General features: G+C 40.2%; 1 protein-coding gene across 2 annotated transcripts; it reads left to right on the top strand.

Annotated features, from left to right (window-relative positions):
• Positions 12785 to 71500, top strand: LOC109717044. Of its 2 annotated transcripts, none has more exons than XM_020242697.1 (2): positions 12785 to 13322; positions 70764 to 71500. In XM_020242697.1, the coding sequence occupies exons 1-2, from the start codon at positions 12816 to 12818 to the stop codon at positions 71406 to 71408; spliced, it is 1152 nt and encodes a 383-aa protein (XP_020098286.1). In that variant the 5' UTR covers positions 12785 to 12815; the 3' UTR covers positions 71409 to 71500. The 2 variants fall into 2 exon arrangements, with proteins under 2 accessions (XP_020098286.1, XP_020098285.1); XM_020242696.1 differs by lacking the exon at positions 70764 to 71500 and adding an exon at positions 17117 to 17903.

The raw sequence follows: 72089 nt of genomic DNA, 5'->3' as shown, positions 1-72089 counted from the left end.
ACACTATCAAAATCTCAGTCCCTACACTCAAAGAAGTTGCAATTAAGATTAGTCTCTCGCTGAGTGCATTTTTTTTATAATATCTCCTTCATTTGTCGCCAAATTTGCGCTCTTTATAATATCTCCTTCATTTGTCGCCAAATTTGCCCAAAGAGTTAGTTGTACAGTGGAAGACCATCTAAATTTAAAATTATGAGATATAATTAATAATTTATATAGAAGTATAAGATATACAAATAAAACTCGGCAAGAGTAAAGAGTCGACAAAGAAACTCTAGTAAAAATCTCCATCAAAATATCAGTTGGCAAGTGTACATCTTCCTCCTTATCAACCCAATGTTGAAAATAACTACATATATGCTAAGGACATCCTCTAAATGAAATAGAGAAATTTATAGAATTAGAAGTCATAGAAGAAAACCAATTCAATTTCAGAAATGCATGGGTATATTTTTAAATTATTCTTTCAAATATAAAAGAAATTATTGCATAATAATTATAATATAATATAAGGACGAGATAAGTTATGTATATTCCTTCATAGGAAATGTTCTATAAAACAAGAAATTTTTCATCTTTTTTTTCTCTAATTGCTGCCAACTGAGTGGTCAATTCAATAGTTTTTTGAACATTCACAGGATTGGGTACATTATAAAATAAAAAATGTGCAACATTTTATTTCCTTTTTTTAAAACCTTAGGACAAAAATTATATAGAATTTTAAAAATTGGTAGATTCTAATAAGGGTTTATCCAACTATCAGAAATTAAGTAAAAATTTGTAACATATAAGTTTTGAAGTCTGCTTAATTTTGTCATGCCCCGGGGTCCCCGTTTTGTTTGAAACACAGCGGAAAAGCGTTTGAAATTTTTTTTTTTTTTTTTTTTAAACCTGACCCCAGAGTATGCCAGATCCGCCACAAATACAGGAATCCACTGTTCACACGGACAGAGTCTCCCCTGTACTTGCACGGCGTCACACAAGTACAAAAGTACAGACAGTATACAACCACAATCAAATGAATATACAGATAGCTATACATTCATACATTCACCATTCACACCGTAGTTTTACATTCGATGTTTAAACAGAAGTCCACGAAAAATCTTTTGAAAACTGTTTCGTACGCGAAAACTTTTATCTTTTATAGAAGCTACCACGAGGGGTAGAAAACCTTTTATTTTACCAAATCCAGAAATCCTTTTAATACGTTCATGAAAGTCCATATATTCCAATGTAATGAAAATACTGAACCATATAAACTGACTAAGCTATAACAACAGAATAGTAGGGATAAAACTAAACCGATAACCTGGGTCGGAAGCTCTATCGACCGCTACGAACGTACCTCACGTCTCGTCCCAAAACTCAACGTCTGCAGTACCTGAAAAATAGTGGGAGTGAGAACATGTAAACATGTCTCCCCTCCGTGGTACCGCAATGCCGAAGAAGGAGGAGTACTCACCTGGATCAGGAAGAGATAAAACAACAGTGGGTCAGTAAAATACAGTAACAACGATAATGAACTGATATAGATATATATATGATAAGCACAACTATTACCGCTACTATAACGTTACAACGCAAGCAGACAAGGAATCAAAACTATATAAAAGTACAACTGAAAGAAAGATAATAGAAATAATATTCAATCATAGCACTACTATATTGCTAAGCGTATACTCGACGAGAATCCAAACGTACCTCTAAACTATAACCCGTGTCGGTCTAAGACCTTCAGCATAATATGCCACTATCTGGCTCACAATTTTGCCCCTGCCATGTAATCCCTAGAGCGAGTAGATAAGATATCACACGCTGGAACTCAACGTCGAAGTACGACCACTTCCGGAAAGACACACCTCAGATTTGCGTCCGCGGGGATCACGCCCGCTGTGTAACTGATATAAAGCACTCGAGTTAGCGATCACGCGATATGAATCAATAGCAACTCGTTCGCAATCAGCCGACAAATCACATTGCCAAACCTCGGGCATTAGCTGAATGATCCGTTAGGTCATCCAGTTACAACGTGAACCCTCGACACATTAAAGAATTTGAGTAAGTGCTTTTGATTTTGAATTATGATTTTAAGTAGCGAAAAGATAAGTCATATACGGGAATAACTTAGAACTGACCAAACAACGTCATCCGATGCAAACAGGAAGGACCGAGCCAAAAGGTGGACCAGTAAAATAAATATGATACGAAATTTCCAACTATCCTCTACCTATAAAGAGAGGCACACATAGAGAGAGATTTGAGATGCCTAGAGTAAATAAAGATAGTATGTAATACACACGCGAACTGCAACTAAAAGTAACGAACGCCAGAACCCGAAAACAACGACCATAGGTTCAACACGGATTATCGATATAGCTAGTATATCGTACCTCCGTTAAACAAATATTTTTTCCTACACAGATCAATATAAACCCCTCAGGGTATACCGTGACCTCAATGTATACGATAGCGAACAATTAGATACAGAAGTCAAGAAACAGACCTAAACGCCAACAATAATATGACAACAACCGACTCTGAACCCAGGTCAATCAGCATATATAATAAAAAAGCACAACCAGAGATGAACTAAGTCACTGAATATAAGAAGTACAGAACGCTCGAATCAACCATTGATCAGCGCGAATCATTACATATAGAAATATAAACCTATCTCACTCCTACACATATACTATACATAGAAACATCTGAGTAGAGCATAAAAGAAACATATCGTAGGATACAACTAGCGCAATAAAATGCGTATATAATCAACAAAGAAAAGGGAAAAACCATCTACCAAGCGTAGCACCAGCAATCTGATACTACCAACACATGACTCGATCGAATTATACTGTATCACACGTACAATCTGATCAGATCTCACGAGCGGCGGGCCCCCAAACAAAGTCTAAATCCCCGACCTTAAACGAATGGTCCATAATGCACAAACCAGAAGGAGACCCTAATTCAGCAACATCAAAAACCCACACTATATCAAGTGAAACACACTGAAGCCGGTCCCCAAAGCGAGCCGAATCACCACAAACCGAAAAAATCGGACGGCCCGAATATCGCGCCCGGGCTTTCCGTCGGGTCCACTAAACTATACCTGTGAAACCCACAAACCCAACGGGAGTCAAACCGCTGCCACTAGAGTGAGCTCTAAATTAACACAACACATTGCCGCAGACACCTTACACTAACATCAAGTCTCGCAATAACTTCCAATGCAGACATTCTAGTGTTTTGACTGGTATATATAGCGATCTCTATATTCAGACGTTTTCAACCGAAAGTGTCAGTTTTAACATTGGCCAAGATGAGATCAACCAGTCTCTCACAAAAATATTGATGATGCGAAATAATTAAAAGTTTTTATATAGCCTTCATTCGAATTCCCCCGAAACGACACGCGGTGACCTGCCAAGAAGGTCTTATCCCGACATCTACAACTAAATTCTACTCGAGGCAACCATGTCGATAAATATATTATCTTGAGACTAAGATCGCGCTCTATCGACGAATTTCCGCCAGCGATAACAACCCCTAAAAACAGGAAATCGTATCTCTGAGCATGTGCTTTGGCAGGATCGAAATTTAATCCAAATGAGGTTACCCTCTAGCCATGTTATCAAAAATATTCTCTGTCACAGCGACCAATAATTCCGATATACAGAGCCTTATATTCAAGGAACACAACAAAACCGAAAAAATCCTAAGCATTTAAATGCGATTTTCCGCAGTATTTATGCCCTAACAAATTAGATATCTAGTTCCTTGTGTCATACCGTCCCAAAAAACCCGCTGACTGTTCAGCGTGAACAAAAGAGACCGTTCCACACATTCGGTTAATCAACATTCGAAATCACAATGCGGTGTCTCCCAAGACTATAGAAGCCAAGTGTCATCAAAGCAGCCGAAAATCTCCGAGCACAGAAACGTCTTATTGGTTTACATTGCTATTTAAACAACGATCGGCAAAACCAAGGAGCATCTAGAGGGCTCAAACCGAACGATTTTATATATCCACTTAAATGAGTTACACCACGACCATAGGATCATCGTCTTCACTTCCCTGAGTCAAAAAGACCAATCGCTTTTCTCGTATAAGTACCATTCAATATATCAGTTCATTACCCAAACTATGTCACAAAAATAGCAAATACAATCTACTCCGGACAAGGCAGGCTCAAAAGGTGGCCACGGCGGAGCCGGACACAGCGGCAGCCAAAAAGCCAGGATAAGTGCTCCAGGCAGAGGAGGCCGGGACTCACAGCTGTTACCATTTCTCACGGAGCGTCGACGCGCGGCATTGATTCGCCCTATATGTATCATATCAAAAGAGAGAAGCATAGGCTAAACCACGGTTGAAACCAGGGACTCCTGCTGTGAGGCTTGCCGCGCTGAGCGTCTGGTGAAGTCGCGTCAGGCGGATGTGGAAAGATACTGTCTATACCAGCCGATCCCTTTTTCGGCTTCGAAACCGGAATATAACGCGGCGCGCGTGTGGTTTTGTTGATCCAATGACTTCCTTGCTCGACCAAACCGAGCCTCCAACTAAGCGCGAGTTCAATGTGCACCAGACGTGGCGGCTGCCTATCTTGGCTGTGCCGCGGTGTTCAGGAAGGATAGCGTAATGACGACGCACAAGTTAACCGGATGGTTACGAGAGAGACACGTGGCCTTGATCTGAGTTCGACGGATCGCAACCAGTCGGTGCCTTCAGCGAGCCCTATCTTTGCATAATGCAATCGGTCTGGGCTTACCACTATCGAAGTATTTCGGTGGATTTGCACGGATCAAAGCGCTCCGCGGTCCTGGCACGGCGCATGAAAATTTGGGCCGACCCTGATGGAGCGACGAAAACCGAAGAGGTGCTAAGGCTAGGAAAATGTATATCCATCGCCGGCAGGTTCTGGCCCAGAGCGTTGACGAGGACCTTCAGGCTCCCAATCTTACCAGTTAGCTCGGTCACCATTGCTTCCACGCTTAGGCGACCGAGGCAGCGTGGGGATCGCGCGGCAGCTCGATGTAATCTTTAAACAGTGATGTGGAGTCGGGTATCCCTGCAGCCTAGAAATTAGGTGGATGCTCAACTCTCGGAGAGTGAAGAACTAAACTTGGTTGGAAAAACCAGTCTTGTTGGCCAGAAGAAAAAGTCTACTCTCAACCTACTAAAGCATAATCTTAATTATTATTCAACCAAAAAGTTTTTAGATGGAGAGGAAGGTGATGGAAGAGCAAACCTACCAGACATTTCTCCGGCGGTCTAGATCGCACTCCAAGAAACGATCTTCCGCGTGTCTGCGTCCGTATGACGCACGGCCGTACACGCTAGGGAAACCTCGCTGAAGTCTACATAGGCAATGCTGAAACTAGGTCGGCCGATATCAGGGTTCGTGCATAAAAACTATCTAAAGAACATATAAATAGCCCAAATCAAACCAAACACCAGTCCTCAGCTTGTCCGAACCTGGTTAAATCCAACTCAGTCCTCCACAGCACGAGTAAATCGCGTGTAACGGCACCTTCCACGTCCCTTGTATTCGTCATCTCATCGGTTAAGACAAGACTTTAAAATGTCCACAGAGTCTTTTGCGCCGAAAATTACCTTTGCATCACTTAATAAGCCCCAGTCCCTTTTCTTCCATAACAAAGATTTTTTAGCGCTTTTTTTGTGACCCTCCTCTCTGCCATCCAATGCTTTCTCGATTCCATCCATAACTCTTCGTTTCAGATATTGTTTGTAAGAGTATTGTCCCATTGCGACAGTCACCATTCACACGACAGACCCAATAGCTAACAACTTTCGATCAAAAAACGACCTCACGTCCTTTTCTCACTAACCAAATTTTTGCCCTGTATATTCCTTTGACTTCCACAACAAAATCCAACCTTCTTCCAATAGAAGGAAACACACACACAAATACATATAAAGCATGTATTTTTGGATTTTCTCGAAATCCGTGCGTCAAACTCAAAATCCATCAGCGCCACTAGTTCCAGAACAGCTGAACCGGTCGAAACGAGCTATTGGACTGATATGAACGGAGTCCGATACGCACCAGAAGCCAACTCTACTCCGTGGCTTCTCCGGAAAATCGGAGTTACTATTCACTTAAGTGAAAACTAATAATCGTGTAACTTCTCCGTTTAAGCTCATTTTCTCCTGAAACTTGACGAGTGCTTATGTAATTATATTACACACATAAACATCGTCAACAGAGAGTTTAGTTGCACTGTCAAAAATCTCAGTCCTTACAAATTTTTTTAATTTTTATTAAAAAGACTTTAGATAAAAAATAGGCAGATATTAATTTATTATTTTATTCTTTATAATATAATGAACTCAAATAGAAATTATAATTTACTGCACTTCACTTTTACGACTATATTGATAATTCTCAACAAAATCAACAAAGGTCAACAAATTAATTTTTAGCTTTAAAAAAATATGAAAAAATAATTAATAGAAAAAAATTAAAAATAAAAGAATAAAGAAGATGACAAAAATAATTACAAATGCAAATAAATTTACTGTTCAGTATTTGTATGCAGAGATCAATTCAAGACGAAAATACCCGCAGCAAATTTTTTCTGCATCCAATCGTCAAAGTACTCTTCGTATCTCCTCCTCCTTTATTTTTTATGTTCAAATTTAAGGGGTAACTGATGTCATTGGCTATGGCAACAAAGGCTTCTTATATAGGAAAAAAAATAAAATTAAATCAGTGAATTAAATAACCTATATCATAAAAATATTTAATGACAATTATTTATCTGCAATAATTATCCAGAATTGAAGAATAAATGTGTATAAACTCTAATAATTTTGTAGTTATTCTCTAAAAACCGAACCCTTTAATTGGTGAATTAAATAACCTACATCATAAAAATATTTAATGACAATTATTTACCTGGAATAATTATCCAGAATGGAAGAATAAATGTGTATAAACTCTAATAATTTTACAATTATTCTCTAAAAACCGAACCCTTTATTGTGTAAGTGTGGATTCCGCTCCATTGATTCCGCTCCGAACCACCGTTTCTCGAAGTGCAGCGCTTCTTGCTATTGCTTTGGCTCCTGATCATAATTTTCCGAAGGTGTAGCCATCAGCTGTCACGCATTGCTTTCCATTGGGTTAAAGAAGAAGGGCCAAAGTAATGGTAAATTTGTAAAAGTTTTCATTGGACCTGCTGTACATGGTGTATAGGTCATAGTACAATAATTCTATATATTTTAAAATATAGAATTGGAAAAAATGTAACAAGTACAATTAAAATAAAGTATTTGTAATTCTTTTTAGAAATTTTTCATAAAGTTAAATGTTAATTTAAACTATTAACTATCAAATGTAATTACTTATTACTTTGTCAAGAAGTGTATTGTATGGACACATCAACCGTGCACAGTACAAACTTCATATTCTTTAAAAATTATTTTTTTAGTCTCATAATAAAAATTTAACATTAAATTTAATATTTTTAGTAGTATAAAGTTTTAATTTACTTATTACTTTCTCCGGAAGTGTATTGTATGGACACATCAACCGTGCATAGTACAAACTTCACGTTCTTTAAATACTATTATTTTAGTCTCATAATAAAAATTTAACATTAAATTTAATATTTTAGTAGTATAAAGTTTAAAAAAATTATACTTTCAATCAAAGGATAGAAAATGCAATGTTTTTTTAAAAAAAGTCACTCTATGTAAGATACCCTAGAAAATTAATTTTTAAAGGGCTCTAATTTACCTAATTTTTATTAAACTATATTAGTTGACTATAATTTTATATCTCAAAATGTGAGTTTACAATAGAAGATTATAATCAAAGATTAAATTCGAATGCGAGTTTAAAATGGTATTTAAAATTAAAACAATAGTGGAACTAAATTGGTGTTCATATAATTTATTAGCAAGTCTATAATTGAAAATTAACTATGCGAGACTAAAATTAGGTCACTGTAATCATAGAAAGCTTATTAATTTTATTCACTAAAATAAATATAATGAGCAAAGTAAAATTTATAGCAATGTTATAATGTATAGAAATGCTTCACATAAATTAACACTATCTTTGATTATAATTGCTAACAAAAATTCAATTGATAACTGCAAATTTGTGAATTTAAGTCGTGATTATAATATCAAATCTTATTTATGAATGTAATGCTGGCTGAGAGTTTTTTGCACTCTAGTTGACTTTCTAGTAAAAAACAAATTAAATTTTTTTACTGTAATTCGTGAGATAAGCTTGAAAAAATAAGAAAATACAGTGACATATATATAATTTAAAGCCATCTATGTGAGGTGCTATTCTTAAGAGTATTTTAGATTGCTTTAATTTATGGGAGATGTAATTAAAACAAATGGTTTCAAGATTTTGAACTGGTAAGTTTATCTTTGAATTAAAAATTTAAATTTATATTTCTAAATTTCCAATTGTACATCAAAATTTTGAAAATCTAATTTAAATTTAAATTTTACTTCAAAGCTTTTATTTACATTGAGTTTAACCGTCAACCAAAGTTTTTTGAATTACAAGTAAGCCTCATGATCTAAATTATTGAATCAAATTTATCATGTGATAACTGTTGAAACTTATTTCGTTAATTGGTGAATTTAAAAGAGCTTAATTTGTTTTATGAATTCAAAGTATTTTTTAGGGTAGTAAAATTTGACGTATATAATTTGAATATAAAACCTTTCTTTAACTATGTAATTGAATTTTAACATTTTATTCACTTTTTTACATCGTTCGTTTAACAGTGAAATTCTTTGATTTAATTAAGGTCATGATTAAAATTAATTAATCAAACTTATAAATTTATAACTGTGAACTTAATTTGTTAACTGTGAATTTAAAGAGCTTAATTCTTTTTAATTCAAAGTATTTTTAGTAGTAAATTTGAGTATATAATTTGAATATAAAGCTTCCTTGTACAATGTAAATTTGAATTGAACATTCAAATATGGTTAAAATTTATCATTTATTTAATTGAGAATAATTGATGCGAAGGAAATTTTGGTAATTTTTAGAGTACCGACAAACAAAGGGGTGAAACGAAACCAACAAACATATTTGTACTAAACCATAGGGGCCCATTTGTAGTTTACCCAAAAATTTATAATTGATGGCAGAATTTTAAATTTAAATTTAATTTTTAAGTTTAAATTTTATTAAACTGCTATATATCTAGAAGTTAAATTTATTAGAGGATTCTATAATCAGTATTCAAATTGAATGTCTTTTAGAATTTTTTTATACCACAAAAATTTACACTTGATTGTATAATTAATACTTTAGTTCAGGTTTTAAGTTCAAATTCGAATCAAATTAGAAATTAATAACTAATTGTATATTCAAAATTTAATCTCAAATTCAATAACTTCTACAATAAATAAAACGAACAGTATAATTGTAATTACACATACTTACCGACAAAGAGGTGGGGTGAGAGACGAAACCACCAAATATATTTGCTTATAATAATAAGAATAGATTAATCCATTTGTATCATAAGTTTTTCGCCTTTGAATGAAGGGATGTGCGGTAAGGATAATAGTGGCCTCTGATTAGAATAATAGTGATCCCTAGGGTTGAGTGGGTGGTTGGTTAAATATTATAATCTAACAGGTAGAAATGGTCAAAAGGATAGATCTAACAGTCGAAAAATTATAAGTACAAAAAGATCTATACTTAGTACAGTAGTCGGACTCTCTCCCTCTCTCTCTCTCTTTCTCTCTCTCTCTCTATATATATATATAGAGAGAGAGAGTAGGTCTTATGTGCTATTAGGAGCACGGAGGCCTCCGTGCTTCTACACCGTTATCGATGACGGGACGTCCGAATTGAGAATTGGCTCTGTTAAACTTGATCTACCGTATTTGAACTATATAGAAAATAAATTTTGCGATTTTTCGATATCATTTATCCAATAATCGAAAGGACTCAAAATCAAAGATTGAAAATAAAAATTTCACAAAAAGTTATGATGTAGTATTAAAATTTTGTTATTGCTAGGGAAAAAAAAAAAAAGAAAAAAAAGAGTTAGCGGGTCATCGGACCGCTACGAGCTCTTTTGTCTAATACAACGCCAAATTTTGTTGGACCGCACTTGGGATCAATTTGGACCCTAATATGGAGTCTACTATGCAACAGGGGACAACTAAAAGGCCCACTATGCATGTGGGCTCAACTAATGGTCTTTCTTGCATCATTCTCAATCGACCCACTGAGAAAGAATTAGATGCGCCAATAAGTCAAATTCAACTTATAAGGCAAACTAAATCTTAACTATTAAACTATATAATTATTATAACTAATTAAAGTCTAAATTAACGGAGCAATATTACACATATACTTCAAAAGAAGTGTATGATGTATATCCCACTCATCTAATGGATGGAGTACTTTCATTAGCCACGCGACTAACTCATTTGATAGGTGGGTTATAAAAATATAGACCCTTTTTAGGGTGCACAAGTAGCTTTTTTCTGTCTGCTTTGCCCATAGGAAAAGCAATAAGAGAGAGGATGAGTGAGAGAGTTCTCAATTTTCATATTGCATGCATTTTGTGCTAAACAAAATAAAAAAAAAAAAGAAGATATATATTTGTTCTAAAATTACCACTTAGCCTGAGAAAATATCTCAAATATTTATCGAAGTCATTGAGGAGAAAATTTTAATTTCACTTGGTCTTAAATGATAAAATTTCAGTTATTTCTTAAATATAAGCTTTATCTTAGCCTTTGATTCTAAGAAGTATTTTTTTTAAAGGCTAAATTATAGAAAATCCTCATGTAAATACTTTTTTTCACTTTTCCTATTTAATTTTCAAAAATCTATATTTTATCTCCTCAATATTCCAAGTTTTTATATTTAGCCTCCCTCCATCGGGGTTCTTTCATTATTCCGTTCATTTTTTATAATTTATACCGAAAATGCTCTTTAAAATAACAAAAGTATATTAAAAAATTAGTTTTTCTTATAAAAAAAAGTGAGGGTAATTTGGTCATTTTGCCATTTTTATTAACATCGTATTCCCATTAAAATTAATATTTTTAAAATTTTAAGATGAAAAAATATAGATATTTGAGAGTTAAGGAAGAGATGGTGAAAATCGGATATTTACAGAGAAGTTTTCTATAATTTAGCCTTCTTTAAATCCATTGTGTAGACGGACTCTCAATCGATCAATTCTTTTGAAGGAATGATTAAATTTAATTTGTTGCATCAGTAGTTCTGTTTATCGAACTAAAGGGATTAATTTTTTCACAATTAGCATTCAAATCATACACAACAATATATAGGAGGATGAATTGCATGCATTTCATGATCATCAAGAAAGATTTGGCCATGCACTCAAAGAGTCCAAAACTCATTTAAGCACCTTAGAATTTAATTCAGTTACGTTACATTATATCCATGCTATTTTCATGAAAACACATATTGTGAACTTTTGACACAAGAAACACCTACCCTCTCTCTCTCTCTCTCTCTCTCTCTCTCTCTCTCTCTCTCTCTCTCTCTCTCTCTCTCTCCCATGTCCATGCAGCCTCCTCCCTCCTACCGTTAGTTAAAGCCTCAATATTCAGAAAAATGCCTTTTTGAGAAATCTAAAGAGCATGCTATGGATATTATAGAAACCGCGTAGAGTATTCTGAATCACACGATATATATTCAATTAAAGATTTTAGACTTTTTTTTCATTTTTGTTAAAATTACTTTTAAATTAAATCAAATGATCGTACTAAAGCTACTGGTTTTACGTCCCTCAGTTTTAATGCCATAGATTCTTATTAATTTTCTATTTCTCTATCATTACGCACTTTTTCTATTACATATTACATATATATATATATAGAGAGAGAGAGAGAGAGAAAGAGAGAGAGCTACTATGTTATCGAAAATATAGAGGTTCTGGTGCTTTCGACTTTTTGGCACTTAGATCAATTTCTTTAATCATTTCTAACATTTGGATTAATACTATTATCCTGTAGAGACCACTCAACCCTATAGGTACTACTCAGCTCTAAGGAGGATNATATATATATATATATATAGAGTTGGACTGGGCTACTATTAGTAGCAAAATTTCATTATTGCTACCAGTTTTTTAGCCTTTGGATCAACTCTTTTCATTATTTCTAACCATTGGATTAAATACTATAACCCAGTGGGGACCACTCAACCCTAGGGGGACCACTCAACTCTAACCTACTAATATCATCCTGACCCTACAATTTTTCATCCAAGGATTAAAAACTTGATAGCAAAAAGAGCGTTTTACTATTAATAGTATTCCAGCCTAATTATATATATATATAATTAAGCTCCTATGCTTTTAAAAGTACAAAGTTATTTGTGCTTGTAAATTTTTTACCATTGGATTAAGAAATGTGCGATTAAAATAATATGGATCCCCTAGGGTTGAGTGGATAGTTGATTGAATAGTATAATCTAACGAATGAAAATGATCAAAAGTGTAGATCTAACGGCACAAAATTTAAAAACACCAAGTACTGAGTGCTTTTACCAGCATTGTAGCCCGACTCTATTTCTGAAATTGTTACTATAAAATTGCATTTGGATAATCACTTTCCAGATTCCCCTCCAAAAGGATTGCTCAAACCTTCCACGTGCTATTTCTTCCTTTCCTTCCCTTCAGGCAATTACTGATCTTCCTCCCTTCCACTAGTGGCAAGAAGAGAGAGCCTTACACCAGAATATATACAAGCAACAACAACTTAGATCAAATTAGGAGGCTGAGGAAGAGTACTGGAATCAAGCAAGAACATAATGAACCCAAGAACACGGCGAATCGCCGACCTGCTGCGCGAGTGCCTCACCTCCGGCGTTGCCGCCCCGTTCCTCTGCTGCCTCTCGCTCTCCGCCCTCGCCTTCGCCGCCTCTTGCCTCACCCTCCACCTGACCTTCTTCAAATTCCCCCCCTTTCAGAGCCTCTTTTCCGCCTCTCACCACCTCCTCTACCTTCCGAAGCCCAGCAACACCACTACTCCCCACCACGCACCTCCTCCCTCCAACTTATGGCATGAGATGAGCGACGAGGAGCTGCTGCGGAAGGCAACGACGACGACGGCTTCTTGCGGCGGCACAGCCGAGGAGAGGAAGAAGGTGGCGTTCATGTTCCTGACGCGGGGGAGGATGCCGCTGGCGCCGCTGTGGCAACGGTTCTTCCACGGCCACGACAGCAGGCTCTTCTCCGTCTACGTCCACGCGCCGCCGGAATTCACGGAGGAGCCGCCGCGGGGGTCCGTCTTCTTCCAGCGTCGGATCCCCAGCAAGGTCAGCCGCGAGTTGCTTAGCAAATCTCTTATTATGATCACTTTTTGGCTATTCTTATTACTCTCTAGATTGCTTTTATTACTAAAAATTAATCCAATAGGACTTTTTTAAACCGAGGGGATAGGATTAAAGCATTTTCCTCCCCCGGGAGAGATCGCAAGTTTGATTCTATTTGCACGCATGCACGCATGTCGGCCTGATGACATTTACAAACAACAAAAAGCAACCAAAAAAAAAAAAAAAAAGATCCATCTGTTTCACTTATTTCAGGTCCCATAATCTAGTAATTTAGGCCACAAAATTGAAAATTCACAGCGCACTGTTCAAACAGGATGAATAATTAATTAAAAGTGAAAATAATAGCATTTAATTTACATGATTCATACTGATCATTCACAGCAAATTAGCCTTTAATAAAATTAAGGGGCGCTAGCTACTTCTAACAATCTCTTGTGTTGGATATATGCTTTACATTCTCATTCAAAATGGTGGGATCGCATGTCACCATTTGAGGAATGGTTTCTTTTTTAAAAAAATGGAAAACAAAAAGAGAAGAAAATTTGAGGAATGCTGTACGTTTTGTATAAAAATGATGAGATTGTCAACTAGTTATGATTTTTAGCCAATTACATTTATATTCTTTTAATTACACCATAGTTATAAAAATGGCTAATATATAGCAAATTCTTAAATTCTATAGATAAAACTTCAATGGGGAGCTCTCCAACGACGCTTTACTGGGGAACCTCCAATATGCCGCCATGTATCAGTTTTGCCTCTATTCAAGAGCTTGTTTGGTGCTATTAATTACTAAAATCTAAAAGAAAAAACTTAAGAGGAAGAAAAGATTATAATTTTTGAATAGCGGCAGAACTGACACGTAACAGTAAATTAAACACTCTTCAAGGAGGTTTCGTTGCATAGCTTGAAGGTCTTTTTTTCTGTAGTTTTATCAATATTTCATAGTAAGATGAATTGGAAAATGGTAAAATGAATGATCCCCACAAACTCCCATTCCATTTTTCACTTCCAATTAATCTACTTACTTCTAGATTTTTTAAATTTTGTAAAGATATATTATTCCCACAAGAGTTGAAAGGCGTTTGGAATGTATAGATTTAGCATGTAATTCTATGGGAACCCACGTGCAATGCTTGCTTTATTTTCTACTTCTAAAAGTTGATAAAATACTTTTACTCTCGTATAATTAGTCGGTATATATGTCGTGTCTACTATAAATATACATGAAGCAGTTAAATATATATTGAATGCACTCTTGATTATTTATTCTTCTGGCCTTCTATGTTAGACTTACAGCTAAGAACTTAATTTTAAGGCAGCAAAATTAGTTTAGCCACTTAATATATATTGAATTTTGCACATAATTAAACTTAATATATAAGGAGAAAAAAAATGCAATATAAATATATGTTTAAAGGATAAATTTAAGTGAAATTACGTTTAGAATCATTGGATAAAGATCTGAGACCAATGGTGTAATTAATTTTGCCCAACTAAATGTATGGTATGTTTGATCTGTTAAAGATATGCCTTCTTTTTTATTGGTTTGGTTCATACATCGGGTTTATGGAAAAATAAAAAGGGTCTCATAAAGATTTATTTTGGTGAAACCTAATTTAAATTGGAATCCTAGATGGACTAGGATTGGTTTCCATATAATACTCTATATTCAATAATCATATTGAATTAGAGTAGGATTGAGCCAAATCCCTCCCTATATATACATGCATATGCATGTACGGCAAGGTGGAGTCGAGTAGAGGCCAATATTAATTAGAGAGCTAATTATGAAGGTGGCCGGTTCTATTCATAAGGCGTGTACAGCTTGGGGTTCAAGAGGCAAATTAATTAGCATCCGGCATAGCTAATTAATTAAGGTGCCCCGTCCGTATCGTTAGAGAAGAAGCACCACGTCTTTGCATGCGACGTCGGATCGGAGTTGGCAGCAGGAGCGGCGGTTCTCGACCAATTGCCTGAGCGGTTCGGATTCTTCGAAGCAACGGCATAAAGGAATTTGGTTAGAGTTTCTATACTTCTCTAATTTGGTCTTCTCGGTTTTACGAAAAGCTTTTTCGGTATTTTCTTAGAGTTTTCGTTGGAACAAGAAAAGGTGGGATTCACCATAAAGTTCTTGGTTTTTTATCCGGAGAAGACATGCATAAGGTGTAAGCTTGTACTTTTATTTCTTCATATAGTGGAATACATCTCTCTCGCTCTCCCCGTGGACGTAGGCGATTGCCGAACCACGTAAATCTTGGTTTCTTCTTTCTGCATTTATTTCTTTTACCGTTCGTTCGGTGTTTTCTCTATTTTTCGTGCATCTTTGTTGGTAGCACATGACGAACGATCCATCCGGTTCCCAACATGATCATCCTAGACTCGTTCTCTTGTACAATATTTCTAGTGTACCTATATAGATGTATATTGAGCTGTATATTGAATTGAAAGTGCCATCCAACACATATATTACTTATAGCTCGTGCACAAAAAATTTTGCTCACGAGAGCCATCCTACAGGCCAATCATCATTAGGGTTGGCAATCTAACTTGCTTTTCGCAAGCTAACTCATATTCGATGTATTTAATAAATGAGCCAAATACGAACTAAATTTTTTAACTCGAAATCTTAACGATCCGAACACTTGGTTAGCTCACTCATTTTTCGGCTCGAGATATATATATATATATATATATATATAGAGTGGAGCTAGAATGCTTTTACAAGTATCATCCCCATGGTGCTTTAGTGTTTTTAGCCTTTGGATGGAGAGATGTGAGGTTGAGATGATGGTGGTAGGTGGTGGTAGTCGGAATAGCATTTGATCCAAAGACTATTAGTAATTAAAAAGTAGATCCAATGGCTAAAAACCTAATAGCACCATAAAGGTGATACTTGTAAAAGTATCCTAGTAACCCAACTAATAGACATACTATAAAACCACTAAATAAAACAATATCATATACTAAACAAAAGCCACCCTATCCAACACTCCACCTACCCACAACCAATATATGTATATATATTATATATAGAATTGGAGTCTATACTTTCAAAAGTACTAAATTGTGGTGCTTGTAGATTTTTGGCCATTACGATTGAGGGATGTGTGGTTAGAGGATGTAGGCCCGCTAGAGTTGAGTGGGTGGTTGATTGAATAGTATAATCTAACGGTTGAAAATAATCAAATATATAGATCTAATAGCAAAAAATTTACAAGCACCAAGTGCTTCGTGCTTTTACAAGCACCATAGCCGGACTCTCTCTCTCTCTCTCTCTCTCTCTCTCTCTCTCTCTCTCTCTCTCTCTCTCTCTCTCTCTCTCTCTCTCTCTCTCTATATATATAGAGAGAGAGAGAGAGAGAGAGAGAGAGAGAGAGAGAGATCAGGGCTACTATGATATTAGAATCACAGCAGTTCTCATGCTTCTAAATTAATTCGTAACCATCCATCAGTTTTGATGGATGATTAGGGTGAGAGAGAGAGAAGAGAAATTGAAAAAAAAAAATTCAAAAGAAAAACGAAATTGAAAGAGAAATGAGAGAAATGAGATCTTAGTGAGAAACGAAAAATGAAAATTAATAAGACAAGTTGGTTCACATATAAGGTGTATGGATAGCATTGCTTTGTATAATAAACTGCTATTACGTACGATTTACTGTCTATTTTATTTTGTTTCTTAGCTAATTTTATTCTAAGTATATACGTACGTTAACTATTGGACGAGTTATATATGTAGTAATATATATTGCTGGTGCATGCATTATATATATCAGCCGGTGCAATGGGGCGAATCTAGCATGGTCGACGCCGAGCGGCGGCTGCTGGCGAACGCGCTCCTCGACCCATCGAACTGCCGCTTCGTCCTCCTGTCCGACTCGTGCATCCCGCTCTTCAACTTCTCCGCGGCCTACGGCTATCTCGCCGGCTCCCACCTCAGCTTCGTCAGCTCCTTCGACGACCCGGGCAGCGCGGGGCGCGGCCGCTACAACAGGCGCATGCGGCCGACCGTCTCCCTCGCCGAGTGGCGCAAGGGCTCACAGTGGTTCGCGGTGCACCGCGAGCTGGCGGTCGGGATCGTGTCGGACCGCCGCTACTACCCCGTGTTCCGGGAGCACTGCAGGCCGCCGTGCTACGCCGACGAGCACTACATACCGACGCTGGTCTCCAAGCTCTTTCCAGCGCGCAACGCCAACCGGAGCGTCACGTGGGTCGACTGGTCCGGCGGTGGGCCCCACCCGGCGGTGTATCAGCGTCGGGACGTGTCGGAAGGGTTGCTGCGGAGGATGCGGGACGGGTCGACGATGTCGCGTTGTTCGTACAACGAGAGGCCGACCTCCATTTGCTTCTTGTTCGCGAGGAAGTTCGATGCGAGCGCCCTCGAGCCTCTGATGCTCATGGCGCCCGCCTTGTTAGGGTTTTGAGTTTAATCCTGTTTATTTATTAAGGCTCCGTTTAGTTCGAAAATAATGAACATGGAGATAAATTTTTTTGCGTTGTTCGTGAGGAAGTTCGATGTGAGCGCCCTCCAGCCACTGATGCTCATGGCGCTCATCTTGTTAGGGTTTTGAGTTTATCCTGTTTATGTATTAAAGGGACTATTTGATTTCTGAAAAATATATTGTTGGAAAAAATCTTTTTAATAAAAAAATTTCATGGAAAGATTTCTTTTTTAATTTACGGCCGTTTTGTTTCAAAGGAAATTAGTTTCTTTGTATTGTCGTTTTTCTTAAAAAAATTGGAAAACAAAAATATTAATTTTTCGTAAAATTTGCAGAAAAAAGTTTTAAATATTTATTTTGTTTTTGGGAATCAAAATAGCAAAAAAAATTAAAAAAGAGATTTTCTATACAAAACTTTCTTTTTGGCAAACTTTTTTCCGCATTTTTTTTCAATAATATTCTAAACTGCCCCTAAATGGAGGGACCAACATTTTGCTTTTATGGACAACAAGCAATTAAATTTGTGATTCCATTAGAATTAATCGCAAAAGTAAACAACTAATTAATCAAACTAATAATTAATTAAGGACTTTCCAAAGGCTTTCATTAGTGTTTTGAGACCTCATATATAGTTAGGCTTAATTACAAAGGTCGCCTTAGTACACTTTGGGCTATTAACTCATTTTCCATTTTTATTAAAAATTACGTCAATTACCTTCTTGTATTTTACCACTATTTAAAATAGGTCATAGAAATTGTGATAGTGAATAGGTTGTAAATAGACCAAGTTGATAAGTCATATTATACCATATTTCAAATTCTATATATCTACTTTGCACTTAAAAAATAGATTAAAAAAATCAGATAAAAGAGATCTATTTTACTAACACTATCAAAATTAATAAATCATTTAACAATTTTGCTCAATTTGTATGATTTTACTTTATTAACTATAATATAATTAACTTTATCTACTCGATAGTCTATTTTTATAAAATTTTACAGCTAAATTTAACAACTATTCTAAATTTTAGGATTGGCCTATTGAAAATAATGGCCAAGCAAAAGAAAGTCATTTGACGCATCAAGAGACCCACGGGTAGGGACGAAGCGAGGGATTAACATTTGCGGGGGGAGCCAAGATATTAATTTGGCAGAAAAAATTCAACCTCTGATAGTAAGAAAAAGAGTTTGTCGGATTCACTCGTCACTTATTGCTAGTGACAGTAGCGATAATGTGCTCAAGAAAGAGTAAGACTACAAGAGCAAAAAGAAAATGACCAAAGGGTTTGAAAACAAATTAAGACACAAGTTTTATTAAGAAAAAATCAATTTGGCCTCCCGGAAACTAAAAAATTAGTAATATTTTAATATTTATTATAAAGGACTTATATGTAATTTTTAAAAGTTGAAAGGAGCCATGGCCACTATGAGTGTAACGTATCGAAACCCGAAAACGATAATCGAACTTTAATCAAATTGGTTAAAGTGTCGAGAGAAACGGATTGGTGAGTTCCATTTTGCATTCCAACAAGGTTGGAAGGGAAAAAATGAGTTTAAGAAGTGTTGGAATGGTTTTGGCGTCGAATGGCGCGAAGTTGAGTCGAATCGAATCCTAAAACAACATTCTGGAGCTGTTGTACCGGTACAAGGTGATGGTTGTACCGGTACAACCAGCGCAATTCGAGCTGAGTAGCTCTCGGGTTAGTGCAGTCCAGGCCTTGTACCGGTACAAGACCCCTTGTACCGGTACAGACCCTGCGCACCTGAGAGGCAGCTCTCGGGTTTGGCTCATTGTTTGGCCTTGTACCCGTACAAGAATCCTTGTACCGGTACAAGAGGCCCCAGACAGCATTTTGAAGTCTGATGCAAATAAGACTTTGTGGGGGGTTTGTTTGCAATTGTTGCAACATGTTATGAGCCTAAGCCCTCTCCCTTTCACAGCACACTCTCAAACACACCTCTCTCTCATTTTCTCTCACTTTCTCTCTCTAGAAAGCTCTCCAAGAGGTGGAGTTAGAGGAGATTTGAAGGAGAAAGCTTGGGATTTGGAGGACTAAGAGGCTAGGGTTCTCACCTACAAGGAGGATATTGTTGGAGCTTGGGCTAAGGTGAGATTTTACACAAGTTGAGCCTAGGGTTTGGGTTTAAACCTTAGATTCTTGGGTTTTGATCTCTCTACAAGTGAGGAAAACCCTCTAGAGACCTTGAAACCATGAAATTCATGGTTATCTTGGACCCCTCTCATGGTGGATTACTAGGGCTCAAAGTAGATGCTCTAGGGATGGTTCTAAAAGTTTAGAAACCTTATTAGAGAGCTTCCCAAGTGATTCTAAGCTTTCTTTTGCTTAGCAATGAGATCAATCTAGGAGAAATACAAAAATGGCTTGCTAGGGCATCCCAAAAAGGGGTTTTGTCCAAGTTGGGTTTTGATCTATTTTGATCATGTGGAAACCTAATTGAGGGTATTTTAAACGCGTTGGAACGCTTGGTTCGACAATCCGACGGGTGTATGCAAAGTTATTGACAAAAACGTCGTTTTCCGTACAGATAGCCGCAGCACGCGGATTAGGGCTTCAAAAATTTCAAGAAATTCACCGAAGTATCCTTGTAACCATCTAAGGTGGGTGGTGCATTCCAAGGACATCGAAAATCTCTCTATGTCTAAGTGTCATATTTTGAGCATAAGTGCATCTTTGAGCATCTTGCATAATAGGGTTAATTGTGAGTTTTGTTATAGCCTAATGTAAATTCAAATGCATGTTAAATATTTGTAAGAGTGTGAGAATGATGATCCCTATGTATGCATGATTGTGACAAGAACCTAGAAGGGTTAGTAAACGAAAAGTGACACTTTGACATAGATCTAGCAAGTGACATCGACGAGTCTAGAATCCTTAGTAAACAAGTGTGGTATTTTGCATGAGGACAAGAATCTAGCATTTAGAGAAGAAGTGTGGCATGAGTTCCAAAACTTGATGGTGTATATGACATTAGTGATAGTAAAGAATGCAAGAACAAGAACGATTAAGATATTACGACATTCAACCTTAGTGTTAACGGTCAATTGAGCATAGTCTTCCTTAAAGTTAAGGAATGGATTGAACTTGGAATCCTCAAATGTAGGATTGATCGTACTCACTTTAGTCCTTGTTCGAGGTTGTGGTAGCTCCCCTTCGGGCGATGTGCTCCGGAGTCGACATCACTGGGTTGTAGCGGGTATCTCCCCAGAGGACGGTCCCATCGGGTTGTAGCGGGTATCTCCCCAATTATTGGGATTTTGAGTTAGTGAGTTTGTTGAGGGCGAAACCTACGGATTAGCCAAGAGATTGGGTATTGACACTATGACTTTGCATTCATCATGAGCATTATATTGTGCACATCATTTTATATTGTTCAGGCATATTAGTTGCATTTGCTAGTTTGTTACTTACTTTCTTTTATTCTATTATGCCTGATTAGACCTAGTGGGATAGTGGGCGTGGTTGGTTGTCGAACCCACTGGAAACTTTGTTGTAGTTCTCACACCCCTATTTCGACAAAGCCGGGACCCAGCGAGCCGGCAGACGATCGCGGTAAGGGTATCGTGTCCTAGGTAGAGACCGCCCGAGACATTTATCTATTGTAGTTGCATACCCCTTTTGTTATATGTCATCTTTTGTACTTGATGATTTAGTTGTTAAAGAAAAGAACATGTATGTTGTGAAAGATCTTTACATTTAAATGCAAGAATGATATTTTGAGATCCTGTGATGTAAAAGAAAAAAAATGATGAAAAATGTAATCGATTCCTTAAGTGTAGTTGTTTACTTTCACTCTTGGCTATTGCTTGCCCTCGTGCAAGCCATTGCGTATGCTTTCGCTTATGCAATTTCTATACTCTATCTGTACCTGTTGTTGAGCCTTGGGCGGATAGGGGAGGCTCTGTCCGTTCGGCGTCTGTTTCACGCTCTCGAACCGGCCAAAAAGGATCGGGCTCGGGGCGTGACAGATAATATGGTATCAGAGAGTAAAGGGCCAAAAGGTGAAAGTATAGGATGGACTTAGAGACCCTTAGAAATGGAAAGACCTTAAGGATCTAGGAAACGTGAGTGACGTTGGACAAGTATAGCGAAAGCTTATGATTGGGTTAATGCTAATAAGTCTCTAATGTGGTTAGAGGCTAACTTAAAGTTGTTATTTGTTTTCTTTCCTTTGCGTTGTGTTCGGCGGCCGACGACATTATGCTTTGGAAGGAGAATAAATGCACTTGTATGCTTTCGCCGGATTGGGTATAATCGAGTATATTATCCGAGTAACTAACGTGAATCGCTTCATTTCAGGAAGCGATGCCGCCTCGTGGATGACCGAAGTTGCCTCGTGGTCGACCGCGTACGAGGTCTATGGCCGAGGAGCCAAGTGCGGCTCCTGTGCAACCCGGAGCAGGTGGCGACGGGGAGCTTCGGGAGCAGATGGCCGCGCTTATTGGCGTAGTGCGGCAGCAGGCGGAATCCGTTCAGCGCCAAGGGGAGCAGATCCAGAGGCTCCAGGAGGCTTTGGAGCGGCAACAGGCGGTGGCGGCGGCGGCGCCCGTGGAGGCCGTGCACCCTGCGCCTCCTGCAGTGGTGCCGAGTGCGGCCGAGGGTGTGGCCGCGGCGGCCGTGCCAGTCACGATGGTGCCGGCAGGATCGGGGACCTCTAATCCCGATAGTGCGGCAGTAGAGCCAAGCGGGAGCGTGCGTTGGAGGCACTCGTTTTGTTCAAGAAGTTCAACCCACCTATCTTCGACGGGAAGAAGATGGATCCGGCGGTAGTCGAGGCGTGGGTCGACTCGATGGAGACGCTCTTCGAGGACATCTATTCCTTGGAGAAAGACAAAGTATCTCTCGCCACACACTGCCTCGAGAAGGCGGCCAAGGTGTGGTGGAAGCGGGTGAAGCGGGATCGAACTCCTGACCTCCCACCTATGCTTTGGGAGGAGTTTAAGAGGGCGCTGTTCGCCAACTACTTTCCAGACACGGAGAAGCGGAAGTTGCAAGAAAAATTTCGCAAGTTGAAGCAGGGCGACCGATCGGTGGGGGAGTACGAGCGGGAGTTCTCCCACATTATCGACTGCGTCCCGGATGTAGTTCGTGATGATCGGGACCGCGCCGATTGGTTCGTGCGTGGGCTTCAGTCGGGGATTCATCGGGCCGTGCAAATCCTCAAGCTTCTGACCTTCGCCGAGGCTTTTGATCGAGCACTGTGGGCGGAGCAGGGCTATGCCCACGAGCGTGAGGAGTGCGAAGCCGCAGCTGAGGCAAGGGATAAGAGTAAGAAGCGGGCGGCGGGTGGCACCGGGGGCCGGCCGAGTGCAAAGAAACCCCCCCGATATTCCCGACAGCAGTCGAGGAGTTGGAGACCCTCCCATTGCGTTATTTGCGGCGGTAACCATCAACCGCCGGTATGCCCGCAGTGCGAGGGAAAGTGCTTCAAGTGTGGCCAACCGGGCCACATGTCTCGGGAGTGCCCGAGCTGGGGTTCATCTGCACCGACCTCGGCATCAGTTCCTTATACCCCGAGACAGCAGGCGGGGTTACCACCGGCGATGTTGGCTGGGCGCTCGTTCTCATCGCGTCAGCCGGAGGCATCGAGGGCACCGAGTGGGCGGGTTTTGGCCACTCAGGTGCAGGAGGAGCCGATTCCTGACGACATCGTGGCAGGTATTATTTCGATCAGAGGCACCAGAGCTAAAGCTTTATTCGACACAGGTGCATCGCATTCATTCATAGATGCATCATTCGCTAGGACTCATGGCATCAAGATCGTGCGCCATTATGACTATTGCACGGTAAATTCGGTCAAGCATACTTTTCATGTTCACGAAGAATGTGTAGCGTGCCCAGTGCAGATAGGTGACTGGGTCATGCCGATTGATCTGTTGGTGCTAAACTGAATGTGGGGTTTCGACGTGATCTTGGGGACCAACTAGCTCTCCAAGTATTATGCCGTGATAGATTGCGAAAGTAAGGTGATCACATTTCGCGAGCCTGATCGAGAGGAGCTAGTGTATCAGGCAGCTAAAAGCTCGCTTTTTGCGACGACCGTGTCGGCGGCACGGGCGAGGAAGATGATAAAAGGTGGTTGTGTGGCCTACTTGGCGACAATGGTGGAAGCCCAAAAAGAGCACCCGAATTTAGGAGGCATTCGGGTGGTGTGCGAATTCCCGGATGTATTTTCGGCGGAGTTACCGGTATTGCCACTGGACCGGGAGATCGAGTTCGTTATTGACTTGGTCCCGGGGGCGGCGCCGATCTCGAAGGTCCCGTATAGAATGGCACCGGCGGAGCTAAAAGAGCTTAAGGCACAATTGCAAGACTTGCTCGACAAAGGCTTCGTGAGGCCGAGTGTGTCACCCTGGGGAGCTCCGGTGCTATTCGTTAAGAAGAAGGACGGCACGCTTCGACTCTGCGTGGACTACCGCGAGTTGAACAAGGTCACAGTGAAGAATAAGTACCCATTGCCGAGGATCGATGACTTATTTGACCAATTGCAGGGGTCAAGGGTATATTCGAAGATTGATCTTCAATCGGGGTATCATCAGTTGAAGATACGGCCCGAAGATGTGCACAAGACGGCATACCGTACGCGGTATGGCCATTACGAGTTCACGGTGATGCCGTTTGGGCTTACTAACGCCCCGGCGGCATTCATGGACTTAATGAATAGAGTCTTCCGTCCGCAATTGGACCGGTGCGTCGTGGTATTCATTGACGACCTATTGGTATATTCTCGGACCGAGGAAGAACACGAGGAGCACTTGAGGACCGTGTTGGAGATACTCCGAAAAGAGAAGTTATATGCCAAGTTGAAGAAGTGCGACTTTTGGCTATCGGAGGTCACTTTCCTTGGTCATGTAATTTCGGGCGATGGTATCTCGGTGGATCCAAGGAAAGTGGAGGCAATTAAGGATTGGCCTCGCCCGACAAGTGTATCGGAGATTCGTAGCTTTCTTGGACTTGCGGGCTACTACCGGCGGTTCGTGGAGGGGTTTGCTAAAATAACTACTCCACTAACGCGCCTTACACACAAAGGGGTGAAGTATGTTTGGAGCCCCGAATGCGAGCGGAGCTTCGAGGAGTTAAAGGAAAGGTTGACCACGACCCCGGTGCTTGCTCTACCGACGCCGGGGGAGACCTTTGTGGTATATAGTGATGCTTCCTACGTGGGACTCGGGTGTGTCTTGATGCAAAACGGGCGGGTTATAGCTTATGCTTCACGCCAACTGAAGACTTATGAGAAGAACTACCCGATTCATGATCTTGAGCTAGCGGCGGTTATTTTCGCGCTAAAGCTATGGAGGCATTACCTATATGGGGAACATTGTGAGATCTATACGGATCACAAAAGCCTTAAGTACCTGTTCACCCAAAAGGAGTTGAATATGCGACAGCGGCGGTGGTTAGAATTGTTGAAAGACTATGATGTTACTATTCTATACCACCCCGGGAAGGCGAATGTCGTAGCCGATGCACTTAGTAGAAAATCGGGGGAAAATTTGGCTTCGGCAATTACACCCCAACCATTACTACAAAAGGAGATGCAACGGCTTGGATTGGAGGTGGTAGCACCGGGAGTACCGGCGACACTTGCGGCGTTGGTTGTTCAACCGACGCTATTGGAGAAGATTAAAGAGTTGCAAGCTTCAGATGAATATCTCCAAAAGGTGCGTGGGGAAGTTGAGAGCGGTAGTGCCGATGATTTTGGCATTGGGACCGACGGCGCACTCCGGTTTAGAAACCGTTGGTGTGTGCCTAAGAATAAGGACATCCGTAGGGCGATCATGCAAGAGGCGCACCAATCCCCTTATAGTATACACCCGGGCGGCACCAAAATGTATCAAGATTTGAAATTGCACTATTGGTGGCCGGGCATGAAGAAAGACATCGGGGAGTTTGTGGTGCAATGCCTTACTTGCCAACAAGTAAAAGTGGAGCGACGGTTTCCGGCGGAAAAATTGCAAAGTTTATCTATACCCGTTCGGAAATGGAAAAATATTGCAATGGACTTCGTGACCGGATTGCCTCGATCTCAAGGTGGGCACGATGCAATTTGGGTGATTGTAGACCGGTTGACGAAGTCGGCGCATTTCCTACCGATTCATATTACTTGGTCGGGGGACAAATTGGCTCAAGTATATATTGACGAGATTGTGAGACTTCATGGGGTGCTCGTGTCTATTGTGTCGGATCGGGACCCGAGGTTCACCTCTCACTTTTGGAGGAGCCTACAGGAGGCTTTGGGCACGCGGCTCGACTTTAGCACGGCATTTCATCCTCAAAGTGATGATCAATTGGAGAGGACAATACAAATACTTGAGGATATACTTCGAGCGTGTGTACTGGATTATAAGGGCAATTGGCATGATCATCTAACGATGGCGGAGTTCGCGTACAATAACAGTTATCAGGAGAGTATCGCGGTGGCGCCATTCGAGGCTCTTTATGGAAAGAAGTGTCGCTCCCCGATCCATTGGAGCGATGTGGGCGAGAGAGCGGCTCTCGGCCCCGATGTAGTGCGGGAAGCGGAGGAGAAAGTTCGCCTTGCTCGCCAACGACTTGCTACGGCGCTATCTCGGTAAAAGAGCTATGCCGACAAACGGAGAAAAGATATAGAATTTGCCATTAGAGACCACGTGTTTTTGAAGATTTCGCCGATGCGAGGGATTAAGCGATTTGGAATTCGTGGGAAGCTAAGTCCCCGGTACCTTGGACCGTTCGAGGTACTAGAGCGGGTCGGCGCGGTGGCGTACAAAGTAGCATTACCACCGAGGCTTGCGGGAGTGCACGATGTGTTTCACGTGTCGAATCTCCGCAAGTATGTTCGCGACCCCGATCATGTTCTCTCGTTTGAACCGTCTAAGATTCAAGAGGATATGACTTATGAGGAGTTCCCGGCATTCATTATCGATCGAGAAATAAGAAAACTACGAAATCGCGAGATTCCGTATGTTAAGATTCGTTGGAGTAACCACGACGACCGGAAAGCTACTTGGGAGCTCGAGAGCGCAATGCGGGAGCATTACCCTCATCTCTTCGACGAGCTGAACTGAGGTATGAATTTAAGTTAAATTAAGCTAGTTTCGCGGACGAAACTAAATATAAGGGGTGGAGAATGTAACGTATCGAAACCCGAAAACGATAATCAAACTTTAATCAAATTGGTTAAAGTGTCGAGAGAAACGGATTGGTGAGTTCCATTTTGCATTCCAACAAGGTTGGAAGGGCAAAAATGAGTTTAAGAAGTGTTGGAATGGTTTTGGCATCGAATGGCGCGAAGTTGAGTCGAATCGAAGCCTAAAACTGCATTCTGGAGCTGTTGTACCGGTACAAGGTGATGGTTGTACCGGTACAACCAGCGCAATTCGAGCTGAGTAGCTCTCGGGTTGGTGCAGTCCAGGCCTTGTACCGGTACAAGACCCCTTGTACCGGTACAGACCCTGCGCACCCGAGAGGCAGCTCTCGGGTTTGGCTCACTGTTTGGCCTTGTACCCGTACAAGAATCCTTGTATCGGTACAAGAGGCCCCAGACAGCATTTTGAAGTCTGATGCAAATAAGACTTTGTGGGGGGTTTGTTTGCAATTATTGCAACATGTTATGAGCCTAAGCCCTCTCCCTTTCACAGCACACTCTCAAAACACTCTCTCTCTCTTATTTCTCTCTTTCTCTCTCTAGAAAAACCCTAGGGTTTGGTGGAGAAGGTGGAGAAGAAGAAGAAGAAGTTGGATTTTGGAGGCTTGGAGGCTTTGGTGGCTCTCCAACAAGGTGGATTTTGGTGAGCTCGTGGCTAAGGTGAGTTTATTGCACAAGAGAGTCTAGGGTTTGGTTTTAAACCTTGGGATTTAGAGTTTTGATCCTCTAATTAACCTAGAAATCCTCTAAAGACCATGACTCCATGAAAAACATGGATTTCTTGGACCCCTCTCATGGTGGATCACTAGGGCTCAAAGTAGATGCCCTAGGGATGGTTCTAAAAGCTTAGGAACCTTAGTAGAGAGCTTCCCAAGTGATTCTAAGCTTTCTTTTGCTTAGCAATGAGATCAATCTAGGGGAAATGCAAAAGTTGCATGTTAGGGCATCCCAAAGAGGGGTTTTGCCCAAGTTGGATTTTGATCTATTTTGATCATGTGGAAACCTAATTGAGGGTATTTTAAACGCGTTGGAACGCTCGGTTCGACAATCCGACGAGTGTATGCAAAGTTATTGACAAAAACGTCGTTTTCCGTACAGATAGCCGCAGCACGCGGATTAGGGCTTCAAAAATTCCAAGAAATTCACCGAAGCATCCTTGTAACCATCTAAGGTGGGTGGTGCATTCCAAGGACATCGAAAATCTCTCTATGTCTAAGTGTCATTTTTTGAGCATAAGTGCATCTTTGAGCATCTTGCATAATAGGGTTAATTGTGAGTTTTGTTATAGCCTAATGTAAATTCAAATGCATGTTAAATATTTGTAAGAGTGTGAGAATGATGATCCCTATGTATGCATGATTGTGACAAGAACCTAGAAGGGTTAGTAAACGAAAAGTGACACTTTGACATAGATCTAGCAAGTGACATCGACGAGTCTAGAATCCTTAGTAAACAAGTGTGGCATTTGGCATGAGGACAAGAATCTAGCATTTAGAGAACAAGTGTGGCATGAGTTCAAGAACTTGATAGTGTATATGACATTAGTGGTAGTAAAGAATGCAAGAACAAGAACGATTGAGATATTATGACATTCAACCTTAGTGTTAAGGGTCAATTGAGCATAGTCTTCCTTAAAGTTAAGGAATGGATTGAACTTGGAATCCTCAAATGTAGGATTGATCGTACTCACTTTAGTCCTTGCTCGAGGTTGTGGTAGCTCCCCCTCGGGCGATGTGCTCCGGAGTCGACATCACTGGGTTGTAGCGGGTATCTCCCCAGAGGACGGTCCCATCGGGTTGTAGCGGGTATCTCCCCGATTATTGGGATTTTGAGTTGGTGAGTTTGTTGAGGGCGAAACCTACGGGTTAGCCAAGAGATTGGGTATTGACACTATGACCTTGCATTCATCATGAGCATTATATTGTGCATATCATTTTATATTGTTCAGGCATATTAGTTGCATTTGCTAGTTGGTTACTTACTTTCCTTTATTCTATTATGCCTGATTAGACCTAGTGGGATAGTCGGCGTGGTTGGTTGCCGAACCCACTGGGAACTTTGTTGTAGTTCTCACACCCCTATTTCCACAGAGCCGGGACCCAGCGAGCCGGCAGACGATCGCGGTAAGGGCATCGCGTCCTAGGTAGAGACCGCCCGAGACATTTATCTATTGTAGTTGCATACCCCTTTTGTTATATGTCATCTTTTGTACTTGATGATTTAGTTGTTAAAGAAAAGAACATGTATGTTGTGAAGCATCTTTACATTTAAATGCAAGAATGATATTTTGAGATCCTGTGATGTAAAAGAAAAGAAATGATGAAAAAATATAATTGATCCCTTAAGTGTAGTTGTTTACTTTCACTCTTGGCTATTGCTTGCCCTCGTGCAAGCCATTGTGTATGCTTTCGCTTATACAATTTCTATACTCTATCTGTACCTGTTGTTGAGCCTTGGGCGGACAGGGGAGGCTCTGTCTGTTCGGCGTCTGTTTCACGCTCTCGAACCGGCCAAAAAGGATCGGGCTCGGGGCGTAACAATGAGCCTCACAATGGCTCCATCCCTTCCCACGGGTCTGTTGGTCTTTGAAAATTTACAATGAAGTACTTTGCGGCTTTTTGTAAAATGTTAATTATAAATTGGTTTCGATACATCAGGAGGAGTCTAATACTACAGAACACCAAAGTGTTCATAGGGATGTAATATGGGTCATGTCGGCTTTAAATTCGTGTTGTGTCTGGTAAGCCTAAATTTCTTGAACATAGGGCACAGCATTGCCCACCCGGCCTGGACAACACGGGTCGTGCAATGCGACCGGTTCTCTCTTCTCTCTCTCTCTCTCTCTCTCATCTCTCTCTCCTGTATATTATATATATATATATAATATATATATATATATATATTATATATATATTAATTTTGTTTAAATTTTAAAAAAATTTAAATAAAAAGAACCAAAATACCTCCCAACAATTAAAAACATCTAACAATTAGAGAGATATTTTGATCCAAAATAGGAGGGCTTTGGGCAGTTCAAGGCCCAAGGCCCCACTTTTTTATTTTTTTTTTTTTGAATCTTTTGAATTATTTCTAATTTACTTTAATTGTATTATCATAATTGTATGCATGTGGTCGAACGTATTAAAACAATAGCGAGGTTGATTATTTCCATGTTTTGTCATTGCATACTTTATTGTAAGGTTATGTCACGCCCCGAGTCCGATTCTATTTGGCCGGTTCGAGCACGTCGAACAGACGCCGAACGGACAGAGCCTCCCCTGCCCGCCCAAGGCTCAACAATAATTACAAATAGAGTACAAAATTTGCTCATGCGGAAGCATACATAACGGCTTGCACGAGGGCAAGCAATAGCCAAAATGAAAGTACTAAACTAAACTTCAACAAGTAATATGATTAACTTTAAATCACATACATGTATACTACTTTAATCAAGTTCCTTTACATGCTATTTCATCATTTCTTTTTACATCACAATGCTCCAAAATATAACTTTTGACATTTAAACTAAATAACTTTTATATCATACTCATAAGTATCTAGAATCATCAAATACAAAAGATGATAGTAAAGGAAATGCAACTACAAAATATGAAACCATCTCGGGTTGTCTCTATCTAGGGCACGATGCCCTACCACGGTCGTCTGCCGGCTCGCTCGGTCCCAGCTCTGTGGAAAAATGGGGTATGAGAACTACAACAAAGTACACAGTGGATTCGGCCGCCGACCATGCCGACTTTCCCACTTGGTCTAAATCAGGCATAATAGAAGAAAAAAGATATAGATAGTAACCAAACTATACAAATGCAGCTAATATGCCTGAACAATAATCAATGCAATGCTCAATAGTATGCTCATGATGAATGCAAGATCACAATTTCATTGCCCAATCTCTTGGCTAACCCGTAGGTTTCGCCCCTCAACAAACTGATCAACCCAAATCTCTACTATCGGGGAGATACCCGCTACAACCCGACGGGACCGTCTTCTGGGGAGATACTCGCTACGACCCAGTGATGACAACTCCGGAGCACATCGCCGGAGGGGGAGCTACCGCCCTCGAGCCAGGACTATAGGTGAGTACGATCAATCCTTAACTTTAAGAATTTCAAGTTCAATCTATTCCTTAGCTTTAAGAAAAACCTTGCTCATATGACCCTTAACTCAAAAGTTGTTATATCATAATGTCGCTATCTCTATTTACTTGCATTTTTTAACCTTTATTAGTGTCATATACACTACTTTGTTCTTATACTCATTCATTAATGCATCACTTGTTTTCTAAGTGTTCAACTCTAGCATTCTTGACTCGTCGATGCCACTCTCTACAATTATGTCAACATGTCACTTTTGTTCTCTATGTCACTAAGTCCTTTAGCTTTGCTAGGTTCTTATGATCATACATGCATGCATAGGGTTATACCATTCCTTGCTCTTATGCTATGATTACTCATGCATTTTTACTCATAGCATTCCAATAAAACTCACAAGTACCCTATTATGCAAAAGAGCCAACATTCACATATACTCAAAAATGACACTTTAGACATAAAAAAATTTCGAGGTCCTCGGTATGCACCACCCACCTTATATGATTGCAAAGGTATTACAGTGAATTTCTTAAAATTTTTGAAGCCCTATTCTGCGTGCTACGGCTATCTGTACCAAAACGAAGCCAAATTAGGCTTTTTCCCAATTAACTTCGCGTACTCTCGTCGTATTGTCGAACCGAGCGCACCAACGCGTTTGTTATATCACCAATTAGGTTTCTACAAGGTCAATTTACCTTGAAAACAACCTAGGGCAAAAGCTCCAAATTTGGTGCTCTAACAATGCCATATGTCAAATTTTCTGGAATTGATCTTGTAGCTAAGCAAAATCAAACTTAGAACCATCCAAAGAGCTCTCTAATACCATTCCTAAACTATTCCGACCATTTCTAGGGCATCAAAAGCTAATCCTGGAGGTTCACCATAAGAGCTCATGAGAAAAACATGAGTTTCATGTGTTTCATGGCCTCAAGGTAGTTCTAGCCTTGCAAGAAGTTCAAACCCCAAAAACTTAAGGTATAAATCCAAACTCTAGACCCAATCTTGCATAAAACTCACCTTAGCCCACTAGCTCTCCAATGTCTATCTTGTAGGAGAGCCCAAACCCTTCAAATCTCCAAAAATCCCTTCTAAAGCCTTCTTCTCCTTCTCCTAGCTCTTGGAAGTGATTTTTAGAGAGAGAAAGAGGAAAATGAGGTGGAGGTGGGTTCTCTGCAGTGAAGAGAGAATAGAGGGTGTTGGGGTGTTATATGGGTTGCTACAAATGCAAATAAACCCTCCATTTTATTTTATTTCGCAGCAGACCATCCCTGCTGCCAGAGCCAAAGTAAACCGGTACACGGGTTCTTGTACCGGTACACGTTTGCGCAGAGGCCAAACCCGAGAGTTGCTCTTCTCAGGCAGTGATGGTTGTACCGGTACAGCATTGATGTTGTACCGGTACACTTTGCCCAGACTGCCGTTTTTCGCGTTGTTCGACTTCTCTTCGTGCCGAGCAATGTTAAAATCCTTTTAACTCTTTTAGAACTCCTTTTTAACCGTTCCAACATTGTTGGAATGCTAAATGGAACTTGTCCAACTATTTCTCTCGACAACTTTAACCAATTTGGGTAAAGTTCGATAATCGCTCTCGAGGTTTTAATATGTTACATTCTCCACCCCATAAAATTTGTTTCGTCCGCGAAACTGCTTAGCTGAAACCTAGATCCGTACCTCAATTCAATTCTTCAAAGAGATGAGGATGACGCTCTTTCATCACGTCCTCAAGCTCCCAAGTATCTTCCCGATCGTCGTGGTTGCTCCAATATATTTTAACATATGGAATTTCACGATTCCGTAGTTTTCTCACTTCTCGATCGACGATTAATGCCGGGAACTCCTCGTAAGTCATATCCTCTTGAAGCTCCATCGACACATACGAAAGAATATGCTCCGGATTATGAATATACTTACGGAGATTGGATACATGAAATACATCATGCACTCCCGCAAGTCTCGGTGGTAATGCTACTTTGTAAGCCACCGCGCCGACTCGTTCCAAAACCTCAAATGGTCCGACATACCGGGGACTTAGCTTCCCTTGGACACCGAACCGTTTAACTCCCCGCATCGGCGATACCTTTAGAAATACGCGGTCTCCAATCGCGAACTCTATATCCTTTCTTCGCTTGTCGGCATAACTTTTGTGCCGAGATTGCGCCGTAACAAGTCGTTGGCGGGCGAGGCGAACTTTCTCCTCCGCCTCCGCACTACATCGGGGCCAAGAGCCACTCTCTCGCCCACCTCGCTCCAATGAATAGGAGAGCGACATTTCCTTCCATAAAGGCCTCGAATGGCGCCATCGCAACACTTTCCTGATATCTATTATTATACGCGAATTCCGCCATTGGTAAATGATCGTGCTATCCGCCCTTGTAGTCAAGTACAGACGCTTGAAGCATATCCTCAAGTATTTGAATAGTCCTCTCCAATTGACCATCACTCTGAGGATGAAATGTCGTACTAAAGTCGAGCCGTGTGCCCAAAGCATCTTGTAAGCTCCTCCAAAAATATGATGTGAACCTTGGGTCCTGATCCGATACAATTGACACCGGAACCCCGTGAAGTCTCACAACCTCGTCGAGATATACTTTAGCTAGCTTGTCTCCCAACCATGTAATATGAATCGGTAGGAAATGCGCCGACTTTGTCAACCGGTCCACTATCATCCAAATTGCATCGTGCCCACCCTGAGATCGGGGCAAACCGGTCACGAAGTCCATAGCGATATTTTTTCATTTCCAAATGGGTATAGGTAGGCTTTGCAATTTCCCCGCCGGAAACCGCCGCTCTACTTTTACTTGTTGGCACGTAAGACATTGTGCCACGAACTCCCCAATGTCTTTCTTCATGCCCGGCCACCAATAGTATGCTTTCAAATCTTGGTACATCTTGGTGTCGCCCGGGTGGATACTATAAGGAGATTGATGTGCTTCTTACATAATCGCCTTGCGAATGTCCTTGTTCTTGGGTACACACCAACGATTTCGGAATCGAAGTGTGCCGTCGGTCCCAATGCCAATATCATCGTACTACCACTCTTAACTTTACCGCACACTTTCTGGAGATACTCGTCAGAAGCTTGCAACTCTTTTATCCTCTCCAACAAGGTCGGTTGTACCACCAGAGCGGCAAGTGTAGCCGGCACTCCCGGCGCTACTACTTCCAATTCAAGCCATTGCATCTCTTTTTACAATAATGATTGGGGTGTAATTGCCGAAGCCAAGTTTTCCCCCGATTTTTGACTAAGTGCATCGTCCACGACGTTTGCTTTTCCGGGGTGGTATAGAATAGTAACATCAAAGTCTTTCAATAATTCTAACTACCGCCGTTGTCGCATATTCAGCTCCTTTTGGGTGAACAAGTATTTAAGACTTTTGTGATCCGTGTAAATCTCACAATGTTCACCATACAAGTAATGCCTCCATAACTTTAGCGCGAAAATAACCGCCGCTAGCTCGAGGTCGTGAATCGGGTAGTTTTCTTCATAGCTCTTCAATTGGCGTGAAGCATAAGCTATAACCCGCCCGTTTTGCATCAAGACACACTCGAGACTTACATATGAAGCATCACTGTACACAATAAAGGTCTCCCCAGGCGTCGGTAGACCAAGCACCGGGGTCGTTGTCAACCTTTTCTTTAACTCTTCGAAGCTCCGATCACAATCGTCGCTCCACACATATTTCACTCCCTTGTGTGTAAGGCGCGTTAGTGGAGTAGTTATTTTGGCGAACCCCTCCACGAACCGCCGATAGTAGCCCGCTAGTCCAAGAAAACTGTAGACCTCCGCTACACTCGTCGAACGAGGCCAATCTTTAATTGCCTCCACTTTCTTCGGATCCACTGAGATACCCTCACCCAAGATCACATAACCTAAGAAAGTAACCTCCGATAGCCAAAAGTCACATTTCTTCAATTTGGCATATAGCTTCTCTTTTCGGAGTATTCCAAATACGGTCCTCAAGTGCTCCTCGTGTTCTTCCTCACTCCGTGAATAGACCAACAAGTCGTCAGTAAACACCACGACACACCGGTCTAACAACGGTCGGAAGACCCTATTCATTAAGTCCATGAACGCCGCCGGGGCGTTGGTAAGCCCAAACGGCATTACCGTGAACTCATAATGGCCATACCGCGTACGGTACGCCGTTTGTGCACATCCTTGGACCGTATCTTCAACTGATGATACCCCGATTGAAGATCTTTCTTCGAGTACACCCTCGACCCGTGCAATTGGTAGAATAGATCATCAATCCTCGGCAACGGGTACTTGTTCTTAACTGTCACTTTATTCAACTCGCGGTAGTCCACGCAGAGTCAAAGTGTGCCATCCTTTTTTTCACAAATAGCACCGGGGCTCCCCACGGTGACACGCTCGGCCTCACAAATGCCTTTATCGAGCAAGTCTTGCAACTGTGCCTTTAGTTCTTTTAGCTCCGCCGGTGCCATTCTATACGGAGCCTTCGAAATTGGCGCCGCTCCGGGAATCAAATCAATAACGAACTCGATCTCTCGGTCCGATGGCAATCCCGGTAACTCCGCCGGAAATACATCCGAAAATTTGCACGCTATCTGAATACCCTCAAGTTCCGGGTACACTTTTTAGGCTTCTACCATTGTCGCCAAGTAGACTACACATCCACCCTTAATAATTTTCCTCGCTCTCGCCGCCATACGGTTGCTGCGAAGCGCTTGCTTTTACATGCCCAGTATACGAACTCTTCTTGATTAGGCTTACGAAACGTGATCACCTTACTTTCGCAATCTATAACGGCATAGTATTTGGAGAGCCAAATGATCCCCAAGATTACGTCGAAGCCCCACATTTGGTTTAACACCAATAGGTCTATCGGCATGACCCAATCGCCTATCTGCACCGGACACGCCAAGTACTCGTCATGAACATGGAATGAGTGCTCCGGTGTATTCACCGACCAATAATCCTCGTTATGCGTGATCGTTATGTCATGAGCTTTTGCAAATGATGGACAAATGAATGAATGCGATGCACTTGTGTCGAATAAAGTTCTAGCTTTAGTGCCTTTAATCAAGATAATGCCTGCCACGACGTCATCGGGAACTGCAGGCTGCTCCTCCACCTGAGTGGCAAAAACCCGCCCACTCGGTGCTCTGGATGCCTCTGGCTGACGCGATGAAGATGAGCGTCCAATCGACATAGCTGGTGGTAACCTCGCAAGCTGTCTCGGGGTAGAAGGAACTGACGCTGCTGTCGGTGCAGACGACCCCCAACTCGGGCACCCCCGTGACATGTGCCCTGGTTGGCCGCACTTGAAGCACTTTCCCTTGCGCTGCGGGCATGCCGGCGGTCGATGGTCACCACCGCAAATAGGACAATGGGAAGGCCTCCAACTCCTCGACTGCTGCCGGGGATACCGAGGGGGTTTCTTTGCACTCGGCCGGCCCCCGGTGCCACCCGCCGCCAGTTTCTTTTCCTTGTCCCGCGACTCCGCCATAGCTTCGCGCTCCTCTCGCGCGTGGGCGCTGCCATGCTCCGCCCATAGAGCTCAATCAAAGACCTCCGCAAAGGTCGTCAGCTTGAGGATTTGTACCGCCTCATAGATCCTCAACCTAAGTCCTCGCAGGAACCAATCGGCCCGGTCCCGATCATCACGAACAACCTACGGGATGCAATCGATAATGTGGGAGAACTCCTGCTCGTAATCCGCCACTGAGCGATCTCCCTGCCTCGGCTTGCGGAACTTTTCTTGCAGCTTCCGCTTCACAGTGTCGGGGAAGTAATTAGCGAACACCGCCCTCTTGAACTCCTCCCAAGGCATAGGCGGAAGATCGGGAGATTGATCCCGCCTAATTCGCTTTCATCACACCTTCGCCGCCTTCTCAAGGCAATGTGTGGCGAGGTACACCTTGTCCTTCTCCAAGATATACAAGTCCTCGAAGAGCGTCTCCATGGAGTCAATCCATGACTCCACCACCACCGGTTCCACCACCCCCCCTTCGAAAATAGGTGGGTTGAACTTATTGAACTGTACGAGAGCCGCTAACGCACGCTCCCGTTCCGCCTCCACTGCGGCACTATCGGGGTTTGAGGTCCCCGATCCGGCCGGTATCGCCGTAACTGGGATGGCCACCGCGGCCACTCCCGCGCTACTCCCTCGGCCACCATCGACACCACTGCAGGGGGCGCAGGATGCTCGGCCTCCACTCGCGCGGCCGCCGTTTGCTGCCACTCTAAGGCCTCCTGGAGCCTTTGGATTTGCTCCCCTTGGTGCTGAACGGACTCCGCTTGTTGCCGCACTACGCCAATAAGCGCGGCCATCTACTCTCGAAGCTCCACGTCGCCACCTGCTCCGGGTTGCACGAGAGCCGCACTTGGCTCCTCGGCCATAGACCTCGTTCGCGGTCGACCACGAGGCATCTTAGGTCGTCTACGAGGTGGCGTTGCTTCCTGAAATGAAGCAATTCACATTAGTTATTCAATATTACACTCGAACATACCCAATTCGGCGAAAGCAATAAGTGTATTTAGTTTTCTTCCAAAGCATCATGTCGTCGGCCGCCGATCACAACACAAGGAAAAGAAAATAAATATCAACTTAAATTTAGTCTCTAACCACATTAGAGACATATTAACATTAACCCAATCATAAGCTTTCGCTATATTTTGATTCCACGTCGCACACGTCTCCCAGATCCTTAAGGTTTCCATTCCTAAGGGTCTCTAGGTCCATCCTATACTTTCACTTTTAGGCTCTTTACGCTCTGATACCATTATATCTGTTACGCCCCGAGCGCGGTCCTATTTGGCCGGTTCGAGCACGTCGAACAGACGCTGAACGGACAGAGCCTCCCCTACCCGCCCAAAGCGTAACAACAAGTACAAATAGACTACAAAATTTGCACGTGCGGAAATATACATAACGACTTGCACGAGGGCAAGCAATAGCCAAAGTGAAAGTACTAAACTAAACTTCAACAAGTAATATGATTAACTTTAAATCACATATATGTATACTACTTTAATCAAGTTCCTTTACATGCTCTTTCATCATTTCTTTTTACATCACAATACTCCAAAATATAACTTTTGACATTTAAAGTAAATAACTTTTACATCATACTCATAAGCATCTAGAATCATCAAATACAAAAGATGATAGTAAAGGGAATGCAACTACAAAATATGAAACCATCTCGGGTGGTCTCTATCTAGGGCGCGATGTCCTTACCGCGGTCGTCTGCCGGCTTGCTCGGTCCCGGCTCTGTGGAAAAATGGGGTGTGAGAACTACAACAAAGTTTTCAGTGGGTTCGGCCGCCGACCACGTCGACTTTCCCACTAGATCTAAATCAGGCATAATAGAAGAAAAAAGATATAGATAGTAACCAAACTATACAAATGCAGCTAATATGCCTGAACAATAATCAATGCAATGCTCAATAGTATGCTCATGATGAATGCAAGATCACAATTTCATTGCCCAATCTCTTGGCTAACCCGTAGGTTTCGTCCCTCAACAAACTCACCAATCCAAATCTTTACTATCGGGGAGATACCCGCTACAACCCGACGAGACCGTCCTCTGGGGAGATACTCGCTACGACCCAGTGATGACAACTTCGGAGCACATCGCCGGAGGGGGAGCTACCGCCCTCGAGCCAGGACTATGGGTGAGTACGATCAATCCTTAACTTTAAGGATTCCAAGTTCAATCCATTCTTTAGCTTTAAGGAAAACCTTGCTCATATGACCCTTAACTCAAAGGTTGTTATGTCATAATGTCGCTATTTCTATTTACTTGTATTCTTTAACCTTTATTAGTGTCATATACACTACTTCGTTCTTGTACTCATTCATTAATGCCACACTTGTTTTCTAAGTATTCAACTCTAGCATTTCTTGACTCGTCGATGCCACTCTCTACAATTATGTCAACATGTCACTTTTGTTCTCTATGTAATTAAGTCCTTTAGCTTTGCTAGGTTCTTATCATCATACATGCATGCATAGGATTATACCATTCCTTACTCTTATACTATGATTACTCATGCATTTATACTCATAGCATTCGAATAAAACTCACAAGTACCCTACTATGCAAAATAGCCAACATTCATATATACTCAAAAATGACACTTTAGATATAAAAGGAATTTCGAGGTTCTCGGTATGCACCACCCACCTTGTATGGTTGCAAAGGTGCTACGGTGAATTTCTTGGAATTTTTGAAGCCCTATTCTGCGTGCTACGGCTATCTGTACGAAAACGAAGCCAAATTAGGCTTTTTCCCATTTAACTTCGAGTACTCTGGTCGTATTGTTGAACCGAGCGCACCAATGTTCGTTATACCCCCAATTAGGTTTCTATAAGGTCAATTTGCCTTGGAAACAATCTAGGAAAAAAGCTCCAAATTTGGTGCTCTAATACTGCCATATGTCAAATTTATTGCGATTGATCTTGTAGCTAAGCAAAATCAAACTTAGAACCATCCAAGGAGCTCTCTAATACCATTCCTAAACTATTCCGACCATTTCTAGGGCATCAAAAGCTAATTCCGACCATTTCATGGCCTCAAGGTAGTTTCTAGCCTTGCAAGAAGCTCAAACCCCAAAAACTTAGGGTATAAATTCAAACCCTAGACCCAATCTTGCATAAAACTCACCTTAGCCCACTAGCTCTCCAATATCCACCTTGTAGGAAAGCCCAAACCTTTCAAATCCCTAAAAATTCCTTCTAAAGCCTTCTCCTCCTTCTTCTCCTAGCTCTTGGAAGTGATTTTTAGAGAGAGAAAGAGGGAAATGAGGTGGAGGTGGGTTCTCTGCAGTGAAGAGAGAATAGAGGGTGTTGGGGTGTTATATGGGTTGCTACAAATGCAAATAAACCCTCCATTTCATTTTATTTCGCAGCAGACCATCCCTGCTGCCAGAGCCAAAGTGTACCGGTACACGGGTTCTTGTACCGGTATACATTTGCGTAGAGGCCAAACCCGAGAGCTGCTCTTCTTGGGCAGTGATGGTTGTACCGGTACAACATTGATGTTGTACCGGTACACTTTGCCCAGACTACCGTTTTTCGCGTTGTTCGACTTCTTTTTTCGCCGAGCAATGCTAAAACCCTTTTAACTCTTTAAGAACTTCTTTTTAACTCTTCCGACATTGTTGGAATGCTAAATGAAACTTATCCAACTATTTCTCTCGAGAACTTTAACCAATTTGGATAAAGTTCGATAATCGCTCTCGAGATTTCAATATGTTACAGGTCAGCAGCATGTTTACATTAAGTGATTAATATTGTAATTTTTTTTATTTGATTGATGTTTTTGATCAGTTGTAGGACGTTAATTTGAGCATGTTCACAATCAAGGTTTTAAGTGTCCGTGAACACGGGCCATATCCATCTTACTGTGCCGTGCCAACAAGATACCGGCACGATATAGACCCCGTACCGATGGCACAACTTAAAATTCTCTATTCTTTAAATTAGTGAGTAATTTCCTCAATTAAGTTCAAAAGATGTGATAAAAAGATATAATAAATAGTTAGAATATTTTGTTGCTAAAGAAAATAAATATTTCATATTATTATATATCGGTACACAAGAATTTTTTTGACTGGCACGCATCGGCACGGCTCGGCACGCAACGTGTCGTACCGTGTCAGCAAGTTTCCGGCATGTCCCTATACCACGGCACTTAAAATTCTTGTTCACAATCTTGAAGTATTGAATGTGATGACCCCTCACGCTTGTGAATAAATATAATAATATATATAAAGTTAGAGAATTTTGAGCAATTTTGTGAAACAACGTCGTCACTTGCAGAAAACTTTTAAAGAAAAATTAAAATTATTAATCAATCCTAAGTAAAATTAAAATTATTAATCAATTCAAAGTAAAATCTACAAGACAAAGTAAGATCTATAAGATAGAAATATTATATTATTTTTATAAATTAGATTTAAATCTATAAGATAAAAATATTTTAATATTTTATTTAAATTAGACTAGATCAGTGGCGGATCTAGAAATTTTCTCGTGTGGGGTCAAATATATAAGGAAAAACCAATATAGAAAAAAATAAAAAAGGTAAACTAGTCTTTAGTATTATGTAAAAACAAATATTAGTTCTTTTATAATTGTCTTTGATGTGTCTTCATATTCGAAAAATCATAAAATTAGAAAAAAAGAAATATACTGGCACCTAACTAGGATTGGATTTGACTTTTGAAATATTGATCAATATATTAACTAAATTCAATATAACGAGGATAGGTAAAGAGGAAGATTATGTACGATCAAGGAGGCTAGGATTTTTTTTTATTAGATTATTTTTTAACTTTTTGATCGTGCTAAGAAAAAAAGAAATTAACGGGTTACCGGATCCGCTATAATATTTTTGTCTAAATACAAAAGTTTTGTTGGACCCCACTTGAGATCAACTTAATTGGGCTCCTCGGGCTAATTTATACACACCAAAAAAAAAAAAAAAAATCCAATTAAGAGATTTTTATCTCAAGTGAGGCCCACAAAATATGAATTTTTTTGCTGTTTTGCTTCATCTACAGTGGGATCAATGGACCCTACTGATTTATATATGCATCCGCCAATGGACTAGATAAAATTATATTATAGTTTCGTTCAAACTTGGCTCTAAATAGAAATAGAAATTAAAGTAAATAAGATTATAAAATTATAGTAGAATAAGATTATAAAATCATCTTCTGTGTCGTCAGAAAATAGAACAAAACTCTAAAAAAATAAAAGAATAATATAATACACAAAATACTCCTCACTTTTTAACAGCCTAATCCCTTCCCCCTCCTATTTCTACTTGCAAGCAGGCCTTACTCCTTATCTATACACTAGGTTGGTTTTCTATTTCTCATCATCTATTTTTCTTGCTTAAGTACATGTGGAAAATTTTGTTTTCTTAATTTTGGTTCGATTATCTCTTCTAATGTTTTTTCTTTTTCTTTTTCTTTGGTTGCATACTAGCTTTTGTCAGGATTAAGGGGGAAACAAGATGATGCGGCCAATTTAGCATTTGAGTTTTTGAACAAACTCAACTCAACTAAGCATAGCCAAAAATTCCGTTGAGTTCGGTAACTTTCACAATTAGCATAAGAAACTTTTATATAGCTATAATTTTTTACTCCAGTATCCGATTTCAACGTGTAACCCCAATTACGAAAATACTTCTCGAGATCTACACATCACATCGTGAAGACATTCTAGCTGAATTTGAAACCCAAATTCAATTGTTTCGGACTCCGTTTTCAAAATTTTACGCTATATATTTTCGGAAAGTTCTATATATATTTTTTAGTTTTAGTCTGATTATTTGATTATTTCTAATCTGATTAGGTTTAGAGATATATTAAAATTTATTATTTTCATCTAGCGGGTATCGCCTCTATATATAGAGGCGGCGTTCAATTAGTGTAATCAGATTTAAGATCCAGTTGATTAATAATATTTCGTCTTTGTCAAAGAATTGGTTCTTCGTGTATTATCTCTTTCCATCCTTTTATTTATGCCCTCTCAACGCAGTTTACGTTTGCATCACAAAATGCCAAGTTCATCTACAGGAAGCCGTAGCACTTCTCGTTCAGGTTCTTCCTGTCATCGGAGGGAAGTCCCGTAAGACACCTTCGAGAATATCGGTAACAGTCGACATTCCAGGAAGAAGGTTTTTTGGATGCAAAAATTATATGACTTCTTATCACTATGGACTTTTCCGGTGGTATTATCCAGGCATATGCAAAAGAGGGAAAGAATTTATAGGAGAGTTGTTCAAAAAGTTAGTTTAATGAAGAACAAACTCTCGGTTCTTCAAAGTGAAGTTGTTGGTTTGGAGCAGAGAAAGGCCAATCTAAGCAACCTAGTAGTTGAACAAGATTATATATACACAGAATGTGGTGGAGGCTGCCAAGAAACAGTCGGAGCAAGAAATATCAGATGTGAGGGAGTGCAAGAAGAGGAAAACTATTAATCGAAAGAATCTTCTTCAGTTGGTTTATGGATTAATAGTTGTTTTAGTTGTTAGGTGTTAGTGATATACCCTAAAGCCAATCGGTGACACAGGCTTGTGAACATATTAAGTATTTTTCTTAATTAATAAAGGGCAAGTTTTATTCATATTTATTGTTAGCAGTACAATACATTTATATGAATCGTCCATTGAATCTTCGTTAAGAAAATATATTCCTAAGAGTTAGGAATTTGAGATATATATTTCTTTGTATAAGATTCTTAAATGCTCATAGCCATAGGAATATCATAAGTACGATGATATTTCCGGATAGGCCGGTGTATGCTATACTTCTAAGTTGAGGTGACGAATCTCAAGTCATTAGTGTAGGGACACTAAAGTAAGCATGCAGGTGCTTGTTAGCGAACAAGTACACTGAGCGTGACCATTTAGTTGAACAGTCACATGGTTCCGAATTCGCCAGTGACTAGTTCTTTGCTACAGTTGTGTGAAGTACTCCTTAGACCTGAGGCATCATGGTTGCTTCACATGTAGATTGCTACTGTTTAACTGTACTAATACTTAGACTCTAATGATTGGTCTATGTTTGGTACTGATTGGCTGTAATAGTTTATATGGGGAGGCATGTGAATGCGCAATAAGGAATTCAACACTCTCAATAGTGAGAGAGAACGTCCTATGTAGACTGTCGAACTTGACTCGAAAAATCCTTGGCCAGGGTACGTGGTGTGTGGAAAGAGTTTCCAGCTGTGTTACCATATTGAGTCAGTTTTAGATATTCTAGTCATATGATCGAATAATAAGATTTGGCGAGTAACCATAATTTTAGTTCGATCGGGGCGTTGTATGTTGGAAGGAATTAATCACATAGTAACTGTTAGTGGAAAGGTTCGTTTTTCATCATCATTCTGGATTGCCGTGATATACTGCTAGGTGTCACTCACGGACAGTGAGAGAAGTAAAAATAATTCAAATAAATTATTTTATAGATTAGAAGAGTTCTAATTCAATATTAAAGAGTTTGATATTGAACTCCACTACCGAATGATAATGGACCTATGCGGTCACACACAATAGGAATTGTGTGCATCCAATTTGATAAGATGAGTCTAATTAATACACTAAATAGTTTAGTGAAAATTGTGAGAATTATAATTTGATTTAATCTCTAATTAGATTAGAGAATAATTAATTATTCATAGATTATTATGAGATAATATTCTAAATAGATTATAATATGAATATTTAATGGATAAGATCCAATTAAATTAAAGAGAGAGACAAAGATAAAATATCCATAAGGATAAGTATAAATTTGTTTTACTTATCTATGGGAACTAATTGGATATGATCAAAATTGGTTACATTAGAATGCATGTAACTAATTGGATATGATCCAAATTAGTTATACCAGAATGCATGCAACAATTTATGCAACTAATTGGATGTGATCCAAATTAGTTGCAACAGAATATTGAGGATGCCGATGGTACGGCTAGGCGTGGCTTAATCAATTATTAATGCACGGCTACGTGAATATATTATAACATCCTTTTTACGAGAGGAATTTAATAATAGCCTCTTGAGAAATATTAGATCATCCATCTCTCTCTAATTTTTTAAAAAATCAGTACATCTCACAAAAGGCGAACGTGGATATCGCGAGACTGCTAGCACCGTCTTTGTAATTCGCGACTCATCTATTCCGTGCGACGGAAAGCATTGGATCTGGATCAATTCCGTGTGGATACGCGTAGAGGATGGGCACGTGTGCGGCTGATCGGAATTTCAGTTTCAACCGTACAGTAGATCAAGAGACCTTAACTGGTCCGAGGTAATGTAACCTGAACTTTAAATCTGTTTAGGTTAGTTTTTATTTTACATTGCAACATGAGAATGATCCACCGGCACTGGATTGATTTGTTTTATTTTGGTTCATATGTGATATGGATTTTTATTTTTCGAAAATACATTTTTATTTTCCGCTGCGATTTTTGTGCTGGATAAATTCTTACATTAGGTGCATCTAAATGTACTTTGTTCATTAACTTTCTGGTACATAGCGATCAACACATAAGATTTGTATCTTGGCTCTGGTACTTGTTTTAGTTACAATGTGATGAACTTTTTGCAACATAATGATCAACTCTTTTTCTACATTTATTTCGTGAATTGTAAATAATTAAAGTAAGAAAAACAAAGTCATGCACATGAAACATGAACTTATGCAAGAATCAGATCACTACAAGAGAATTAGATTGTAGAAACACATTTTAGGGACACTTTTATGTATGTATCCTATCTACATCCGAAACCTTCTTAGAAAAAGCCACCAAGGCCCAAATATAAAGCCCAATCTAGAAAGAGAAAAAATGCTACTGCTGCTCAACCCACCCAACCCACTCTCTTCAGCCAAGTTACCAACAAATAAAGAAAAAGAAAAAAAGAAAAGGAAAAATCGATCTCTCCTATGCTTCTATCTCACTAGGTCATCTCCCCCGAACCGGCCTTCTCAACCAAAAAATCTCACCCTTCCTACTCCATGACGAGCTCTCGCCCGCGATCTCCCATGACGAGCTCTTACCATGTCCTCTCCGTGGTGTTCACTCTCATCTTATGTCGATCTCCTCTCCGCAAGATATCTCTGCTTAGGTCAATCTCATTGATCTTGAGCTTTTTTCCTTTTTCTTGCTAGAATTTTTTTTTGGTGAGTGGAAATACATTTCGAAATTGATTTCCGAAGAAAATCTTAAAAAAAAAATGAAATGCATTTTTTTTCTTAATTGTCACGTAGGTGCTGTGAAGGTGTCTTGTGGGGATGTTGAGGGAAGTGAAAGTATGTGTTTTTCTCTTCTCTGCAAGATAAAAATATTTTAATATTTTATTTAAATTAGACTAGAGAAAATTAGATTATAGTTTCATGGCCAATTTGCATAAAAAATCCACTAGTTTTGCGCTTTTGCAAATGCGGGCTACCTTTTTCATTTTTGCATATTCGGGCCGAATTTTCAGCCGCCTGACCAAAATGCCCCTCGTCTACATCCGTCGCTCGCGTATTCTTTGAGATACGTATACCCTGCCGTACGGTCCTGGCGGACATTAAATGCGCCCCGTGCGCTTTACGCAACCTCTGCTCTTTTTGAAACTCGGACAAAATTCGCCCAGATATTCACCAGCCCCACTGTTTGCTGTTCGGCTTTAAGAATTTAAATACTCTGAAGCTAAAAGACAAGAACTACGCAGCCCGCAACAGGGATAATAGTACAACGCCCCAGAGCAACGCGAGGAGAAATGGTGCAACAGCCATCTAACAGTGCATCCTTCGGCTCGCTCCACTGTAATCTCTATCAAAGCGATGAGCGACGCTCACCTTCAATTTGTTCCCTCACTAGGAAGGTACTAGTTCAACAAAAGGCTCGAAGGAAGTAGTTCAACAAAATGCTCGACATGGTGTAATATTCCCCAATTTTGTGCAATAAATAAAAAAAAATGCTGCAACTTGTTCAATCTTTTAAAGCAAATGGTGCAATGAGTCCACAAGGTCCATAAATTTTTCTACGGCGAAGAACGGCGTCCCCTACAAATGCAAGCAAAGCGGCAACGGGGCAAGAGGGTCGATGGCGGGGGCGGTGTTCGAGAGGGGCGACATAACGCCTAAACGATTAAAGAAGATAATAGTATAGTGTAACATCTCTTAAAAAAGTTCACTTTCTTTTGTCAACTGTATAATAATAGTGCAACGTTAAACGCGAATAATAGTACAACGCAGGGTAAAAGAATACAGCTAAGCTTGTAAGTGTGCAATGCAGTCATAATAATAGTGTAATGGTTTGAAGAAAATGGTGCAACGAGTCGTTCAGCAGTGTAAAACTTTCTCCCCAATATTGGTGATAACATGAAATTAATAGTAGGTACAACGATGATCAAAACAGTGCAAGATTCTTCGCTAAAGCGTGTAACAATACCATAAGCAGTGCAAATTTTTCTTTATATTTGGTGCTAGCATGAACATAATAGTGCAAATAAGTCCGAATTGATATTATACTATGATCAAAACAGTGGTACATTGTTTGCTAAATAGTGTAATAAGTTCGCAAGCAATCCATTAATTTGGGAGCAAGGATTACATTTTCTTTGATACAAATTACATGATTTCATAGTACTTTGCAACATACAAACATAATTTGCATATAATACAACGTTCTATTATATCAAATGTAACAAACACTTCAAAATAATTATTTAACAAAAGTATGGAATCATCTAAGTTTGTCTGCAATTCCACGCGCACGGAGCCGATGCTAATAGGTATAGGCGGCCACAGGAGAGTGCCAAAGGAGACTGCGAGGAGGAGGTGGCTCGCTCGAAAGGGTACGATTCAGCAACGGGGCGTTAAGATAGATTCGCACTATCTAGATAGCCTTATTTGCCAAGAGCCCTTTGGATCTCCGCTCTACTATGAACAGACAGTACAGTCAGCAAATCATTAGAATCCAGCAATAACAATAAATATCTGCAAGAATTTAAGAATCTGAAAGAGAGGAGGGCCAATGGGATCGTGGCAAATAAAGCACTCCAGATAGTGCGAATCAATTTTAACGCCTTGTTGCTGGATGGTACCCTTTCGAGCGAGCCGCCTCCTCCTCGAACTCTACTTCGGCTCTCTACCCTCGTCGCCTAAACATCTTGGACGAACTGTAGCCTCGTCGCCGTTGCCTCCTTTTGCTCTGGCACTTTCTGCTGCCTTCCTGGTTCCCCTCGTCGCCTTTACGGCCTTTTTTTATTATATGTAGTAATGTAAAGGTTAATTCATCTGAAGAACCCTTGGGTAAAGAGAGAAAAAGCCCATGTAGTCATTGGGTTCTGTAGCTGCCGCTTTCCTTTCCCGAGGAGAAAAGCCTATTGACATTGCCCTTATGATACAATAACGTATCTCGAGGACAGAACGTAATCTTAATGATGTTGTCACGCCCCGGATTACACGTTCCCCGGGCACGCCGACAAATCTGCCATATACAAAGAAATTTTCCCTGTATACAAAGCGATAGCTGTACCTGTAAAACATACAATACTACAAACAGTAGTATAGAGCTGCCAAAAGAACCAGTAACTAAAAACAAACTGAGTTTTATATACATACGTCAAATCCAAGATACAAAACTACTCGCATTGGCGAGTTAAACGTCTGTATGTACATGAACTCCAACAAGAAACAACTACCTGTTGTAGGGGCACCTCTAGCTCGGCTCGTCTGGTAGGGCTCTAACTCGCGACGCCCTTGTCTCGATCCTGATCAGCAACGACAGCAGCCGAAGACGATGGCTCTGCAAAAATGGGGTAACAATAGGGCGTGAGAACTACTGTAAAAACAAGTAGTCCTCAGTGGGTGCCGCCCTAAACATTATCGGTCCACCCACTAAGTCTACAGAAGGGAGCAAAGATAGTAATAAATTCTAGAATAAATTCTACAGCTACAAGTTATTATACTATCATGCTCTAAACTAACCTACTGTAGTGATGTCAATCCAGACCCAATCTCTTTAGGGACTGTAAACATACCCGTCTCAGGGACTGTGAATACACCCGTCCCGCCCAGTTGGGACTATCCAGCTATCCCACACTAACCAGTCCGTGAAGAGCAAGTCCAACCGGCATGAACGACACTAACACGAAAGCACAGCGCCCGTCTCCGGAGTGGCACTCGTGGGAGCTACCCAACCGAGTATGCAGCGTATCTCTGTAGAGCTAAATCCGGCTCTCACAAGCCTAAGTCAAGTAACCAACTCTAACTGGTCTAACAACCAACAGATCACATGCCCTCAGCACAATCCGACGCCAAAATGGCGATATGGGTCTACCGTCAACCCCGACGGCACGCAACAGTCCGGAACAGTCTGAACGCTACTGTAAAACTACGCTAGGCATCCCAGCACGAGCGTAACTAAACTCTAAACTATCTTGGGTATCCATCACACCAATATTGCGATGATACAAATTTACAACGGCTTCTAGAGCTAAATTAGGTAGTGTAAACAGGTGACAGGTCCAAATCGCCGATTTTCTCCTAATTCAATTTCCAAGTCTAACATGTATAGTTTAACTAGATTCAGAAACATACTTCAAATTCAGACTTCAGCCAATATACTACTCAATGAATTTAAGCTAGTACAAAGTATAAACAATCGGAAACTATACATATTTACTAATCTCTACTTAGGAGTAAACACGATGAAAACCCATCTCAAATGCTAACTCCTGGCAGCGAAGGGAGTCACAAACCAATTATAATCCCTGCTGGATCAACTGAAATCCTCCAAGTCTAGAAATCGAGCTATCTCCAAGCTCTACACATCGAAATCCGTCAATTCTGTCCTAGTACAACAGCACCAGAGTAAAATAGGAGTTCGATCAAGCTAACCTTCACCAAATTCAGTAATCCAGGGCTTCGTGGATTCCTCTTGAAGTTCTAAATCCAACGAACTAAGTTTCGTCGTAATCTAACACTCCTACGTCGCATACGAGCCGAAACACCGACGGTCGACGCTGGAATTCTGCAGGAATAGCACACTAGCTCGAAATTGATGGAGCTTGAAGAAAATAAAATGATTTCGATGGATCACTCACCTCGAAAACCCCTCTAGAACCGGCACAACGTCGATGACGGCGAAAATCCACGCTCATCCAGTCTCCTCGTAGCACCACGACGACGAATACACGCTTAAACGGCACCGCGGCGTGACGTCGACGACACCCGAACTCCACCCGGCTCTTCCTTGCTCACGATCAGGTCTAGAGAGAGAGAGAAGAAGAAATCATTAAAACCTCTCTCTCAACTCCTCTCCTCAGTATATAAGCTGAGGGGGAAGGGGTGACACAAACGAGGTAGAAAAATTACAGAATTGCCCTCTCACCTACCAAAGTGTACCAGTACACGCACGTTTGTACCGGTACAAATCGGCAACCCAAGAGCAGCTGCTCGCCAATCGGGCGAAGTGTACCGGTACACCTCCGATGCTGTACCGGTACAGAAAGTGTACCGGTACAACCCTGATGTTGTACCGGTACAACAAGCAGTAAATCTGCAATTTCGCAGATTCCAATGCTAACCCTGCTCTCGCGTCCCCGCTGAGTCCGTTTTGCGTCTATTTCGCGCCAACGAGACTCGGACTTGTCCCGACACTCTCCAGAACTGTTGACAAGCCTCAAAAACTGAACTCTAGGGATACTACAGATGTCGTTGACGATATTTCTTGTTGAGGTACTGTTGAAAAATTGCAGTAATACCAAAACAGAAATGCATCACTGCAATTTGAAATATCAGTGCAATGGATAACACAATAGTGTAATACTGGTCATAATTAGTGTAATATATTCACAAGCATTGTGATAATCCGCCAAAATGATGCAAGCGATGCACCGTTTTATTAACAACTATCGACGATCGAAGGCTATGCCAACGTTGTATGCAGAGATGTTGGAAATGAATTATGGTGGGAACGAACCTATCTTTTTCTGTCTTTCGCAGAACTTACCAACTCATGCAAGTTAACTAGATTATATTTTTATAAAAGAGTGGTATTGAATTACTATCAGCTAAATTTATTGTTTCCAACTCATGTATAACATTGAAGTTCTAGTGCACTGCCATTTTAATAGCTTCTTTCAGGAGGATAGAGGAAATGTCAAGTATGTAGGAGGATCCTGCCGGCTCGCTTTTCATCGGGCAAGGGAAGAGTTTTATTTCCCTACGAGCGCGGTTTTTCAAATTCATGAACACTTCACCGGAAAGCTGCAAGATCGAAATTAAACTTTACTACAGTGGAAAAATCGACAAACTCATCAATAATGTTGACGATGATGATGTCCGAAACATGTCGAGACTCTATAAAAGCCACGCATTTCTGATGGAACTATATACCGTGAGTAACGTAGTTGAGAGAAAGGTTCTTACATGTGATCCCGATGATATAGACGAGGTGCTTACGAATGAACGGCTGGAACTGTTGATTAGTAGCCAGTCCGCGGATGCATCTACGCCTCACCATCCAAATTTTGAACTAGTTGGCTCGTAAGTTGCACTATTAGTATTCTTTTGCACCATTACCTTTTACTTGTTGCACCCGTTCGCACTTTATATTTAACGGTTGCACTACTTTATATATTTTGCACTACTAACTCGTTAGCATATACTGGTTGGTACTCTTTTATACCATTACCTTTTACCTGTTGCACCCGTAAGCACTTTATATTTAACAATTGCACTACTCATATATTTTGCACTACAAACTCGTTAGCATGCACTGGTTGGTACAATTTCGCACCATTATATTCTAACTGTTGCACCCGAATGCACTTTATATTTAACGGTTGCACTATTACCCGCTTTTTGCACTACTAACTAGTTACAATACATTACTTGCTTTTCACTGGTACTGCAGATATTTTTACCGCTGATATGTAAGACGAGATAGATTTCGACGATAGCATCCGTATCGTCGCATGTTCTTCCGACGGATTTTATCGGACATACAACCCCATGGGTGTTGTCCCGTTGTGCTAAAGCGACATAATGGGACTTACTGCTGAGCAATTCGACGATGACGAGATGGAAGAAGACCTCATCGTCAACAGTGCTACGACGGAGTCAGATGGAACTGTCGCAGATGTGGACGATATCCACGAGGGCCAACTCTACAAAACGCAAGGTGACTTTAAAATATCTCTCAAAGCATACGCAATGAAAGGAGGTTTCGAGTACGCCCCTAACAAATGCAACGACCTTAGGATAATCGCGAGATGTCGTGTCGTAGATTGCCTGTCACGCCCCGCCCAGCGAAAGCCCGCCCGACGCGTGCACAGACCCCCCCCGTGTACACCAAACATTCCCGATGTACACAAGGCGTCTACTAAAACAAGAATGAACAAGAGTAGAATCCTAATAAGGTCATCAGAGCGAGTAACATAAAATCACTAATAGTCTATCACAAAGGCATCTACAAGATGTATAAAAGTATATATACAACTGAATTAAAAAGTCTAATATATCTCTAAATTAAATACATAATACATATTTCCACAAATGCAAAAAGAAAGATGACATCGGGTCCATCTAAAATAACTCCGTAGGGGATTTAGCCAGTCGCTAACCCCTTGCCACAATCCCTAGCCTCTCCGACCGCGGAAGGCTCTGAAACAAAAACCAACAATAAATGGGGGTGAGAACTATTAAACAATAGTTCCCAGTGGGTAAGTCGCCGAGAGTGGCGAAATACACCACTAGGTCAACTGAGGCATGTTATAATGTGATATGTAAACAACATAAAAAATGTAAGTAAATTTAAATATTTTAATTAACAAGTCATGCCTCTACCAAAGATCAACTATTATATACATGATGTTCTAATCTCACAAGTTCTATTGTATGCTAATGCCGGTTTAGATGCATGTTCATTATTTTCATAATGCTACAACAAGTAAATATGCTTTCATTGCTATTCTATTCATACATATATACTAATCAACATAGATGTAGTTATACTACCACTAGAGTGTTGATGCCATGAATGACTAACATAAGGTCCAATTGTAATATGCACTATCATGCATGTTCACAAGTCCAACTAATATGCACTATCTAGTAGTAGTTTCCACATTATAATCTCGTCAAGGATCTTCACGTGTGTAGTACGACTTGCGCCGTGCCTAAAATGGCCCCGTAGTAATCAACATTCCCACTCTAGGAATCAGCCTCCCCCATGGCATCCCATTTCGGCCCTCAATCCTACATGGTTGAGCTTATGTCGCATAGGCTATCTCCGGAGTGCCGGCTTGTGGGGAGCGACCCTCGCAAGCATGTGTGAATAAGCACAATGGCAAGCAAGCATGATCAATAGTATCTTACCCTCAGTCATCATGTCTAAAATATGGAATAAGTACCAACGACCCAAAGGTCCAATATAATGTCACATTGTCGAGGTTTAATCATTTAATAACTCAAGTGTCACTACATGACGTTCATGTTCACTATGTCAAGCATAAGTTATTAGTCCATAAGCATGTAAGACTTCTCATTATCCTACCTAGGGTAGTTCGCTATTTGTTCAAGACTCAAATGAAGGTTCATAACACTCTGTCCAACTATAACCAAGGGAGTCACTTTCTTATACCATATGCGAAGATATCACAAGATTCATAATGCATGTCATGCATATGCTTCTCTACCAATGCCTCCACTACATGGAATAAACGACTATCATGCGAGTGATTTCATTCAATAGATGTTATATGCAATTGTCCATCCTATCATTCGCCCAAAGGCGTTAAGATCTATTCCCTCATGTCCAATACATGGAATACAACTATCGATCCCTAGATCGAATGCAATGTCACAAAGTCAAGCACTAGTTGTTCAACTAGGGTATATGCTCCAAGCTTAGATTCATGTCGGTCTATCATGCACTATGTTACAATGTCACATTAACCTTGTCTACAACAAGTATAGTATTTGCTAAGCAAGTAAATGCCAAGTCCTATTCATCTTGTCTATAATAAGTATAACATTATCATGCAAGTAAATGCTATGTCCCATTGATTCCACAATCCAAGTAGGGTTCACAAGAGGAATCCTATTCTAATCTCTAGCATGCTTTCTATCATTGCATCATAAGAAAAGCAACCATATATTATGTAGAATGCAAGTCCACATTATGTACTTCTACTATCTAGAGTATAAATTTCTACATGCAACACATATGTATTATGTACTCTAAAATTCTATCATGTCCCGTTAAGCATGAATATACATCCATCTAAGTCTAATAACCATAGGGAAGACATAGAGGGAATTCACCCATTTCGGTGAGGTCAAACCCACCGGATACTCCTCGAACCCTTTCGTTCCTTCAAATGGAGTAGTCCACCAAGTTTCTAGCACCCTAATAGAATTTCTAAGAGGGTTACAAGTTTCGAACGAACAACAAACAAAATCCACCAAAAATCACATGAAAAAGAGGTGAAAATTACCTTTGACCAAGCTAAACTTGTCCAAAGCTCAAATTAACCCAATAGAGCTTCAAATCCAACCTAAAAGAGAGTTCTACACTCATCAATTAGGTTCCAAAAGTCTCAAATTAAGAAACCCTAAAATAAACCCTAGTTCTTTCAAAACTAGATTTTCATCTACAAATCTTGCCAAAATCACAAATAGATGATGCAAGATGAGCACTAACCTTCAAGAAAGCTCTAAATCAAGCTATCTCGAGCTAGGGTTGAAGATTGATCCACAAAGAAAGCTCCTCTCTTTACTTCCAAGTCTCCTTCAAGGTCCACAAGCTTGCCACCATGAAGAGAAAGAAGAATAGGAGATCAAAACCCAAATCAATCAAGGTTTTGGGAAAGAAATCTAGAGAGAGAAAGGGAAAACCCTGCCTTTTTCTTCTCTCAAGCTCAGCACAAATGGTGCTGTGGGGGAGAAAGGGGTTGTCATATACAAGTTGTAACAAATCCCAAAAATCCTCTCCAAACACCAAAAATTGCAAACCGCACGAACTAATTTTCGGGTTTACCTTTTAGCCTTGTTTCCTACTGTAGTCTTAGTAGGTGAGCTGATGATTTTGAGGGCGGTACCCACTGAGGACTACTTGTTTTACAGTAGTTCTCACGTCCAGTTGTTACCCTGTGTTTTGCAGAGCCTGCTATTCCGGCTGCTGCGCCCTCCGAGGCTGATCGAGGCAAGGGCGTCGCGAGTTAGAGCCCTACCCAACGAGTTACTGAGATAGAGGATCCACCACTGAAGGTAGTTTCGGTTTATTTCGTTGAGTTCATGTACATACAGTTGTTATAACTCGCTGGAGCGAGTACCTTTGTATAGCGTTTTGTTGTATGTATGTGAGACTTATTTTATTCTACCTGTTTGGTTTCTTTACGGCTCTATACTACTGGTTATAGTATTGTATATTTTCAGTTACCGATACGCTTCGTATACAAGAAAAATTCTTTGTATACGGCAGATTTGTCGACGTGCCCGGGAATTGTTTTTTTGCACTGCGTACTGGTACTCGGGCGGGAGTATCTATACCCAATAATAAATTCTGCCAAATCCGAGCCTCTGCCAAGCGGGTTTTATTACGGCATACCGGTACCAACCCGATGCAGTACGAGTACCTGACGCCAGTACCGGTACGTGGGCAGGAGTACCGGTACCCAGCACCTCTCAGGTCAAACCCGAGAGCAGCCTATCTTGTTTACGCTTTGGGGTTTCGGTACCTCACCCAGGTATTGGTACTCGTCACCCCAAAACCTGTATTTTCAGATTTTGGTGCTAAGTACTCCTTCTCGCATTCTCGCAACACGAGTAATGGGTCGGTACTCAGTCAACGACCTATAGAAACACAAGGAATAGCTCAAAACGCTATTCTAACACAAGAACCTCGCTATTTGCTAAAGTTCAGTGTGTTATATTGCCGGTGGAGAATAAAGGCGCTTCACCTACTAGGACTTACACAATAGTGTCGTTGCTGATCACGACGTCAGCAGAGAAAACAGTATACTTACTATTATTTTTGACAAACAAAAATGTCTTATTGAAGCTGTATCCGATGTTTTTTCAGATACAGCTCATGGTTATTGCATGTACCATCTGTTTACCAATCTCTTGCACGCGCCAAAAAATACCCCTGCGTTGAGAAGATTTTGGGTTGCGACGGGTGCTTACACTATAGTGGAGTTCAACAAAACATGGAGAAGATCAAGGATTTGAATTCGGAACACTACAAGTATGTAGTCAAGCTTCCTTAGCATAGGTTGGCTACTCATTGCTTTCTTGGAAGGCGTTATTCAATGCTCACTTCCAACTGTGTCGAGACGATAAACAGTATTATACGACATTTAAAAAGCCTTCCAATTACCTACCTGGTAGAGGAAACACGAAAGAAAACGGCGTGGTATTTTACCAGAGAAAAAATATGGGGAGAAGATCACCAATGTTTAAACGCTATATGCAGAAAAAATAAACTAACAGTATTAGTGGATGTTAGTATAATAATTAATATATTATATGTAATGTTTTGGAGGTTTGGATAGAATTGACTACAGTATTAGTGACTGGTCGACACACCTGAAGGGTGTCGGACTGAGTCAGAGTCATTTCTGCACGAAATGGATGCAAAAATGGACTTGGCGCACTCAAAGGAGCAAAACTGGAGTTTTGCCAGTTTCGGGCGCCCAGAACTCCTCCTGAGTACTTTTAATAGCATGTATTAGTGGATGTTAGTATATCATGTTTTTGTTCGATTCGTAAATTTAATGTGTTTCTAAATCTGAATTAGAGCTTAGAATATTAATTAAGTTATACATGTTGGCATTAGAATTGACTTAGGAGAAAACTATCGATTATACACCGTTATTTGTTAAAACTACTAGATTTAGCTCTAGGAACCATAATTTGTTTGTATCGCCGCATTTTGTGAGCGGTGGATACCCAAAATAGTGTAGAATGCATTTACGCTCGTGCTGAGATGCCGAGCTTATTTTTACAGTAGTGTTTATGCTGTTTCGGACTGTCGGGTGCCGTTGAGGTTGACGGTGGACCCAGATTACTATTTTTGCATCAGATTGTACCGAGGGCACGTGAGTTGGGTTATTAGACCAGTTAGACTTTGTTTACTTGACTATAGCCTGTGAGAGCCTGATTGAGCTCAACAGAGACACGCTTGCATACTCGGTTGGGTAGCGCCCACGAGTGCCACTCCGGAATCGGGCTTAGTGCTGTTGCGTTGGTGTCGTTGTATCCTGGTTGGTCTTGCTCTCCACAGACGACTTAGTGTGGAGGTAGCTGTATAGCTTCGACAGGCGGGATGGGTGTATTCACAGTCCCTGGGATGGGTGTATTCATAGTCCCTAGTGAGATTAGGTTAGAGATTGCATTATTCTACAAATAGTAGTGTTAGATCATAATAGTATAGTGGCATATAGCTGTAGATTGTTTCCAGTTCATTTACTATCATTGAGCATATCATCTGTAGACTTTGAGCAGTTGAGGTCAGTAGCGGTACCCACTGAGGACTACTTCTTTTTGCAGTAGTTCTCACGCCCAATTGTGGATCTTTTGTAAAGCCTTCTTGTTCGGCTGCTGCTGCTGATCTGGATCATGAAAAGGGAGTCGCGAGTTAGACCCTTCCCAGTTGCTGCCGACTTAGAGACATTTCACCAGCTACAGATAGTTGTAGTTTTTGATTCTTTACATACTTATGTTATTTCTCGCTGGAGCAATTGTTTATGTTTCAGGATACTATATATGTATGTACTGATCCGATATTATTTATATATGCTTTCCTCTTTAGCAGCTCTATAATACTAGTTGTAGTATTGTATGTTTACAGGTATAGCTATCGTTTCATATACAGTGAAAATTTCTTTATATGCGGCGGATTTGTTGGCGTGCTTGAAAAAATGAGTAATCCAGGGCGTGACACTATATATATTATTATTATAATTTTTATATAAAGATTAAATATATTTAAAATTATAATAAACATATATTAATAATATATAAGAGCTATATATTTAAAAATATTAATAAATAATTACAAATTTATAAATAAAATATTATATAATAGTATTTTTCTATAAAAATAAAATACTATATATAATAAATAAATATTAATAAATGCTCTATATATACATTTGTTATGCAGTATGAAGTTAACATCAAATCAATGAAAAAAAAAGTACAAGATCAGAGAGAGAAAGAGTAACTTGTGCGGACCATTCTTGTCCAAATAATTAAACAAACAAGTTTTATTAGAATTACCTAATCCAATCTCCGCAGCCATTCATAAGGTGGCAAGTACAGAATAATTTGTAGCCCTTAAACAGACTTAAATTAGAAAAACAATCCCAATCTAATTATTAGGGATCAACTTAAACTATGTAGTCCTAATCAAATCCAACTTACAGTCAAATCAGTGGCGGATTTAGAAATTTTTTTTTATGGGGTCAATATATAAGAAAGAAAAAAATATATAAATTTTGTTTTTAAATAAACTAGTCATTAGTATTGTATAAAAACTACTAATACACTTATTGTATTTTTATATACTATAACAATATAAAACAACTACTATTTATTTCATAAGTAAAAGGAATAAATTCACAATTAAAGAAAAAAAAATAAGGATCCACACACATATCTTATATTTTGCATTCCAATTAAAAAATTAGAAGAAAAAGAAATTACTGTCATCTAAGAAGGATTGGATTTGGTCTTTGAAATATTAATTAATATATTAATTAGATTTAATATGACTGAGAGAGAGTAAAAGGGAAGATTTTGTGGGATAATGGAGGCTAGAATTCTTTTATTAAAATCTTAACTATTAAACTAAATAAACTCTAATTAAATTAATATTAAATCCAATCCTTATTTTTTTTTATTAATTAATTAATATATTAATTAGATTTAATATGATCTTTTGAAGTATACGTACACGTATACTTCAAAAGAAGTGTATGATATATATCCCACCCATCCAATGGGTGGGGTATTTTTATTAGTCACATGACCCACTCATTTGATAGGTACTCGTGTATAAAAATATGTACCATTTTTTCGACGTACAAGTAATTTTTTTCTATTTGCTTTGCCCATAGGAGAGAAATTTTTTTCTATTTGCTTTGCCCATAGGAGAGAGAGAGAGAGAGAGAGAGAGGAAGGATGAGTGCGAGAGAGTTCTCAATTTTCATATTGCATTTTGTACTAAACAAAACAAAAAACAAAACTAGAAAAATATTTGTTCTAAAATTATCACTTTAGCCCCCGAAAATATCTCATATATATATAGAAGTCATTGAGGAGAAAAATTTAACTTCACTTAGTCTTAAGTGATCGAATTCAGTTATTTTTTAAAATATAAGCTTTATCTTAGCCTTTGATTTTAAGTGATATTTTTTAAAGGCTAAATTACTCTTTCTTTATTTTAAAGGTAAATTACTCTTTCTTTATTTTAAAGGTTAAATTACTCTTCCTGTAAATACTCTTTCTTTATTTTTCCCCTTTAACTTTAAAAAATCTATACTTTACCTTTTCAATATTTCAAGTTGTTGCATTTAGCCATTCCTTAATTAGGATTCTATGTTACTATTCCGTTTATTTCTTATAGTTTGTACCAAAAATATCCTTCAAAATGAGAGAAAAATATTAAAATTTTTTTTTTCTTATAGAAAAATAAGGAAAATTTGATTATTTTTCCATTTCCATTAACACTGTACTCTCTTGAAAATATTTCTTAAATTTTAAGGGGGCGAAATATAAGTTTTTAAAAGTTAAGAAAGAAAAGTAAAAAATTTTGGATATTTAAAGCAAAGTTTTCTATAATTTAGGCTTTTATTCTGATCAGTCGATCAATTTTTTGATTAAATTTAATTTGCTGCATCAGTAGTTCTGTTTATCGAACTAATTAAAGGGATTAATTTTTTCACCATTTGCATTCAAATCATACACAAACAATATATAGGAGTATGAATTGCATTTCATTAATTTGTTGGCAAATAATTAACAAGTAGTGGGCCTACACTTGGCTCAAGCTATTGTAAGATTTAATCAAAATAGACTTATTAATTTTTTGCATTCATATATACGCTTCGAGAAAGATTTGGTCATGCACTCAAAGAGTCCAAAACTCTTTTAGGCACCTTAGAATTTAATACAGTTTTTTTTGAGAGATAGGTTGCTAGAATTTAATACAGTTACGTTATATTATATCCGTGCTATATATTTTCATGATAATACATATTATTGTGAACGTTGACACGAGAAGCACCTCTCTACACCTCTCTCATGATCTCTTTCTCTCTCTCTCTCTCCCTTTCATGGCGTCCATGCAGCGTCCTGCCTCCTACTATTAGTTAAAGCCTCAATATTCAAAAAAAAACCTTTTTGAGAAGTCTAAAATTAAGAACATGCTATGGATATTACAGAAATCGTGTAACGTTCTAAATCACGCGATATATATATATATATATATATATTATAATATTATATTATATTCATTAAGATTTTAGATTGTTCTCTCATTTTTTGTTAAAAATTGTTTCAAATTAATTAAGTTTTATCAATTAATTTTTTTGATTCAGATGATATTAAAACTGCCGCTTTACGCCATGATTCTTTTTAGCAGTTTTCATTTCTCTTGTTTGTGGAGATATTGATTCTGTTATGTATAATATATATTACAAGTGATATATATGTATGAAGACGTATTTCTAACTAGTACGTTTTCTGTAACATCACTTTCTGAAATCACTTTTTCAGATTCTCTCTGAAGGATTCTCAACCTTCCATGATGCGATTTCTTCCTTTCCTTCCCTTCACGGCAATATTTACTTTCCTCCCTTCCACTAGCCGGCCGAGCCTTAATTACACTCAGAAGATAATTAAGCAACACAACTTTATTAAATTAGATCAAGTTAGGAGGAGGCTGAGAAACAGTACGAATAGTAAGAACCTCTCATGGCCCAAGAACAACGGCGAATCGCGTCGCGCCTCGCGCAGGAAGTGCTTCGACTCGCGGCGTTCGCCGTCCTGGTTCCTCTGACTGCCTGCGCTCTCTGCGTCACTTCACTCGCCAGCTTCTTACCTCACCTCACACCGGAGCCTCCTTCAAATATTCTCTTCGGCCTGATCTTCTCCTCTCTCACCACTTAACTCGTTCCGTCAGCCCAAAACACCATACTCCCACCACGCATCCTCCTCCAACTGTATGGCCATCGAGATGGGGCGAGAGGAGCTTGTGCGGAACGAAAGGCGGCCGACGACGACGACGACGGCGGGCGGTTCTTGCAGGCGGGCAAGGCCAGAGGGGAAGAAGAACAGTGGCGTGAATGTTTACCTGCCGGGAGGATGCCGTGGCGCCGCTGGTGGGAACGGTTCTCCGCGCCCTGACAGCAGCTCTTCTTCCATCTACGTCCACGCGCCGCCGCCGGTTCAGGAGGAGCGCCGCGGGTACTCTTCTTCCGGCGTCAGATCCCCAGCAAGCGTCAGTCGCGTTGCTTAGCTAATCTCTTATTATGATCACTTTTTGGCTATTCTTATTACTCTTCTAGATTGCTTTTATTACTTAAAATTATCAATATGGTTTTTCTAAACGAGGATTTAGGATTAGGCTTTTCCTCCCCGGAGATGTCGCAGTTTTTCTATTTGCCGCATGTCGGGCTGATGATTTATTACACAAAAGCACCCAAAAAAAAACCACCGGTTTCACTTTTTTCAGGCCCATATCTAGTAATTTAGGCCAAAATTGAAATTTATAACTTCTCAGAGGTATGATATTTATAACAGTTATAAAAATGTTATATGATCTATTTCTACTTGTTACATTCGATCTTCTTGGCTATAAGTATATTCGCGATTGTATAGGTTTAGCAAGCTATTATACGTGGACACTGCGGTCAGTAGAATTTATATTTTTAAAAAGGTATACGTCCTATGATGAAAATAAATAAAATTTATACATTAAGCTTAGTGCACTGTTCAAACACGGATTGAATATTAAATGAAGTTGAAATAATTAGTTTACATTGTTTATATTTGATCATTCGCAGCAAGTTAAAGCTTTGATAAATTAAGGGCGCTAGCTTTTCTTTTTTTTCATTTCTTTTTTTTTTTTTTTTTTTTTTGAGAAAGAGGTTAGTACGATGGCTACCTGCTTCATTATTGAGAAATGACCTAGGCCGAATAGTAGGAAGAGCTAGGGCTTCGAGGGCATGAGAAACAGCAGAAGACAGAAATAAAAAAACTCGAAAAGTTTTTGAACTTTCAAAAAAGGCTGAAAGTGAGTAAGAGGGGATTAAAGAGGTTGTTGACGTGGGTGATTTCATAGGGTTTGCTCGAAGACTTCGTAGGTAGGTATAGCACGCTCTAGCGCTAGGGTGTGCTATGGGGTCATCGAGTCGAAAATGAGGTTGTTTCCTTTCCATCGACAACCCACAAGGTAGCCGCAAGAGGTTAGTGGGCATAGATCTTTGCGCTTGTGCCGTTGAATTGCAGATAGTTTGTACCAAGAGCTCCAACAAGTACGAAGCGTCAGGCAGGTACCTCCGCCTAAGGTAAGAAGCGCCGTGAGATGCAGTTGGTGAAGAGGGTGATCTGCAACTTTCCGAGCGATGCCGGAACTTATTTAGTTAGTCGGCGACCTGATCCCACGGCAAACTACCAAGACAGACGGCAATAATCAAAGACCAAAGCAGCAAATAAATAGAGCGAAACACCAGACACACATTGGCGTTGCTTTGAGCAGTAGGTAGTCTTTCTGCGCAGGTAGGTCCATGAGATTTTGATTTTGGTGGGGGAATTTTTAAAGTCGAAATGTAGGGTAGAAGGTGTCTTGAGACTCTGTGTTGTAGGAACTTGGTAGAGGGATTTGACTGTGACAGTTGGTTGGGTTCCTCTCATCTGTGAGTATATCGGGCAGTTGTGGGCACTAGAAACGGAGCAGTAGGTCTATTGAGTAGCGCGGATTGTGTGTGTTGATGTGTGGATCGGCTGTATCGCCACCCTCTGCAGATGAGCGCCATCTTCCATTAGGGCTCAACATTGAGAGACTCTCACTCTTGTATGTTATGTTTTAGCAAAGCTGGCTCAGGAACGAGGTGCTAAGAGGGGTGTCCCCTTGTACAGATATCTGTCCACATTTCTGGATCGGTTAGAGCCGTTTTCGTTCAAAGAACTATGCACATTGAATTTGGTCTTCAAAGACACGCTTTTCGACCACTGGTCGATACAAATGGTGTTCCTTCGGTACAGCGGCCTCCGTTAGTGTAATAGAGATCTTATCAGATTGCACCAGAGAGGTGTGGCTCGTGTAAAAAACACTACATTAGATAATGAGGCCTGCGTTCATGGACTAATCTTTTGATCTGCCTGCCATTCATCTTGCTTTTGAAACGTTTTCCAGGTTTACAAGTTCAAAGCGCCCCCGAAACTTCGAGCTTCTTTCCAAAGAAGACTCGTCCTAGGATTCATACGATGCCAGAACTCAGTGAGGGCTTTGAAGCTAGAGAGATAGCAAGAGTGCAAGACTTGTAGGACGGAATTGACGAGGCTTTAGTTACTCCTAGTGTGATGGAGTTGCTTTCAAACTGTTGATTTCTTGTTCTATCGATTTTGATGACCGAGACCCGGTCTTCTTTTGAATTGCTTATGTAGTGCGGGATGCCCAGCGGTGCGGAACGGTTTAGGTTATCGGCTTTGACCCTAATGTGGCAGCTGTCACCTTTACAGGGGTGGGCCCTAGGTAGTTAAGTTCAGATTTGTCCTGTTGATTCTAAGCGGGAGCCCTTCAAATTAATTTTCAGAAATTGTAGGTTTTGAATATCATTTCGTAGGTTCGCAGAAGAAAATCGTGTGTCGGGATTGGTGAGTGCGTCTCGATCTGTGCGGACCAATGCAGTATTAGTTGTTGTTCCTAGTTCTTCGTCTCCTGGCCAAACAGTATCACCAGGCAGAATAGGATAAGGGGGGAGTGGGTCCGCCTGCCAGAGTCCTTTTTAGTTCTGCAGGGGGTAGGCGAGGTTGTTACTAAAATGGCAATTTTGTATTGCAGTACACTATTCATCCAGCCCTCCATTTATTCACTGAAACGCGCGAGCGTAATATACTTTGAGAGTGTCCATCTGACTTGGTCAAGCTTTTGAAAATCGCATTGATGCTAACGCATTTCGCTGTCGGTTTTGAAAGGACCAATGATGAGTTCAGTTGCTTCTGGTGACGAGGAGTCTAGCATTAGGCAGGTCCTTTGAGGAAGCTGATTGTTGGAGGACGATAGTATGATGAAGACGTTTGCCTAGGCCTATGGCCCGGACTTTTGAATAATTTCTGAATTGCGTTGATAAGGACTGATCGGCGAAAGTCGTTTACTGCGCGCTCCGTTTTTTTGGATAAGGCACATGAAGACAATAGGTCAACGGGGAGTTTAGAAAGCCTTGTTATTTAGGTCGATGAAGATTTTGAGGATGTCCCTTTTGATTGATCCAGAAGGTTTTGATAGAAATTGAGTAGGAATGCGTCAGGGCCAGGGTCTTATGTCGGTGCTAAACTGGAGGTAGTGTTTTTACTCGTCGTCCAAAGTGAATGAGGTCGTTGGGAGATCGCGTTGAGTAGTCTATTGGAACTTAAAGGCTCTCCAGTTTTCGGGCGTGAATGTTGCTCGGGCCTGCCCGAAGAGCTGTTTGATTGTTTAAATATGATCTCTTATGCTCTTCGACGAGATTATGCCCGGCACAATCGTCTTTAATGGTCGGATTCGCGTTGATTCGCTTTCTTCGTTTGCACCGTGTGGAAATTGGTGTTGTTTTCGGCTGTTTCCTTAACCAGCGTTGTTTAGATCTAGTTTTCCACTAGTTTCTTTCTCAGATAGAATGTCTTGGATTCGAATTTGAGGCTGGCCGTTTGCCGAATTTCTTTGATAAGTAGTTGTTCATCTGCTGGTCAATGGTTGGAGTTCTTTGAGTCAGAAGTTTTTGGGTGTTGGAGAATGCTATAAGTTCGTCTGCACCATTCTTTGATGCGAGTCTGCAAAGCCTTAAGTTTGCAGTTATATATATATGGATAGTCAAGAATTTGGGACTGATTTACATTTACTAGATCGTTACTTAGCGCGAAGTCCTCCTTGTGTTGAGCAAACTTTCAAAACGAAATTTGGCTTGAGGGGCCTCTGTATTTTCATGGGAAATTTATTGGGTTTCGGAAGCCCGGTGGTTAGCGGGGCAAGGGCGTTTGGTACATAGCGGGAAGTTGGTCCGATTTCGTTCGAGAAAGGAATCTGTCAAGTCTCATGAGAAGGCGGGCGGATCGATTGCTATTCGACCTTGATTATATCTGGACATGATGAACGCATGATATCAGAGATCGCTCAGTTATCAGGTGCTAATGGGTCGTGTGACATGGCCATGGCTCTTGGCTCACGGCATTCCTTTTCTTTAGGTAGGTTTGCGTGAAGTTGAAGCGCGAGATGGGACCCATTGTTAGTGCAGATTCTCTTTGAGGGAGAGAAGTTTCATTTTAGCAGAAGTTCTCTTGCTTCCGGTTGGAGGCCCGTGAAATATTCGTGAGATGGATCCATATAGACAGGTGGGTTTAGGTTAAGAGTGAGGGGCGTTCAGACTAGACTCTTTCAGAGAAGAAACTGGAGTCCACAGTAATTAGGGACCCCGGAGGCCCGGTTGCCGGGATTGGAAATGGATTGAATTGGATCCACAGGAAGACGAAGGAAAGACCAGGTACTGAATCCATGTAGATTCTTGAAGCATACACCAGTACTAGCGAGAGAAGAGGAACCACAGATTTGAATACGGCCGCTTAGACCGGGTTCTTCGACCAGCGAATTCCAACTGGGATACGAAACATCAGAAACAGGAAGGGGACCCAGACCCAACAAAGGACAGTGAACAGAGCGATTTGTCAACCGAAGGAACCTAAGCTTCGGCCGCAGGAACTTTGCGGAGCATGAGTTCGCTGCTTCATCGTTATGAAATTGTGCCACACCCATCAATCGATCTACTTTCAAGTTTCGCGCAGCCGATCATGCGCGTGTCGGCTTTTCCTTGGGACGATGCTCCCTCGATCTTAGTTGTTTTCCTGAGATCGCCGCGCCAAGGCTGTCGATGCGGCTGGTTGCAAACGTGCCCTCGAGCGTTAAGGTACTCGTGGTGGTAGGCGAAGCGCTTTGAGCGCATTATAGGTGGGGGCGATAGTGGTGACAATCGGAGGCGGTGCGTGAGGGAGAGGGTAGAGGGGGAGCAGAGAAGTAGGTGGGGGGGGGGGCCGGCGCACGGCAGCCCAAAAGGAGATGGGGGGCCAACAGCGGCAGCGGCTGAACCGAGTGGAGAGTGGGGGGCAACGGAGGTTGGTCCCAGGTAATCCCACTCCAGCAGGGGCGGGCCTCCGAAGAGGGGAGGAGATTCGCGGAGAGTGAGGCATCCAGACGGCGCGAATCCGAAGTAGTCCAGTCCAAAAGAAGAGAGTGGCCCGCCCAGCACAACAGCCCCTGATCCACTCGGGGTGGGTGACCTATCCAGCGGGATGGACCAACAGAAGGGGTCAGGTAGAAGGGGGACGGGTCAACGGCCCAGGGGGCCCACGACGGCAGTACAATGTGGGGACCCACCCAGCACAACAGCAATACAAAGTGGGGGCCCGCGCAGCACAACAGCCCCTGGCCCAAATGCATATGGTGACCCACCTAGCAGAATGGTCCAGCAGGAGGGGCCCGGTGGAGGGGGGTCGGGTCTACAGCCCAGGAGGCCCACGGAGACAGAACGAAGTGGGGTCCACCCTGGGTTGGGAACAGGTCCCAGAATCACGAAGTCCACAAGCGGGGGGACCAAGACAGATTGGCAGAATCGCAAGTAGGTGTACTTATGATCCATCGTACAGTCGAAAAGGCTCATTTTGTCTAATCCATCGTGATGCAAGAAGCTAGGTAGAGTCAACCTTCCGGAAGAGTGAGAGGGGGAGTTAAACCATCTCTAGTGTTGGATATATGCTTTATCATTCAAAATGGTGTGATTGCATGTCACCGTATAACAATATGTTATATTTGAGGAATGGTTTCTTTTTAAAAAAAAGGAAAAAAAAAAGAAAAAGAAAATTTGATCAGGAACGCTGTACATTTTGTATAAAAATGATGAGATTGTCAACTAGTTATGATTTTTAGCCACTTACATTTATATTCTTTTAATTACACTATAGTCATAAAAATGGCTAATATATAGCAAATTCTTAAATTTTATGGATAAAACTTCAGTGGGGAGCTCTCCAACAACACTTTGCTGGGAAACCTCCAATATGCTGCCATATATCAGTTTTGCCTCTATTCAAGAGCTTGTTGGGTGCTTTTAATACTAAAATTGAAAAAGCAAAAGCTTAAGAGGAAGTAAAAATTATAATTTTTGAATAGAGGCAGAATTGGCACGTAACAGTGAATCAGACACTCTTCAAGGAAGTTCGTTGCATAGCTTGAAGGTCTTTTTTTCCGTAATTTTATTATTATTTCATATTAAGACGAACTGGAGAATGGTAAAATGAGTGATCCCCTCACTACCATTCCATTTTTCACTCCCAATTAATCTACTTACTTCTAGATTTTGTAAAGATATATTATTCCCACAAGAGTTGACAGAAGTTTGGAATATATAGATTTAGCATGTAATTCTATGGGAACCCACATGCAATGCTTGGTTTATTTTCTACTTCTAAAAGTTGATAAAAAATTTTTGCTCTCATATAATTAGTCGGTATGTCATGTCTACTATAAATATACATGAAGCAGTTAAATATATATTGAATGCACTCTTGATTATTTATTCTTCTGGCCTTCTATGTTAGACTTATAGCTGTTAAGAACTTAGGGCATGTTTGGTTCACCTATTTCAGACTATGGAATCAGAAAAGATTTCATTGATTCCGATAGTTACCGTTTGTTTTATAGAAATCGGATTCCGATTTCCTTTCCACTCCGGAATGGGAATGGCCAAATCCATTTATGATCCAATCCGGCTTTGAAATCCGAATTGACTCATTCCAAAGTAAATTATTCAAAATCCTCTTTTATCAACACCTACTTACTCTCCCATCATCACTTTTCTCTCTTTTAATCAAAACCATCTCTCACAAATTTTAAATTTTCATTTCGATTCACATTCCAATAATGAACCAAACATTTTTGGATGATTCGTCATTCCATTTCCCATTCCAAAGCAACCCAATTCCATTTTCCATTCCTATTCTAATCATGAACTAAACATGCCCTTAATTTTAATGCTGAAATATTAGTTTAGCCACTTAATATATATCGAATTTTGCACATAATTAAACTTCAGGAGGAAAAAAAAATGCAATATATATATTTAGAGGATAAAACACATTTTAACTTTTTAGTATGCAAGTTCATTCCGTTAAATTAAGTGAAATTAAGTTTAGAATCATTGGATAAAGATCTGAGACAAATGGTGTAAGTTTGCCCAACTAAATGTATGATACGTTTGCTCATCCCAGACTCGTTCTTAATTTTGTACAATATTTCTAGTGTACCTCTATAGCTATTGAGCTGTATATTGAATTGAAATTATGTGCTGTCCAACACATATATTACTTACAGCTAGTGCACAAAAAATTTTGCTCGTGAGAGCTAGCCATCCTACAGGCCCAGAAACGAAGCCAGAATTTAATCACGAGGGGTGGCAAATTAAATATGTACAAATAAAAATTTTAGCAGATATATATATAAGATTTTAACTAGTCCAATTTTTAATAAAAAAATTTAGTGATCAGATAATTAATGTTAAAAATTATTAAATTTATTTTTTTAATTTACACTCGCTTAACTTCTAATTATTTTATTTACATTATTTAATTCAAATAACTTAAGAATTTTGCTAAATCTAATAGTAATTTAGTTAGAATTTAATTTTTAAATTTTTATTAATAAAATAAGAATAGCCAATGACTATTATCTAACAGAGCTATTAAATTTGACATACTATTTTATTTAGTTAAATAAATTAGCCCATCAAAAATAATCAGAAAGTAAAAAATATATAAATAAAATATTTAAAGTTGAAAGGACTTATTTCAAAATGTACTATAATTAAGAGATTCTTAGTATATTTTCATCTATAAAACACATAAGAAGAGAGAAGAGCTCTATACTAGCACTAAAAACTTTTTACAAGATAGACTCATATATTTTAAAAACTAACTAAAAATTTATAAGCTACGAAAGGACTATAAAATAAATATTGAAAAGTTGAGGGGGCCCATAGCCCCTAAATTGGCTTTGTTTGTGGGAACCCCTTTTTCCACCCCTGGGTGGGAACAAGTTGCTCCCACCCACCCGGTACAAGCCCCACAAAATTTTGTTTGGGTATGAAGGGGGGATAACCCCCTTATTCCCCCCTTTATACTCGAGCCAAACGCCACCTTTGGGTCTATACATGGCTTCGTCCTGTACAGGCCACTCATCACTAGGGTTGGCAATCCAGCTTCCGTTTAACGAGCCAATTCGTGTTCGTCGTGATTAATAAATGAGCTAAATATGAATTGAATTTTTTAACTGAAATCTTAATAAACCGAACACTGGTTAGGGTCAGCTCACTCGTGTTCGAATCAATATAGCTTGAATATATATATATATATATATATATATATATATATATATGGTGCTTGTAAAAGCATCAAGCACTTGGTGCTTGTAAATTTTTTACCGTTAGATCTACCTTTTGATCATTTTCGCCCGTTAGATCGTACTATTCAACCAAACACTTAATCAATCCTAGGAGTCCTACATTATCTTAACTGCTCATCCTTTAATCCAATGGCCAAATATCTACAAGGACTAATAACTAGATACTTTTAAAAGCACAAGAGCTCAATTCCATATATATATATATATATGGAATTGAGCTCCTCTGCTTTTAGAAGTACAAAGTTATTGGTGCTTATAGATTTTTGGCCATTGAATTAAAAATATGCGGTTAGAATGATGTGGGACCTCTAGGGTTGAGTGGGTGGTTGGTTGAATAGTATGATCTAACGGGCAGAACTGATCAAAGGGGTAGATCTAACAGTAAAAAATTTACAAGCACCAAGTGCGTGGTACTTTTAATTACAAGTACCATAGGCAGATTCTCTCTCTCTCTCTATATATATATAGAGAGAGTGAGAGAGAGAGATCATAGCTACTGTGCTATTAGGATCACAGTAGTTTTCGTGCTCCTAAATTCGTAATCATCCATCAATTTTGACTGATAGTTAGGGTGTGAGAGAAAAGAAAAATTGGAAAAAAAAAATCAAAAAAAGAGAAATGGAAGGAAAAATGAGAGAAATGAGATTTTAGTGAAAAAAAAAAGAAATATTTATAAGACACACAAGTTGGTTCATGTATATAGTTCATAAGAAGGCTAGCGAGGAAGCTATATGGAGGTCCAAGGTGGCCATGGCCCCCTCAACTTTTCAATATTCGTTTAATGGTCCTTTAAAATTTTTTTTTTTGTGTGGACCATGGATAGTTTTGGCCCCCCTAACTTTTCAATATTTACTTAATAGTATGGTACCAATATAACTCTTTCTCCTAATCGGTATACTCTTTTTATGAGTGAAAATATATTAAAAGCTTCTTGCTTACCGAGTATTTTGTAATATATTTTTCTACTCTAAAATTTTATTTAATAATTTTTTAAAACTTTTATTTATCTTAGGTGAGCTCTTTTATTTGACTAAATCAATAATTGCACTAAATTTTATAGCTATGTTAATTTTATTTACTAAAAAATTAAGAAATTACTGTTAGATTTAGTAAAATTTCTAAGTTATTTTAATGTAATAATATAAAAAAAATAATTAGAAGTTAAACATACGAAAATAAAAAACATAAAGTTCATACCTTTACATTATTTTTTAAATTAGTAATTTTTAATAAAAAATTTTAATTAAAAAAAAAATTGTTTATTATTTATTACTAAAGTTTCTATTTAAATATATTTTTTGCCCCCTCAAGATTGAATTCTAGATTCGTGGCTGAAGAAGGCTATGACGGTATGGATATATAGCATTGCTTTATATAATAAAATGCTATTACTCTCCTCTATCCACTCTCTGTTTTATTTTATTTTTTAGATAATTTTTTTCGAAGTATATACGTATATACGTTAACTATTCGACGAGTCATATATGTAGTAATATTCCTGGTGCATGCATTATATATCAGCCGGTGCAATGGGGCCAACTTAGCATGGTCGACGCCGAGCGCCGGCTTCTGGCGAACGCGCTCCTCGACCCGTTGAACTGCCGCTTCGTCCTCCTGTCCGACTCGTGCATCCCGCTCTTCAACTTCTCCACGGTCTACGGCTATCTCGCCGGCTCCCACCTCAGCTTCGTCCACTCCTTTGACGACCCGCGCAGCGCGGGGCGCGGCCGCTACAACAAGCGAATGTGGCCGACGGTCTCCCTCGCGGAGTGGCGCAAGGGCTCGCAGTGGTTCGCGGCGCACCGCGAGCTGGCGGTGGGGATCGTGTCAGACCGCCGCTACTACCTGGTGTTTCGGGAGAACTGCAGGCCGCTGTGCTACGCCGACGAGCACTACATACCGACGCTGGTTTCCAAGCTCTTTCCGGCGCGCAACGCCAACCGGAGCGTCACGTGGGTCAACTGGTCCGGCGGTGGGGCCCACCCGGCGGCGTATCGACGTCGGGACGTGTCGGAAGGGCTGCTGCGGAGGATGAGGGACGGGTCGACGTCGCGTTGTTCGTACAACGAGAAGGTGACCTCTGTTTGCTTCTTGTTCGCGAGGAAGTTCGACGCGAGCGCCCTCGAGCCTCTGATGCTCATGGCGCCCGCCTTGTTAGGGTTTTGAGTTTAATCCTCTTTATTTATTAAGGGACTGTTTGATTTCTGAAAAAAGTAGCGTTGAAGAAAGATTTTTTAATAAAAAAATTTTCATGGAAATTTGTTTTTTTTAATTTTATGCCCATTTTGTTTCAAAAAAATTAGTTTCTTTGTATTGTCGTTTTTCTTAAAAAAAAGGTGGAAAACAAAAATATTAATTTTTCAAAAAATTTACAGAAAAATATTTCAAAATATTTATTTTGTTTTTTTGGAATCAAATGTAAGGACTGAGATTTTTTTTTGACAGTGCAACTAATTCTCTGTTGATGATATTTATGTGTGTAATTTAATTACATAAGCACTCGTCAAGTTTCAGGAGAAACTGAGCTAAAATGGAGAAGATACGCGATTATTAGTTTTCACTTAAGTGAATAGTAACTCTGGTTTTCCGGAGAAGCCACGGAGTAGAGTTGGCTTCCGGCGCGTATCGGACTCCGTTCATAGCGATCCAATAGCTCGTTTCGACCGGTTCAGCTGTCCTGGAACTAGTGGNAAGTTCAGTCGCTTTCCGCTTTGTTTTAAACTGAAAAGGGACCCCGGGGCGTGACATCAAAAGAGCAAAAAAAAAAGAAAAAAAAAAGAAAAGAGATTTACTATAAAAAAAACTTTCTTTTCGAAAAACTTTTTTTCCCAATTTTTCAATAATATT

Source organism: Ananas comosus, linkage group 11 (genome assembly GCF_001540865.1).
Source record: "Ananas comosus cultivar F153 linkage group 11, ASM154086v1, whole genome shotgun sequence".
Classification (NCBI taxonomy): Eukaryota; Viridiplantae; Streptophyta; class Magnoliopsida; order Poales; family Bromeliaceae; genus Ananas; species Ananas comosus.
Note: the sequence above shows the minus strand (reverse complement) of the source record. Positions and strands in the feature narration are given on the sequence as shown.

Coding starts and splice junctions, on each gene's coding strand:
- LOC109717044 (XM_020242696.1), top strand. CDS start 12,816: ATGAACCCAAGAACACGGCGAATCGCCGACCTGCTGCGCGAGTGCCTC. Junction 13,323..17,116: donor AGCGTCGGATCCCCAGCAAG/GTCAGCCGCGAG, acceptor TATATATATCAG/CCGGTGCAATGGGGCGAATC.